Genomic DNA, 72,089 nt, shown 5'->3' on the forward strand with positions numbered 1-72,089 from the left:
TCTCCCACTCTTGGGAGGGTGGCCTTATGTAGTACATGACACATGGGTTCAATAGCACTTTCTCCCTGATCAACTGAGCCAGTGTCCCTTGAATAGATTGTGTGTGTGCTCCTGTTGTAGTTGGGCCATGTTTGCTGTTGGCATGTTAGCATGTGGGATTGACCCTCAGGGTGACTTGTGCAGATTTGCCACAACCACAGAGCATGAGCTGTTGTATAGGGAGCTGGCCCCATGGAACATGAGTAGTCCTAGTGGGGTCTGGTGTCTTCTGAGATTCCTTTTGTGTGTGTTATTTGTGGAGCTAATGGAGTAAATGGTGCTCTGTTATAGTCTAAAGCTGGCTAATGGGTGTGTTGGTTCTGAGACCTTTTTGGAGGGATTCCAGTGCAGGTCAATGTCAGACACCATCTATGACCACCTGAGGCTACCTGTTAGGAGCCACAAAGTAATCTATAGTTGGTAGTTTTCTGTACTGAGCCTGAGTGTATGTAGGAAAGGTCATGCTATGAACCAAGACAAGCTGCAAGAGTAGGTCAGCAAAAGGGCACAAGGTACCTTGAGACCCACTGCTACCTGCTGTTTTCCCATAAGGCTTAGTCACTGAGAGATGCTCAAGTGATATGTAAATTGATTGAGGCAGAGCTTCGGAGAATCATCAGGGTGGGTCAAGTATTGTTCACCAAGCTAATGCAGCTTTGGATTTGGCATGAGTGCTGAGTCTGAGGCCACTCAGCAAGTGTCATGGTACATACACTGTGGTTACCTGCCACCTGTCTGAGGCCTGTGAACCTTTGCAATGGAGTGGGATCTTGGGGAATCATCAGGGTGGAGCTAACAAGAGTTCACCAGGCTAATGCAGATTTAGATTTGGGCATGTGAGAGACAAGTGCAACCATGGGCACAATAGTGGATGTCCCTCTAGCCCTCACCCTAAAGCTACACAACTCAGTTTCTCCATGTATGCCTCTGGCTGTCCTTGAGCCACTGTCCCTCTGCAGGAGTCCAGGTGAGTGTCTACGAGTGAAAGAGTTTGTGTGGACTCTTTAAGGGGGCACCTGGTTTTCTAGCCAGATGCTATATAGGATCCTCTCCTTGACACTTGTTTCCAGGGCTGGGGAATCTTGCATAGGGCTGCTCCTCAGGGAGAATCTCTCATCTGAAATAGCCCTCTGAATTCTCAACCACCACAAGTGAGTGTGGCGCCAGCTTGTCTTATGTCTCCACTCCTCCTCCTTTCTTGATGTGGTTTCTTCTTTATATCCTTAGTAAAGTACTTCAGTTTAGTTAGTCTCCAACTGGTTATCCAGGTTGATTATAGTTGTACTTTTGATGTGGTCATGGGAGGAGGTGATTATAGCATTCACCTATTCTGCCATATTAACTGCAACTTCCACTGCATCTTGAAGAATGCCACCAGGTAGTTTCTTCCTATAAACAAACACACACTTCCATAGTTGTTTCTCACCATCTACTTCAGTTTTACATTCTCAGTGCAGAATAAATGTTTAAAGCCAACTTAGGAATCTGCTGTGGCATCCAGACATAGAGAAAAAATGCCTCTTGATGCTTTATTTTCCTGTCACAGAGGGTATTAATTTCCTATTGCTGCTGTAACAAATTACCACAACTTTAATGGCTTAAACAACACAGATTTATTCTCTTATGGTTCTGGAAGCAGAAACTCTGAAATAAGTTTCACTGGGCTAAAGGTCAAGTCAGCAGGTCTGGTTTTTATAGAGGCTCCAGGAGAGAATTTGTTTCCTTGCCCATTCCAGCTTCTAGAAGCAGCCTGTGTTGGCTCATGGCCCTCTTCCTCCATCTTGAAAGCCAGTAGTGAAGCATTTTCAAGTCATTTTTTCCCCTTTGCTTCTGTCATCTGTCTGACTCCTCTTGGTTCACTTTTATAAGTACCCTAGTGATTACATAGGGTCCTCCCACATAATCCAGGATAACTCTGCATCTCAAAATTCTTAATGTATTTACATGAAAAAGTCCCTATTATGATGTAATGTAATATCCACAGGTTTCGGGGATTACGATATGGACATTTTGAAGGACATTATTCATCCAACCCCACAGAATAAGGAACAAATACACATCGTTGTAAACATATGTCAACAAATCAATTAGCAAATATTTAATAAGCACTACATGATAAGCTTTAACAGAGGATGTGTAGAAAACATTAATATAAGACATGCTCTCTTCCCTCAAGAATCTAACAATATTTTAAGAAAGAAAAATCTAATACTCATCAAACAATTATACTCTAAATTCTAGGGTACTATTATAAATGCCACAGGGCCACAGGACACTCAGTTGAATTGTATTGGCTGGAGAAGTCAATGAAGTTTACAAGGGGAAAATACAGGCACTCAAAATAGGTACGCGAAACAGAAAAAAAGGGAGAAAAAGAAACAATTCTAAATTCTTGGAGCAAGAAACCAAATTATGGGCACAGGAATGGAATAAAGCTGAGAAACATAGAGATTACTCTAGATCAGAGGTTAACAAACTATGGGCCATAAGCCAAGTTCAGTCATCCACCTATTTTATAAATAAAGTTTTATTGGGACTCAGCCACACTCATTTGATTTATGACTTCTTTCATGCTACAGTGGCAGAGATGAATAGTTGCAATGGGGACTATATAGGCCACAAAGCCTACAACATTTATAGAAAAAAAATTGCCAAGCCCTTCCTTAGATATAAGAATATTTACTAAGGCTCTTGAGTGGAAAATTACTAGAAAGGACTCAAAGTAGAGACATAGCTATGAGGAAATTAATCAAGCCATGGCTGCTCTCTAGTTCAGCTCAACACAATGTTTTCTGTGCTAAAAACTTCCACCCGGCACTGGGCCTTTTGCTGAAGTTTGCATTGGGTCCTGCAAGGCATGCTTGGTCTCCACTGGTTAATGGTCCTGTAGTGTAAGGACCATTAACCAGTGGAGGCATGCTTAGGATAGAGGCAGGCAGAGGCAAGGACATGTGTACAGCAATGACTTAGGAGGCTTGTTCCTTGGGTCCCTAGGAAAATCAGGCCTGGTTTCCATATTTCTGTTTCTTCTTATGGAATGAAAAATGGGTCATCTCAGCCCTTACCTGCTACCCTGGGGTCTTGAGAAGGTCTCATGTGTAACAAGTATCTCTGACACAAACTTGAAAGGAAGTGGACCCTGACAGCCTGATATTTTCATTATTGCTTCAAGGGGACAGATATGTTTATATTTACTCAGAGTGTAAAAGCACACTTCCTGTAAGGCTCAGGTCAAGGCTCATGGAGTCTCTTAGTTAATTTGCCCCATTCCACTGTTCTGATTGTAGCTTTTATGCCAGCACCACTTTTTATAAAAGCTTCTTATAGGTCAGAAGAGGGTCTGAATAAGAGAAAGGGCATGGATCAATCAGCAAAAGCCTTTTCATTTCTAACAATAAAGCTTATTTGTAATTTTAACAAATATTTATTCCATGCACAGACTGCATAGGAAACAAAAACAAAAATGGTCTCTGACCCTAATATAAGAATCAACAGAAATTCACAAGGAATAGTTAAGTAAGAAGAGAAAGCAGAATGTGATAAAACATCAAAGTAAGGGGAGCAGATAGTGTGAAAGGAGGAATTTACAAAAGAAGGAGATGGGTGTGAGTTAGATGTGCATAGAGAAGTTTGAGAGAGACCGTGGAGGCAAATGGAACTGGATCTGGTGTTAAGAAATGGGTCATATTTGGATTGGGAAAGTGGGAATGGAATATGTTCATAACAGAAAGGAAAGAATGGTCAAAAGTTGAAATTGTAATTATGACTAACAGTCCAGAAAATAAACAACTATTAGGATACTAAACTGTGCATTAAAGTACACAAGACTGCAGAGAGACCTACACATACAAAGTCTTTCTGAGGATATGAGACTAATTCATCACTAAGTAATGTTAGGCCAATTTTAGGCATGAGATAAAACATACATGAGATAGAAACAATGGTAATTGCAAGATGGGTAGTAAGGGCAGTAACTACCATAATCAGTTCATTTCTGGTTGAGATGGTTATAACTCCCTAATAAAATACTGTTAGAAAATTAGGTGTAATTTGACAGGACATTCTCTGATTATTGCCTACTGCTACCACCCAAAGGTGAAGAGGAATTTGAGTGTTCTCTTACTCTTCATAGCCATGGAACCATAGGCCTGGCTTCCCAATTCTCACCTGAGTTCTTCCTCAGTAGTGCTGTTTTGGCTAGACCATAGACTGATCCAAAAGCAAGGATGAGCCTTGGACTCAGTTTAAGATTTTCTACTTGCATTACTCCCAAAGCAAAGTTTACTTAGTTCAGTTTACTTAGCACTGCACCAGAGTGAGGTGTGTTCCAAGTTGAAGAAAAATAGGACTGTGAAGTAACGCCTTCTTTACCCAGCCCCCCAATAATATGAATACTGATTATTTTACTAACAGAACCATGTCTCCCAGACTTAATGATCATAATCTGGAACCTCATACTCATACTTAACCTGTACTTCAAGGTTTAATAATGTTTTATTTATGTCCACTTTGAGCTTTCTGTGGAGATGCCTAAACATGGCCTAACATATAACTTACCAGCAACATCATATTTCTTCTACCCTTTATAGTATAAGAAGCCATGCCAATATGAAAATTCTCTGGGTATAAACCACACATGGAGAACAACATTGACTATATTACAAATGTAGAATCACAGCTTTGCCCTACTTGGAAGATGTCCTTAATGCAGATTTTCTCAGTTCTGGGTTATTTCTGCTTGGTAATCTCATTGGACATTGCTTACTTCTACTTTTCCAAATAGTAACAGATTATATTTTCCAAAGATGCCTGCAACATAGTTTTCTACAAGGTGACCTTGCAAGTCATCCATCAAGAAGTAATCAGGAGAATGCAGTAAAAGTGATGTGTTATGACTTCTGAGGCTAAGTCAGAAAAGGCCACGCACTATCCACCTAGTTCTCTTGGAAAACTCAATCTGGGGATGCTCCCTCTGTAAACTCAGCTGCCATATTATGCAAAACCCAAACCACATGGAAAGGCCGCATGCAGGTGTTTGAGTCCATAATACCAGCTCAGCCAAGACTTCAAGCTAGCCTTCAGACATGTGAGTGGTAAAATCTCCAGTTGCCAGCCTCCAGATATTCCCCAGAAATGGTAGAGCAGAGACCCCTGGTCCCTTCAAATTCCTGACTCACAAAATCTCCAATAACAAAATGTTGCTCTTTTATACCAGTAAGTTTGGGGCAATTTGTTACACAGCAAGTATAACAAGAATATGAACCTACAGGTTTCAGATAAAAGTCACAATCCCTTTGTTGTTTCCTTTTTTACTTGTGCAAAGTCTCATTTTCTCTCAATTAATTATTTCCAACTCTTTTCTTGAATATCTTAATTATTTCCACTCTTTTCTAGCTCCTTCAATTTTTCTCATAACTAGAGTTTCAGGTTTTTACCTAGTGTTAGATTTCTTGCACACTAACAAAGAAATCACTAAAAAACTAAGTCTCTTTAAAACAGCGTGGTATAATCCAGTCTATTCTGTTCCTACTGAAATTGCTAGAAATGTTGTATATGGTTCTAGGGACATACTAGGGGAATATATGTAACATGGAATACATTCAACAGACAGTGACAAAAATGTTTGGGGACTTTAAACTTCATTATGGAATGACTGAAAGAGTAAGCATAGTTCAGGACGTAGTAAAAGATAATAAACTATTCAGGAAATGGGGGTGGGTGGTGAATTGAAATCACTGTCATTAGATGTGAGAAACTAAGAAGAGCAATAATATTATTTGTCTGACTCTGAAGACAAAACCAGGACCAGTGGAATGAATGACAGGCAGATTTTACCTCGATGTGAAGATCTTCCTAATTAAATGTCTAAAGATAAAATGGACAGTTATAAGAAACACTGAATTTCCCATCACTGGAGGTTTTAAAGCAATGACTAAATATCTACATGATAAGAATACGGTCCAGAAAATTCATGCATTGGAGAGTGGAAGCAGAGGGTGGGCAATGCTGGGAGAGATAAATTTTATGGTCCCACTCAAGATCCTAAAAGTAATTTATTTTATTTTTTGTTCAGTGGGGAAATAAGAACATATATTTATATAACTATTGAAATCAACAGCAATTTTTGCCAGAGACACAAGCTTTTTCTTTGTTTTTTGTTTTTTTAATATGTCTTATTTATTATGCCATTACAGTTGTCCCATTTCCCCCTTCATTCCCCTCCACCCTGCATACCCACTTCCTCCACAATTCCTCCCTTTAGTTCATTATCCATGTGTCACAAGTTCTTTAGATTCTATATTTCCCCTACTATTCTTGTTCTCCCCCCTGTCTATTTTCTACCTACCATCTATGCTACTTATTTTCTGTACCTTCTCCCTCCTTCTCCTCCTCCCACTCCCCTGTTGCTAACCCTCCATGTGATCTTCATTTCTATGTCTCTGATCCTGATCTAGCTGTCCTCTTAGTTTGCTTTTGTTTTAGGTGTGGTTCTTAATAACTGTGAGTTTGATGTCCTTTCACTGTTCATCTTTTTTATCTTCTTTTTCTTAGACAAGTCCCTTTAACATTTCATATAATAAGGGCTTGGTGATGATGAACTCCTTGAACTTGATCTTATCCGAGAAGCACTTTATCTGCTCTTCCATTCTAAATGAAAGCTTTCCTGGATAGATCAATCTTGGATGTAGGTCTTTGGCTTTCATGACTTGGAATACTTCTTTCCAGCCCCTTCTTGCCTGTAAGATCTCTTTTGAGAAATCAGCTGACAGTCTGATGGGCACTCCTTTTTAGGTGACTGTCCCCTTATCTCTTGCTGCTTCTAGGATTCTCTCCTTCATTTTAATCTTGGCTAATATAATTATGATGTGCCTCGGTGTGTTTCTTCTTGGGTTCAACTTCTTTGGTACTCTCTGAGCTTCCTGGATTTCCTGAAAGTCTATTTCTTTTGTCAGATTGGGGAAGTTCTCCTTTATTATTTGTTCAAATAAGTTTTCCACTCATGGCTGTTCCTCTTCTTCTTCTGGTACCCTTATAATTCCGATGTTGGAAAGTTTAAAGATGTCCTGAATGTTCCTAAGCCTCTCCTCATTTTTTCGAATTCTTGTTTCTTCATCCTTTTCTGTTTGGTCATTTTGTTCCTCTTTCTGGTCCACTCCTTTGATTTGAGTCCCAGTTTCCGTTCCATTACTATTGGTTTCCTGTGTATTTCCCTTCATTTCAATTAGTTTAGCCTTCATATGTTCCTCTAATTTGTGACTATAATCAACCAGTTCTGTGAGCATCCTGATGACCAGTGTTTTGAACTGTGCATCTGAAAGTTTGGGTATTTCCTCATGGCTTAGATTTATCGGCTCAGGGGCTCTGAGTGGTTCTTGAGCCATGTTTTGATCTGTTCGTGCCTGTTACGTATGAGGAGCAGAGTCTTAGTTGTTCACCAGGGCGGGGCCACCCAGGTGGCTGGTTTGTGAGGCTGTATGTGGGGGCGGGGTCAGAGAGGGACAATGGCAGTTCCCTCTGCAGCTTCCTGCCACTGGGGCCTGCACGGTCCATCTCACTGCTCGATCCTTCACCAGTTTATCTGTGCACAAATGTGTGATTGCGATCAGCCCTCAGTGGGTCCGCCCGCTTCTCTACACCTGGGATCCACCCACAGCTGCTGGCACACCTGGGTCATGCACCCGGGTTGGTCCAGTGGATCTTTCCTGTCTGACCCCGCTCTGCTGCTGGCTCTGCCCCTCTTACCGGTTTGGCTGAAGGGTTCATTATTGTTAGACTTCCATGTAGTTAAATTTTCTGTGGTTTGGCTGCGTTTTTGTTGCTAAAACTTTGTTATTTTTAAACTTGGTTGTGCAAGAAGGCGCGGTGCTTCCACCTACACCTCCATCTTGGTGGAAGTCCATATGAGCTTCTTATAGGATGCCAGCCATTGGGTATAGGAGCAACCCTAATCCAGTATGATATTATCTTAAGTAATTACATCAGCAATAAAATAAGTAAATAAAACCACCCTGTTTTCAAATAAGGTCATTTTCTGAGGTTTCAAGTGAACAGGAATTTTGAGGGTTGATGGGAGGACACTATTCAACCCAGTGTAGTTGGGAACCTAAATTTTTGTTAAACAGTGCTTGAAACTAGTTTAAAATAGTGCCTACATGTTGTCTTATTTAAAAAGTTTTTATTTACGATTTTCTCTTTTCAGCAAAGATAGCTAACATTTGTGTACTGCTTCCTTTGTGCCTCATACTGTACTAAGTTCTTCATATGCATTCTGCTATTTAATCTTCACAAGATAGAAGTGGCTATTAGCCCCATTCCACAGAAGAAGTAACTGAGGCTCAGAGAAGAAAAATAACCTGCTAAAAGTCACTTTAGTAGGAAAAGCCAGATCAAGACCTCAAGCCAAGGTCTGTGTGACTGATAGAGATATGTAAGTAATTACTGATTGATACATATTTCTAGTTCTATGTTGCTGAAGTCATGTTTACATTAACATCATAGTTGGTGGAATATATGCATGAATCTTAAGCTCCTTAGTTATCTCTACTTGGGAAGGAGTTTATTCTTTTGAAAATTTGTTATCCTCTACCTCATGGCAACTCTGTTGAACTGGAGGCATACTGCCTCCAAGGAACTGACCAGATGGTTCTGCAGGAAAGTGTCTCTAATTCTGCAGATGAAAGTATTTTCACAGCATCCACATTACTCGCAGCACCTGTCGGATGACCTCATGCTCATGCCTGGTTGAAAGGGAAACTGCAATTGATGAGGAGGCAATTCCTCACACGTAATTAGTATTACTATCATTCTGTTTTTAATCATTATTGTTCAATACAGTAATTCTTAACCAGGGTGATTTTGCTTCCTGGAGGACACTTGGCAGTGTCTGGAGATACTGCTCATCACAATTCAGGAAGAGGTGGCTAGTACATGTAGTGGGTAAAGGCCAGAGATACTATTAAACATCTTGCACTGCATAAAACAGTCCACCCTCAGCAAAGAATGATCTGGCCCTAAATATCAACAATGCTGAGAATAAGAAACCCTGGTTAAACAGTAAGTGGTGAAACAGGGTATCTTAGGGCTCTCATTTGTTACTAACAGAACTTCACTGCTTTTCTCCCAGCTTCTGGTACTTAATAGTATTTTTCATGAACCCCAAACTAGTAACTACTTTCAGTAGTAATGACAGTTGATAATGATGGCTAAAAGTTATTGAACTAGATGTACCAGCCATTATTTTAAGTGCTATTCATGCATTGACTCAGTTAACCCTCACTGTGAATATTTTAGTAAAGTGTCATTATTATTCTCATTGTACAAATGAGGACATTAAGGTACAGCAAGTTTGAGAAACTTGCCCAAAGTTTCTCAACTAAAAGGCCAGTGGGCATAGGCAGAAAGCTGCTATTTAAGCTTTTACTCCTCTCTTCCCTGCTCTTCCTCCAGCAGTAAATTAGGGTGAATACCTGGTTGTATATCTTGGGGAACACACAATGGATGGGAGTAGTACTCCCATTTAACAGATGGGGCATTAGAGGCATTAACAAGAAAGGAAAATTGGCACACTGCCCATGGGTATTAACCAAAGTCACTCTGAAAGAATGCTTAGCTCACATTCTCTTCCAATTCACATACCACATGTGGATTTTTTCCCTTCCAAGAACTCTAATCTGAGAGTGAGGTATGCATTGTAGAGTTTGAGTAGCTCTAATAGTGTCAAGTAAATGCTGCTGGCTGGATAAATGAATGGATGAATAGATGGCTGGAGGAGAGGAAAGGAGGGAAGGAGAGATAAGCAGATGGACAGGTGGCCAAATGGCTAAATAGTGAGCTACCACGAGGGCTCAGGAAATGATATTTTAGGGGAGAGGGACTTCATTTCTGAAACTGCACTATGATCAGGAATCCCAAGTGCTCAAATGTGGCAGCAAAGCTTGGAACTTGCAGAGCTGGAAAAAGCCAGAGACCAGAAAGAGAAGCAAGATGCACAATTCACCTGAACTCAAGTGCCTTACTACATATTGGACCTTCACTCCACAAAGCCTAGAAGAGCGTCACATTTTAATGTGTTTGTATTTTGTTCTCCTTCTAGACCAGGGCTTCTCAACCTCAACACTATTGACATTTGGGGCCAGATAGTTTTGTACTTGGGAAGCTTTCTTTTGTTTATCTGTATCCCTAGTCTCTATCCACCATTCCAGTAGCATCCATCTGAAGCCATGACAAAAATGTCTCTGGATACTGTCAAATGTCTCCTGAAATGGCAAAATTATCCCCGGTTTAGAATAACTTCTCTAGATTGTGAGTCCCTACATGATGGGGCTTGGGTTTCTTCACCTTATTGGTGACTGCAGAGCTTGACACAATGATGAAGCCTTTGTAAATATTCATGCATTGATAGATTGTTTATGTCCTTTGGCAGAAAAAAAGTCAAATTTCAAGAAAAAAACTTCAGGAGAAATGAAACAGGGAGAAAGGAAGGAAGGGAGAGAAGAAAGGGAAGGAGTGAGGAAGGAGGAAGGAGGACAATAAAGGGAAGAGGAAGGTGGGAGAAGAAAGGAAAGGTGCTCAGAGATTCCAGCAAAACACTCCCCCCCCCCACTGCAAGCCCAATTCCTGTGCCAGTAGCTCAGCAACATGTATGAAGTGAACTCTCGAACTCTGAAAGGAGCCTCAGGTGGCTTCACCTTTGCTTTAACCAGAAAGCTCACATAGTTTTTGCATTCATGTTGCTTAGAGGGGACCAGGGTTATCTTTTTATGTGTATGAATATGTGTGTGTGTGAAATATAATTACCCATCACTGATTAATCCTCGGACTGAGTCAAGCATTCATTGCAAATCCTTAAAACAAACAAGTCTATTTATATTTTAATTATTTTTTTGATTTTAGGTTGATTTGTCTTTCTTTTGCATATTTATGAAGCTGTTGATCCTGTGGTAACCTCATCCTTACTTCTGGCGGAGCAAGAAAAAGAGAAAGAAAGAAAAGAAAGAAAGAAACAATGAAACAAACAAACACAGGAAAGCTGGCTTTCTCCTCTCCTTCCCCCACGATGCCCTAGCTTTCCTTCTAGTTCCAGAGAACAGTGAGGATGACATGAGAACAGAATCTATTTCTTAAATAAAAGTGTAATTAATTAACTGATACCCCCTACCTACAGCTGTCATTCTTATTTAACGTGACCCCGGCTCTCTTGCTAGAGTCTGATTTTATAGTTCTGGCTCCCTTTGCTTCCTTGTTACCATTGTACTCAGTCATCCTGCATCTTTGATATACCTACACTTGCCAAATAACCCAAATTTGTTCTTAAATAATGTGTTTTTTCCTATAAAACTTCATGAATGAATTTGGGTTATCAGAGGAATTGCAGTGTTTTTCTTACTTAACAGTGCATTGCATCTAGACATGAAAAATTGGAAGTGTAAGGTCAAGAGTAAATTATTCACCAAGATTGGTAAGTGGACCTACAGCCCCACTGCCAGCAACAGTCTACTAAACAAACATCAAAACGATAGCTTGGAGTGACACTAGTCACTGCTCAGCTAATGTTTTGGCTTCTATAGTAGGTTATTTGTCAGCAAATATTTACTCCCTCCAAAAGACCTCCATGGGGGAGTATGCTCTCCCACCCCACTGATATTGGCTTGGCCATTTGACTTTCCTTGATCTCATGGGGGAAAAGAACATGCACTCCTATTTCTTGCTGACTGTCATTTTGAAGAGAACATGCCATGGGGAGCCACTGCTCCAAAGAGACATATCCTCCTTGAATCAGACCTGCAAATTGGAGCCAAGCCTGACTCAGCCCATTGTAGGTCAACTCCAGTTGACCAGCAAATGTGTAAGTAAGAAATTAAGGCTTGTTGTTTTATGCCAGTGGGTTTGGGGATGAGTATTATACAGATTCAAAGTTTGATTGCCTTGATAGACTTTACCAAAAATGCCTCTAAGACATGTGATCTGTTAGAGCCAGAGCTCTGTAGCCTGACATCTGCATTTCCACCACATAGCACCTGGTTTATCCAGGTCCATTAACTATTACATAAATATTATAACTAGTAGGTAATAATTGTTTGCATAAGAACTATGTAATTTTCAAAGTACTTTGACACACTTTGCTCATCTAACACATCAAGACTCTAAAGTTATAGTATTTTATCTCCATTTTACAAGTAAGAAGACTGGACTCAGATAAGTTAAATAATTCGACTAAGATGGCATTGTCAGTAAATAAAAGATCTTAAACCTCAGTCTCCTCCCTCCAAATCTTACCTTTGCATCATACCGTATGGTTTGGTGTCTGTGTAATTAGATAAGGTGATGATGGTTAGGAGGCAGTGGGTTTTCAGTTCCCAAACTTGACCTGCCACAGCCCCTTTTAGCTTTATGGACATTGGCAAACACATGGTACTGCATTCTCTCAGAACCTGTGCTCAAACTGAGAAGCAAATTTAAAAGCTCACTGCTCACCCTCCTTCATCCCTTCCTCTTCCCACTGTCAAATCACCTGCCCCCTAAGAGCTACTTGTCTTGGCTTAAGGGTCTCTGAATATCATGCAGGTGGGAAGTTCTATTCTGGAAAAGTCAGTTCCACTCAGCATGTTTTAAAATCAAATCAAAGCAGGATGCCTGCTCTCAGGAGATGACAGCAGAGGTTGGCAAACTGTTTTCTGTAAGGGCCACATAGTGGATTTTTAGGCTTTGAGGGCCAAGCAACCTCTGCTGCAGCTACTGAAATCTGCAGGTGTAGTGTGAAAGCAGCTACAGACAATATGTAAATGTATGAGCTCAGAAAACTTTACTTACAAAAACAGGTGGTGGGCAGGAGTAATCCCAGTGGCTGTAGTTTCCCTATCCCACTCTGTGGACTAGTGGAGGAGAGACCTGAACTTAGTTAAAACATCAACCCTCCCCATCTTTTGTGTTATATCTTATAGCAAGACAGTTTATTTATTTTTCTTTTTATTCTTTCTTGTTTTACTTCTAGTCATCCTTCTCTTTGTTCTTTTACTCCTTCTCTTGTCTCTCTTTTCTTTCTCTTTCTTACCTCCCTCCTTCTCTTTCCTTCCTTCCTTCCTTCCTTCCTTCCTTCCTTCCTTCCTTCCTTCCTTCCTTCCTTCCTTCCTTCCTTCCTTCCTTCCTTCCTTCCTTCCTTCCTTCCTTCCTTCCTTCCTTCCTTCCTTCCTTCCTTCCTTCCTTCCTGAATTTCTTCTTTTCCCCTTTTCTTCTTTCTTCCATGTTATCAGCAAATATCTATCAAGTACTGGGCATACAGGCCAGGAGTCTTCCTCTGTCCCTGAGCTCTGCTGGTTCCTCCCACCTCTGCAAGTTCTGGGTACTTTGTTCCTAGTGGTACCCTGGGGAGCTAGGAGGGAGGAGACACAAAGGGGAGAGGGGAGAGGGGGGACGATCCAGCAGGAAGAGGAGGATTGCTTCAGTGTCATCACCCTGGGTGTGAGGCACATAGGTACAGAGCATCTGCTTCATTTCAGCACTCCTTTCATCTGGAGTAAGACTCTTTAATTTGTAAACATTAATAACCATTATTATTATTAAAAGGGAAAGAAAGTGAGTAGCCCTGTAACTAATTACTTTAAGTGTTCTCAACAAGGCACAGTTCAACTCCTTTATAAAACCTCCTGCTGTGAAGACCAGATTGTCATTATGATCACATCCTTCCTTAGACCTATTAATTTTACCCAGAATAACAGCGGAACAGATGCAAGAAGAAGGCTAGTCTGATTAACATAATTCTTTTCAAAGACCATTTCCTCCCTAAGGGCCACGTACTGAGTCTTCTATCTTGTCTCAGATCTAATTACATTCAGGAAAATTCAGGCACTGACGGGAGATCTCAGCAGATGTCACTTCTCAGATTTGAAGCACACTTCAGGATATGAAACCTTATCAGAAAATCAATTGAAATTAACAATTCCCTCTCTCTTTTCTCTTCATCTCTTCCCTCTGCCAAAGCTTCCCCCACCTTGTGTCTTTTCCTCCCTTTTTTCCTTTCCTTTGGCCAGATTAAAATAGTTTCCAAATATTACTAACTGTTCTGGGGAGGAGAGACAGAATTTCGGGGAATTCAATAAACCTGAAAGTCAAGCCTACACTTAACTTTTGAAGTGTTTTTCTGCTTCTTCCATTCTCAATACAATGAGTGAGTGAATGAGTGTGTGTGTGTGTGTGTTTGTGTGTTGTGAGCAGCAGTTCTTAAGGCTCTCTATAGGCTATAAAATAAGGTAAAAACAGGAGAAAGAGAGGGGCTTTCTACAGCATGTTGAAAAGATGCACACCACAAGCTACCTCTTAAGTATTTGATCTCTGATTGAAACCAGAACCGATTTGGATCCCAGTGTCTGATCTTTGAAGGGCAAGAACCGTGGGTTTACAATGGAGTATCTTGCTGCTTTTAATGAAGTATTTGACTTTTCACCTGCTGCTTTCAATTGAGCTCTGGGAGCTTTAGATAGAAGCTCTTGTGTGAGCAGCAAATGAGTGGGGGCTGGGCTTTTGGTGCCTGGTGCCTAGGTCAAAGTATGTCAAACCTGGTGTTCCAGCAGCACCAGAACCTCCTCTCGTTACTTCACCTCACCTTTAACTACAGGTCTTTTGTTCTGGGATCTCAGCATGTAGAAAATGAAGCCTGGAAAACCAATTACCTGAAACCGAACCACACCTTTCTGCCACCATGCTTAAGCCCCACTGAAGTCTGCATTGCTCTGTCTCCCCTGAATCACCTGGCTATGGAAAATAAGGCCACAGACAGGATTATTTGAGGACATGACTGTAGACAGAAATCGTGGACAAGCCATCTATTTTATATATCCTGGGAGAACAATGAAGAAGGAGGCAGAAAGTGGGAACACTCAGTTCTGCATTATGCATTTGCTTTTTGTGCTTTGCAGATGCTGTTCGGTGCCTTGCTGACATGGAGCACAAGCTGGCCTCCACTCCCTAAAGTCCCATTGCAACAGCTGTTCTTGCGTGGCTGGGCCTGGCTCTGTGTCTCTGTGGTGATGTTCCTCAGGGTGGCCAGCTGGGTGTCTCCCCAGATAGCCCACAGCCTTGGCACTGGCTCTCTGGAAGCTGCCAAAGCAAGAACATTAGAGCAAAATGGGCGCAAAGCATCTCTTTGCAGAGACACAGAAAAAAATCTCCCCATCTTTACACTGGTGGAGTTACAGTCTGAGAGGAAAGCACTGGAAATAGGAGAAGAGATAGAGAGAATTATGGAAACTATGGCATCTTCTCTGGTTTTCATTGTATATCTAGCTCGCTAACCCATAAAGAGAGCCTGGGAGAGCTTTTAAACACCTGTTCATGCTATATGGGCTTCTCATGGTCCAGCCCTAAAAATGACACCAGCACATACGTAACTGATTTAAAGAGGAGCCTACTGGCTCCTGAGAGATTGCTCTGTCTCAGGTTTACACTGGGGATTTCTAGGAAAGTTTAGATCTGTGCAATAGTTGAGACAATAAAACAACCAATAGGAAACAACCCCTTATTCTCTTTCAGGTTCCACCAAATATAATGTTATCATTACAGTTTGCTCTTGTGGGAGAGACAGGAAGCCCATTATGGTGAAAGGCAGGCCCATGCTCTGTCAGGGGGTCCTTAGCAGTAGGTGGTTTTTCATGCCATCTGTGCTGTCACAAAGCCTGTAGGCAAACAAATGCATTAAGGTTGGTGCTACTCAAGCCTCCCTGGGCCTGTTAGGTGTCCCCACAGTGCTTAGCTTGCTGCTGCCCTTGGAGGAAGGGAGCCCATCTAAGCATCAAATGAAAAGGATGGAAATGAGTCTCAGAAGTCCAGCCTCCACCTTGCCTTCTCTGAGTTAAACACACACACACAAAAAAGGCAAGCTCTATCTGGTATAGGTGGTCTGAATAAAAAATGCATGATGGTTTGTGATCACAACCTCCTTAAGGCCAGTATAATCCAGATTCAAGGAAAAAATAATTACTGTGTGTTTCAGATGTGTAAATGTTTTCATTTACTCAGCATTTATTAAGCATCAACTGCACATATCAGTGTGATAGCTACTAAGGAGAGGTGAGGAGAAATGAATCAAACAGGTCTATGACACTGAACCAGTTTATAGTATAGTAGTGTGCAATGTACATATATACAATATATACAGGTAAAAACAGAGGAGAATGTTAATATGGAAGTAATCATTTTCAAGATTTCAAAAAGAATGGTTGTTTTTGAGATATACATTTATTTTAAAATGGCACTTCCTTGAAAATAAATATAGTACTTGCTTAATAGTGAAAATGTGAGTGGAAAAATTTCTCCAAATCCCACCACCAAGAAATAATCACTATTAATGATGATACTTGGATGTCTCACATAAATCTCAAGTATTAGAAGTTTATAACTGAACTCTTAATCACACACACACACACACACATACATATACATGACCCCTGGACCAAACCTCCATTGTCTCTTTTGTCCTATGATAACAGCTCTTAAAAGGTACCACCATCCACATAGTTATTTGAGGCAGAAGCTGATAGTCGTCTTGGATAGTCCATCTCCTCCTCCCCCAATATTCCATTATCCCCAAGTCTTTTCTGTTTTAACCTGTACAAAATACTTCAACCTATTGCTCTTCCTTTTTTTGTGCCACACCTTAGTTCAAACCACCTTCTTGCCTAGATTACTCAACAGTCTTCCATTAGGCCCCACTGATTTCAGTCTTGCCTCCTTTACTTCATTCTCCATATTGTAGGGTTACTTTTAAATGTAAATTGGGTCAAGTAATTGACCCAATAGTTTTAGTGGTTTCCAACTGCATTTAGAATAAACTTTTGTTTCTGAGAATAAGACAAGCTAAGTTGTTCAAACAACCCTTATTGAAATCAGTTAAAAATAATAAATAATTTAAAGAGATTCTTAAAAGCCTCAAAACACTAACCTCAAATTACTACATCTAAATCAAGTAGAACATTTTTCACCCTGATGTCATTTCCTGAAATGGATAAACTGATTACAGCCTCATGGGTTGATGGAGACAGACTCAGCTCCCCAAGCCTTTTTAAAGTGGGGCATATAATAGGATACCTCCCGCCATTAAGCTGGAATGAAAAAGGGCTATACCTTCAGGGGTAGCTGCCTCATCCCAGGGATTTCAACAAAGATTTTCTCATCCTTGAGCAGACTAGAGGAGAGAAAATAACCTCTCCCCAGGAAGTCATAAGAACAAATGGTCTTGTAGTAAATTTGTAAGCTAAATTTATATGAACTGAAAGGCACATAAAAAGTTGTATATTTGCTTTTCTGTGGCCAAGCTCTGCAAGTAAGCATAGGCAGAAACAAGACAAAACAAAATATAAATTCTCTTTCCTGCAAATTATCCCAGAAATTGTTCTGGGGGCACTCAGTTATAATCTCAGAAATAAGTTGTCAATAGCAATGAATAGCACACTGTAGAAAATACCAAGATACAAAGAAAAAAGCATCATGTGGGAGAATCAGCATCAACAATAGACTGCAAAACAGACCTTCAAGAACTTTAGATTGAATTAACAGAAACACTTTATACTTTACTATGTTTAATTATTTAGAGAAAAAACAATAAGAAACTTAACTATATCTTATGGAACATAAAACTATAAAAAATGCCTAGAATATTGAAATAGAACTTTTAGAAATAAAAAATACACTAACAAAATCCCAATTGCTGGGTTTAAGAGCATACACAATAATAGAAGAAAAAAGAATTAGTGAACTAAAAGATAACTCAGCTATTACCCAGAAAGAAGCGCATAAGGAAACAAGAAATAAAAATGTGAAAGAGGTTAAGAAGGTAGAAGGAAACCCAATGTTTAATTTAAGTTCCAAATGGAGGGGAGAAGGGGGATAAAATGAGGCAAAGATAGCATTTGAAGAGATGATAGCTTAGAATTTTCCAGAACTGTTTAAAGACAGATTCAAGCATTTCCAGAAATTGAAGTTTAGGACACCAAAGTTGGTGAGGAAGTCTTAAAAGCAGTTAGAGTAAAAAGAGTAAGTTTAATGAAGAGGCAGCTATAATGACAACCAAACTCTCAAAAATACTGCATTTATAATAAAACCTCAGTTCCTTACTGTAGCTCTAAGACTGTAATATCTGTGGTGCCCTCCTTGCCTACCTTCTCTTGTGCTATTCTCTCCCTATCTTGGTGTGAGTCACTGAATTTCTCTCATTTCCATGATTACATTCCCCCCACATTTGCATATTCTTTTCTGTCTGCCTGAATTGTCCATCCATCTCTTTCCACATGACTGACTGCTTTTCATCTTTCAGTTTTCAGCTTAAATGTCACTTTTTCAATGTAGTCTTCCTTGAACATCCAGTCTAGAGTAATTCTTCTTAATATTCTTCATAAAATTTTATTATTTTTCTTTCTCTATTTGTGCTTATCTCCCACTAGACTATGCCCATGAATACTAGAACCACAACAATGTTGCTCAACCTGCTATATCTAGCATCCTGAAGAATTTTTCATGTATAAAAATTCACTAAATAATTGTGAGAATATTTTAGTGCAAATACTTCTGATCTTTACCTACATATATTTGTTTATATAATTATATGTAATTCTTGCTTTTTTATTTTTTAAAATATGGCAAGATTCTATTTTCTATCTTATTTTTTATATTTATCAATGTAACATTACTATTTTCCATGCTGATGAATATTCTTCTACAATTTGATTTCCAATAGCTTCATGATAGTCCATCATAGAAATATCATCATTTATTTAACCAAACCACCACTGTTGGATATTACATTGTCCATCTAAATAATGATGTGAAATAATCCTAAATAAGCTTCTATTTTTTTGGCCATGGCATCTGGGTTGAAATTTAAAGGAGGCAAAAGAGTATATGCTGAAAATTCTATTTCTTATTTTCTTATCCAAGTCACCCAGTTTTCCTACCTAGGCACAACCACCATTACTTATAAAAACTACAATTTTGTCAAATTTTCCTTTCCTTTTCCACAAGTTGTATTTTAATAAACCCAATTTACTGCATTTTGTTTGTTTTCACTTAACAATATACCTTGGGTATTGTTTTATATCAGTATGTAAAAATTTGTCTCATTCTTATTAACTATTTATAATATTATACTGCATGTTGGTATGTATATTCTATATCATAATTTATATAATCAGTGTCCTATTATCCAACACATTTAGAATAAGTTCCTAGATGTGGATTTGCATATTTAATTTAATTTTACTGATCTTATTAAATAGATCTCTTTAAAGTTTTACTAAAACTTATACCCATCAGCAACATGTGTTTCACACACTCTCAACATGAATATTTTATCAAACTTTTAGATGTTTATATATGATACATAACAAATGTATCTTGTAGAAATGCAAAATTTATTGCATTTCACTGTAGTAATAAGTTTGATAATTTTTTGTTCATTCGAGAGCTATTTGTACTTGCTTTTCTATAAATTTTTTGTTTATTTTTTGTTTATATTTTAATGAATTCTTGGTATCTCTTTATTTGTAAACACTCTTTATCTATAAGCCTTCAATACCTTGTCCACAATACTCTGAAATTTATTTTTATAAATTCAATGCCAAAACTCATTTAGTTGTTAAACTTGACCTGGGCTAATGTGAAATTTTATCTATCTCACTTAGTGTGCGTAATCAATTGTTTGCTGCACAAATAATAATGTATTTGATTGTAGAATGCTGCTTCATACTTTATTGGCATTACTTCATAATAGTCAATATAGTCACAATATTACCTTTAAAAAAAAAGGAACCTGCAAGGTCTACCCTCAAAACCATGGTCTGAGAGGCCTGGAGGTCAGTGGGCTGGTATGAAGCTGAGGGAACTGCCCTGACCTCAGTCCTAACCCTGACTTCAGACCTCACAGAACTTTTATTTTGCTCTGGGCCAGAGCAAAATAAAAAATAAATATTTTTATTCGTTCTGGGCCTCTTGCTGCTGGCCATGATCTTGAGCTTCATCATCATTTACAGGGTCTCAAAGACCAGAGATTATGCAAAAAAAAAACATTACATGTGTATCTGTATGTTTGTATATATATGTGTGTGTATATACGTGTGTGTGTGTGTATATACACACCCCACACAGACAACAGTGTGGGGATAGCCAGAGGGAAAATGGGATGGGAGTAGGGGGAGGTGGGCAAAGGGGGGAAATGGGCATGAAAGAGACTTTGTTTGGGGCAATGGGCACAAGAAGTCATGTATAGATGATGTTTTAGTGAGTCATACACTTGAAACCTATACATTTTGTGAACCAATGTCATCCAAATAAATTCAATAAAAAAAAAGTATTGTTTCAGATCAGAAACTGTGAAAAGTGTTGAGAAAAAAATCTTTTCAAATTAAGGTTTCTCCCTCCCCAGCACACATGTATTCAAAACCAGGAAATTCAGGAAAGGGGCAACATAAAATTTTCTTCGCTTCCAGTGTCTAATCCAGATTTTGCACCATTGGATTATAATCCACCCATGTTATGGCCATATTTCCAAGTGGAAGTCATTTCAAAATACATGATGGAATCAAAGTAGGCCATTGAAACTTTTTAATTTGCAAGTTCAAGAAGATGATTTCATTTACAGAAATGTTAGTCACAAATATGAGTTGTATTTCACACAATAATATTTTCTCATCTTCTATTACTTAATAAATCACACTTTATGTAAATAAATTTTGAGACAGCTTAGTAGAAATACAGGCCTTCCTCACTCTGAGATTATAAATGATTCCTCCCATGTTTTCCCATGGTACTTCTATAGATTCCTTTTTCACATTTTATATTTGATCCACTTGAAATTTATTTTGGCATAAGATGTGAGGTAGGGCTCTAACTTAATATGTTATCAGATGGCTCCCCAGTTGTTTCAACCAGATTCATTGATAACCTATCTTTACTCCATTAATTGGAAACATCACCTTCATAATACACTAAATAATTACATGTATTTCAGTCTATTTCTGGGTTTTCCTGCCTGTCCCTTTAGTAAGTCTATTTAGTACAAAGGAAGGGCTATTTAACCTCCAGAAAGGTTCTATCAGTTTATACTCCTATCAATGGTATATGAATATCTTTCCCCTCCACACCCTTGACAGCACTCATGTCATCATATTTTAAATCCTTTTCATTTTGGAAGATAAAGAGTATAATTTAATTGGTTTTTATTTGCATTTTTATTACTATCAAGGCTGAGTGGGTTTTTTTCCATTTATTGAACACTTATGTCTCTTCTTTTGTGAATTAGCTGTTTGTATCTTTTGACTGCTTTTCTAAGGGGACATTCAACTGTTTCTTGATGTTAAGTGCATCCTTTAAAAATCTTTGTCAGGGCTGCAGCTGATGTTAATAATTGAGGTTAGAAGAGCAGGCTGGATGAAGGAGACCTTTCTAAAATCTTTAACAGTATAACCAAATGCAGAAAGTTTTTTGTTAGATGGGTAGGGGAGGAGATAGATAATAAACATATCTAGCTATGAGTTGAATGTTTGTGTCCACCTAAAATTCCCATGTTGAAGCCTTATCCTCAAAGTAATGTATCTGAAGAGGAGCATTTGGGAGATGATTAGGTCTTGACTGTGGAGCCCTCCTGAATGGGATCTGTGCCCTCGAGTGGGAGACCTGAGAGAGCTTTCTTCCTCTCTCTCTGATCTCTGCCATACGAGCACACGACAAGAGGACAGTTACCCACAAACCAGGAAAACGGCTCTCACCAGAACCTGGTGGTGCTTGTACCCTGATTCTAAACTTCCTGGCCTCCAGAACTAACTGTGAGAAATGAAATTCTGTCATCTAAGACAATATCCAGTATTTTCTAACCACTTATGTACCAGTTCTTTTCAACTGTCATCAGAATAACCTTACAAGGTTGACATTACCATTATCTCCATTTCTCAGATAAGAAAAGTATGGCTTAGTGATTAAATGCCAAAATGAAAGCCACATAGTGAGTATGTTACAGAATCACAGCTAAAATCCAGCTCTCTGATTGGCAAAGTGGGTTCCCTTAATACCTGAATATACTGAATTCCAGTAGCTATAGACTAGTGGAAAAGTTAGATCTATTTTTTTTATTTATCTTTAGAGGGGAAGGGAAGGAGAGAGTGAGAGAAACATCAATGTATGGTTGCCTTTCATGCGTCCCCTGCTGGGAATTGGCCTGCAGGGAACTGGCCTGCAACCCAGGAAAGTGCCCTGACTGGGAATCGAACCGCGATTGTCTGGCTCGCAGGCCCGAGTTCAATCCACTGAGCTACACCAGCCAGGGCTAAAGTTAGATCTATTCATACACAAAACGGTGCAATGGAAAACGTGTCTTCGATTGACTGGTTTCTGTGTCTGTAACACAAATGAACAGTTGTCCATGTACTGCACCTTCCCACCTCATCAGCGCCACCCTTCTGCTGCCTCCAAATAAGCAGTTTTGAACACAGAGCCCATTGGGTCTGACTCCCACTGGGGGCGTCCCAATCTTTAGACATGTCCCTGAACCCTTTTCTTCCCATCAAAGTGTACCTGGCACTTAAACCAAAAGCCCCAATTTCTCTTAGTTTATGTATATGTATATACAGAAGTCAGGAAGGAGAGATGTAAAGATAAAGGGAGAAGAAAATAGTAAAGTTCACCAAGTGACAAAGATCAATATGGCTTTCAAGGTAGTATAAGAACTACCTTGAACCCCTCAAAATTCCCTCTAATTGATCCAGAGCTATTAAAAGGATAAGAAAACACTCAAATAACCCTGCCTTCTTATCTACCTCTCAAAACCTTTTAAATTTGAAGGCAGTTCTTATTTGCAGTTTGCCACCCTGAGGATTGTACCTGCAATGTTGACGTGAAAGACACAAAATGAGGGAGTATCTTTGTATTTCCCATCTTGGACTATACAAATGGCTCTGTTTTTGTGAGAGGAAAAGGAGTGGGCAAATAAGTCATCTATATATTTTTCAATTAACAAAAATAGCAAAATATTTTCAGAGGCTCCAGGTTTTCTCCCACACTTTTCCCCTTTGATGATGAGAGTGCTTGTGAGGGACGCACAGTACGAAGACTGGACTCCACTCAAGAGTTACCCAGTCTAAGTTAGGGTCTGAATGAGACCCGCTCTCAGGTCCTCTGCAGCCGATGCTTCTGTGATTGTGTCTGGCTTTATCTGAAGTGATGAACTCCTTTCAGAATAGGAAATGAGAAAAGATTAATTACATTCAATTGGATAAAGACATTATTAAGCATACCCCATTATATTATTCTTATTACTGTGCCTTTTTACTCTCTTTAGGCACTATGATATTTCAAGGCTGTCACGAGTTTAAAATAACCTCATCACTAGCCCTTTGAAATAACTAAGATGTGCATTATCCTCCCCTGTTCCTGGAAGAGGACACTTAGGCCAGGAGGTCCTTGGGCTTGACTAGAATCCCAAAGGGACCCAAGACCCCTTTCTCCCAGCCAGAGCTCTGCCCTGCTGCTCCTTGCAAGACGCACTACTGATTAGAGCACTTTCTTTTTTCCAAGCCCCATTGCATCGGACAGACGCATTAAAGGCCTCCCTGCTAGTTAAATCCTGGGGCCGACAGGTAGCTTTCCATTAATAAAGCAAAAATACCAATTAAGGCATCCTCTTGGTGATTCCAGAACAGAATTCGCCCCCTCTTCCTCTGCCCCACGGGAATCCACAAACACATTTTTAAATAACAAAAGAAAATTGAGTACCTGATGCTGTTAGCAGTGGCCCTGAGGGGCTGGGGAGACCAGAAAAAGAGTCTATTATTTTGCACCTGTCCTGCCCAATAGCTCATTGTGCAGCAGTATTTATTTAAAAAGCAGAGAAGGAAATCATTATTTGCTCTTAGTCCTGTGATTCCTGCGGCTACACTCTTTGGAGGAAGAGTTTTATTTTATTTCTTTTTCCCCTTTCTCTCGTGCCTGAGCTGCAAGAGGTAAAAATGACAGTGCCTGGCATACATGGTACACAGGTACACAGAATCAGCACAGAAGCCAGGCAGGAACTCAGTCTCAGCCTGCCCTGCTTTCTTTCATGTCTGGACAGCCATGAAAGGCAGGGAGCCCTCTCTATTCTTTCTTTCTCTCCCTCTTTCATTCTCTCCTTCTGTCTCCCCATTTAGAAAAGCTGCATATACATGATATATACAAGCTATATGTGCATGTATACATTAAGAACATAAACATATATGCTTTGTTTAAATACATATATTTTATACATATACGTATATTATATGCATATTATCTTAAACATATTTGCATTGTAGATGCGAGTATTAAATATACACAAATATATGTATACATTCCACTTTCCTTTTTCCAAGTAGATGAACTGCTGGAACACTGGAAAAATAAAAGCTATGCAACCTGGAGCAGAAAAATGGAAAAGCAAAGCCTCCATTTTAAATGTTATTAAGTATCTCCCAGTAACTAATGTTTCTCCCTTTTAATGGTTGTTTCTCCCTCTGGAAACTGACTGCAATCAGCTTTACAAGTGTTGGGGAAAGATTTACTTGGACAAATTAAAGAAAATTATTGCCTCCTAAATGCTGCACCCATGCCAGATAATGTGGCACTCCCCTGCTCGGCAGAGCACAGTATATATTTTTTAATTTAAATATTTTATTTTTTATGTTATTACAGTTGTCCCAGTTTTTCTTCCATTGCCTTTCTTTACCCAGTCTGCCCTCCACTCCCAGTCAATCCTCACACTGTTGTTCATGTACATGGGTCAAATATGTATGTTCTTTGACTGATTGCTTCACTTTCTTTCAACCAGTCCTCACCTCACCGCTGCCCTCTTGCAGCTGTCAGTCTGTTCCATGTTTCTACACTCCTAGTTCTACTTCGCTTGTTAGTTTATTTTGTTTATTATTTCCACTTATGAGTAAGATCACATGGTATTTGTCTTTCACTGACCGGCTTATTTCACTTAATTCCATCCATGCTGTTGCAAAAGGTAAGAATTCCTTCTTTTTTTACTGCTGTGTAGTATTCCATTGTATAAACTTACCACCGTTTTTCTGTTTTTTTATCCACTCATCTGCTGATGGGAACTTAAGCTGTTTCCAAATCTTTGCTTTTGTGACTAACACTGCTATGAACATTGGGGTGCATATATTCTATTGAGTTGGTGTTTCAGAATTCTTAGGGTATATTCCCAGTAGTGGAATTGCTGGGTTGCTGGGTCAAAAGGCAGTTCTGTTTTTAATTTTTTGAAGAAATTCCATACTGTTTTCTACAGTAGCTGCACCAGTCTGCACTCCCACCAACAGTGCACTAGGGTTCCCTTTTCTCTACATCCTCACCAACACATGTTGTTTATTGATTTATTAATGATGGCCATTTTGGCATGTGAGATGATATCTTATTGTGGTTTTAATTTGAATCTCTCTGATGGCTAGTGATGTTGTGCATTTTTTCATATGTCTATGGACCCTCTGTATGTCCTCCTGGAGAATAATCTGTCAAGCCCTTCGCCCATTTTATAGTTGGATTGTTTGTCTTCCTGGTGTGGAGTTGTATGAGTTCCTTATATACAGGGTCTGGTAGAAATAAGGCCTGCTTGATTGTGGCTGGTAGGGTAATAAAACAGGTGTAATAATTTAAGGTTTTAATTTGAACATTTCACCTAAAATGTCACATGGTGTGCTTGAATGTGATATTATTGTGTTATAGAATTATATGCTTATGATTTTGTAATAAAGATTTTGTAATAAAAAAGTTATTTGTGCAGGACCCTGTATTTTGGAGATTAAATCCTTGTCCAGTGTATCATTGGGAAATATGTTCTCCATGTAGTTGATTCCCTTTTCATTTTGATGATGGTTTCTTTAGCCATGCAGAAGCTTTTTAACTGATGTAGTCACATCTGTTTATTTTTTCCCTTGCCCTAGGAGATATATTGTCAAAAATATTGCTACTCCAGATATCTGAAACTTTACTGCTTGTGCTTTCCTCTAGGACTTTTATGGTGTCACAACTTATATTGAGCTGTTTTATCCATCTTGAGTTTAATGTAGCATATGGTATAAGATGGTGGTCTACTTTTATTATTTTTTTTTTGCATGTACCAGTCCAAGCCTCCCAAGACCATTTATTGAAGAGATTATTTTTACTCCATTGTATCCTCTTGCCTCCTTTGTCAAATATTAATTGATTAGTTAATTAGTTTATTTCTGGGCTCTTTATTCTGTTTCATTGATCTATAAGTCTGTTCTATGGCAGTACCAAGCTGTTTTGATTACAATGGCCTTATACTATAGTTTGATATCAAGTATTGTGATTCCTCTAACTTTGTTTTTTTATCAAGATTGCTGAGGCTGTTTGAGATATTTTTTTGTTTCCATATAAATTTTCAGAATTTATATGGAAATATTTGTTCTTCATCTGTGAAATATGTCATTCATATTTTAATAGGAATTACTTTGAATCTATAGGTTGCTCTGGGTAGTGTGGACATTTTAATGATGTCAATTCTTCCAACCCATGAACATGGTATATGCTTCCACTTATTTATATCTTCCTCAGTTTTTTTCTTCAGTCTCCTGCAGTTTTCCAAGTATAGGTCTTTTATCTCCTTGATTAAATTTATTCCTATATACTTTGTTGTTGTTGAAATAGTAAATAGGATTGTTTTCTTAGTTCCTCTTTTTGGTAGTTCATTATTGGTGTACAAAAATGCCATTGATTTCTGAGTATTTTTATCTCACTACTTTGCTGAATTCACTTATTAGTACTAATAGTTTTTTTGGTGGAGTCTATAGGGTTTTCTATGTAAAATATCATATAATCTTCAAATAATGACAATTTTTTCTTTCTTTCCAATTTGGAGGCCTTTTATTTCTTCTTCTTGTCTGATCATTGTGTCTAGGACTTCCAGTACTATGTTGAATACAAGTTGTAAAATTGGACATCCCTGTCTTGTTCCTGATCTTAAGGGAAAAATGTTAGTTTTTGCCCATTGAGTATGATGTTGGTTGAAGGTTTTTCATATATGGTTTTTCTTTTGTTGGGGTATGATCTCCCTATTCCCACTCTGCTGGAAGTTTTTATCATAAATGGGGGCTGGATTTTATCAAGTATTTTCTGCATCTATTTTATGATCATGTGATTTTTATCTTTCATTTTGCTTATGTGATGTATCACCTTTTTTGATTTGTGGATATTGTACCAACCTTGCATCCCTGGAATAAATCCCATTTGGACGTGGTATATGATCTTTTTCATATATTGCTGCATCCAGTTTGCTAAGACTTTGTTGAAGATTAGCATCTATGTTCACCAGGGATATTGGCCTATAATTTTCTTTCATTGTTATGTCTTTACCTGCTTTTGAAATTAAGATAATACTGGCCTTGTAAAAGAACTCTTGGAAGTCTTCCCTGTTCTTGAGTTTTTTGAAATAGTTTGAGAAGGATAGGTATAATTCTTCTTTAAATGATTGGTAAAATTTGCCTGTGAAGCTATCTGGTCTAGGACTTTTGTGTACTGGGAGTTTTTTTATTACTTCTTCAATTTTATTAGCTGTTATCAGTCTATTCAGGTTTTCTGCTTCTTCCTGATTCAATGTTGGAAGATTGTATATTTCTAGAAATTTATCCATTTCACCCAAGTTATCCAATTTCTTGGCATATAATTGTTCATAGTATTTTCTTACAATTTTTTTCATTTCTGTGGTATCAGTTGTTACTTTCCTTTTATTTCTGATTTTATTTGTTTGGGCCTTCTCTCTTTTTTTTCTTGATGAGTCTAGTTAAAGATTTGTCAGTCTTGTTTATATTTTCAAAGAACCAGCTCCTGATATTTTGAATTATTTTTTAAGTATTTACATCATTTATTTCTGCTCTAATCTTTATTATTTCCTTCTTTCTACTCACCCTGGACTTTGTGGTTGTTTTTCTAGTCTTTAGGTATAGAGAAAGATTATTTATCTGAGATTTTTGTATCTCTTTAGATAGGCCTGTAATGCTATGAACGTCCTTCTCAGGACTGTTTTCACTGTGTCCCATAGGTTTTGGGTTGTTATGTGTTCAATTTCAGTTTTTTCAGTTACTTGTTGATTTGTTCCTAGATCTCATTGTTAACCTATTCATTATTTAATAACATGTTATTTAGCCTCCATGTATTTGAATGTTTTGTGGGGTTGATTTCTAGTTTCAAGCCATTGTGATCCAAGAAGATGCTTGATATGATTTCAATTTTAATGAATTTGTTAAGACTTATTTTGTGTCCTATCATGTGTCCCACAATCTAATCCATGTGTACTTGAGAAGAATGTGTATTCTGTTGCTTGGGGATGAAATGTTTAATCTAGTGTATCTTTTAAGTTACACTAGATAAGATCTAACCACTTATGACAGTGGGGTGTTAAAATTCCCTACAATGACAGTATTGCTGTCAATCTCTCCATTAAAGTCCTCCAAGATTTTGTTTATCTATTTAGGTGCTCCTATATTGGGTGCATGTATGTTTACAAAGGTTATATCCTTTTGTTGGCTCAATCCTTTAGTATTATGTAGTAGCCTTCTTTGTATCTTATTATGGGCTTTGTTTTGAAGTCTGTTTTGTCAGTTATAAGCATTGCTACACCAGCTGTTTTGTGGGTGAGTTCCATTTTCATGGACTATTTTTTCCCATCCCTTCACTTTCAGCCTGTGTAAATCTTTTGTTCTGAGGTGAGTCTTCAGTAGATAGCACATATATGGGTCATATTTTATTACCCATTCAGCCACCCTACATCTTTTTATTGGAGCATTTAATCCATTTGCATTTAAGGTTATTATTGATAGGTACTTATTCATTGCCATTTTTCCTTTTTGTACATGCGTTCCTCTCTCCCTCTATTCTTCTTTTTCTCAAAGCACTTCCTTTAGCAGCTCTTGCAATGCTGGCTTGGTGGAAATGTACTTCTTTAGCATTTTTATTTTTTGGTCTGGGAAGCTCTTTATTTTGCCTTCAATCTAAATGAAAGCCTTGATGGATAGAGTAGTTTTGGTTGCAGATTCTGGCTTTTCATTACTTTAACTACTTCATGCCACTGTTCTGGCCTGTAATGTTTCTGTTGAGTAATCAGCTGACAGCCTCACTGGAACTACCTTGTGGTTAACTAACTGTTTCTTTCTTATTGCCTTTAAGATTCTCTCTTTGTCTTTAAACACAGGGGAATTTTAATCTATGTTATAAAGGTAGTTCATAGTATAACATTTCCAAAATATGTTGCACTACAGTTAAGTGTTTCCAAGTAGTATTAATTTCCTAAGTTAAATGTGCTTTAATTCTAAAGATTTGAGGTTGATCGCTTAGGGAAAACCAGTAAAAATTTATGGCCATGATTATAAGAGATCTACTCCACCTTTAATTTTGGTGCATAAATCCAGGCACCCATGCTATCTATGATAGGAAATTATGTAGAATCATCTAAAAGAATGTTTTTTACTGCGTAGGTTGGTATAGCAGAGCAATTCATGACTTTAAACTTAATCAAAAATTCACTGTGGATCAAAATATAACTCAAAACTGCAGAATTAAAAAAGAACTCTTCAAAAATTAATACTTTAACTTTCCTTCATAAAAAGACTGCTTGGCAAGTCCACAGACAAACATTAATTGCTCAAAAGTAACATTAGGCTCAGAGCCCAACCACAGGTCGAATCTCAAAACAGTTAAATATACAGAGTCTGTCCCAACTTCCTGTTGTATTGAATATTTTAAAAATACTTAGACCATCAGACAGGGCTTGGAATTTTTGTCATGTAGAGATTTAACAGAATTTGACATATATACTGTTAAAGTGTTTGCAGTGTTTGCTTAGTTCTCATGGTGCATTCAAAGTGATATTGTCTTCCTGGTGCTGCTATTTGAAGAGTTCTGATGCCATCTGAATTCCTTTAAAGGGGTTTACCAAAAGCTTGTCTCGGAGCTTCACATCACAAAGCAGTCTGGATTAGGTGTTACCTTCACATAAAATCACCTTTCAAACCATGGAGTAATGCAAGGGTAATGTTCATTACTCTGATAACTCTGGTTATAAGAAACACCCAAACAAGGCTTAACTTCTAATGGTATTGCCAGTGACGTCCCAACCCCAGTCGGCATGTGCCCAAGGCCCTGGACACTGGTTTGGAAGCCAGCAGAACACGTCGGTAGTGTGTAAGATGAAGCATGTGTGATAGATAAAATCTGCTGGCTGCTTGGTTGTTCTGATACAGGATGGTGACACTGCAGTAAAGTCCGTTATGTCTGATAGAGATACTGAGGTTGCTGAAAATGAACTGGCCATGAGGGCTGGGAGATTGTCTGGAACACACTTAGTTGAGCTGGCTGAGGTACTGCTTGTCCTTTTTGTTTGTGTGCTTCTTTCACATCATTATCATGAGCAATCAATAGCTGTTCAATGCACTGCACTATGAAATCCCAGGAGTAAGCAGTAAGACCATGCAGTCTTGTAGACCATGCTGGAGAAAGATGAAGTACAATCCTTGAAGAAGCCACACATACAGCAGGCCTACTAAAGAAGATGCATAATTTCAAAAGGCATAATCTTGCGAAGATAGTTCCAGGAAGTAATCTGCATACTTGGTATGTAGGGTTTATTTTCTCCAAGCAAATCATTGGCTAGCCATCATGAAGATCTGTTTTGTGTACTGCTTCAGAGAGATAATACTCCATGAAATGGGTGACTGTTGGAAGGTATAGGCTCCATTGAAAGGTTTCTCAAAATAATAGGTACATATGTAGCAAATTTTTTTGCTAATACTAGATTCACATTAATCATACAACCCAGGCTGTTGAGCTGCTCTAGCATAGGCACACTATCTTCTTTTTCTTCTGATTTATTTGCTAGAAGCAGATGGGAAAGTGCAACTAAAGCTGCTGGACAGAGATGCCATACTGATCCATAAATGGTCCAGTAAACAGACTTCAGGGTGTTAGGAACAAAGAGCAGAGTGTGAAGTGATTGCTCACAATGGCAATCAAGTTAGCAAAATACCTTCTGAGACTTAGTTGAGGGGACTGGCCTTTGTAGGAAGACAACTTCAGCTTCTTGTATGGAAGGGTTCGATGAATATCGGCAGCACATTGTCCCTGCCACCAGGGCCTCTCCAGTTCCATGGCACCCAGTGGCACGCCTGGCCAGAAGCTGGAACTATGGCCCTCATAGCTCCAGCCCTGTGGGCATTTGGAGTTTGCAGGGTATGCGGTCCCGTTTATGCAGCAGACTGTCTTCGTGAAGCACTGGCTTCAGCTCTGGCCCAGCAGCCTGACACTCGTGCTGCCCATTTTTAAAGTACTGGCAGTGGCTCTGTGTACAAAGCCTAAAGGCAGCGCATTTTGAAGAAGTTTGTTTTCTTGGAAATATAGACATTGGTCAGGGAAGACAAAAATATGACTGAGCTGGTAAAAATGCTATTGTTAGAAATAATAATGTGTTAAGGGCAGTATTTTATAAATACAGAGCATTTTCTAAAGCGCGTAGAGCGGGGTGGGGAGAGGGATAAATGGCGTTGAGGGAGAGAGATGCCCAGCAGGACTGGATAACTTATATTTAGCAGTCTCTAGCCCTTTGCATTCTATAGAATGTTAGCTCAGAGGGAGCAAGCCAGTGAGATTACGTTGACCCACCCCTCACCTCCAACCCTAAAACAGGAGAGAAAGCAGCTTGCCTAAGTCACATAGTAGTTGCAGGTGGAAGTGGAGCTGGGAGCTGAAGACTTCCAGCTGCAGGTAATTTGCACCCATTAACAACAGGAAGTCCAGTGTTCTTTACACAAGGCAGTTTTCAGTCTTTTTGTGAAATCAGGGGCTTTAAGAGCATGGGAGAAAGCTGGGAGCCAGCTCTTAGGTTCTAACCCAAACCAACTTCAGGTGGAGCAGCTCTCCATGTTTTGTTTTGTTTTTTTAAGGGTAAATTTTTTTGTTTTGTTTTGTTTTTATTATTAGTTGTCTATAAGATGAAACTGTAAGAGCTTCTGTGACAGAAAGGAGAAAAAGAATAGGAAAACCAGTATTTCCTCATTTATCACCTCTGTCTGGGTAGCCGTTTTAGGCTACCACATCTGTTCTACTTTTTTAAAATCCTCATTGGAGGACATGCTTGTTGATGCTGGAGAGAGGAGAAGGGAGGGAGAGATGGAGAGAAACATAGATGTGAGACAGAAACACTGAGTGGTTTCCTCTGATATGCACCCCAACTGGGATGGAACTTGCAACCAGTAGAGGCCCTACTGTAACTGAACCCAACCAGAGGGGTCCTACCACCCAACGCTAACAGGCAAAGACTCTGGAGGCAGAGTACAGTGGAAAGGAAGGCAATCTTTTATTATATTTTTAAACTATCTGGATAGATATTTAAAAAACAGTGGTAGGGAGGAAAGGCCAGAGTATGACATCAAAAATAGCTATTTAAATATTAATATTACAACTACTGCATGGATTCCAGAACTGATAATAACACACAAAAAAATCTGTGACAAAAATCTCTTTACAGTACTATTATTACCAAGGTCATTGTACCAGAAAAATATCCTTGTACTCTGAAACATATGCCTCAGGTTGTTGAATTAAACTTGCTATAAGCAGAAGAGGGCACATAAATTTTGGTCCTGTTTAGTTTTTTTCCCTTTATGAAACCCCTGAAACTAATATTTTAGTCTGACAGGCCCATGCTCTGCTGACAGGCCCTGAGCTTCCTCCCCACCCCTCTTATCGTCCCCAATGCCTGGGGCCCATGACCTCCAGCCCCTGGCAGCCAGGAAGGAAGGAAAATTAAAAAGAAAGTGGTGTTTTTGTTCACTCCTTTAAAATGCGCCCCCAGAATCCCTGTGTAGCCAGCATGCGTCAGCTTGGTTGCCAAGGTGACATACAAATGTACAACTCAACCCCTGCCCCACATTTTTGGTGGTGGGAGGCCCCCCACCGTTACACAACCAGGAATTGAACTGAACCCACAAACTTCTGATTTACTGGATGATGCTCAAACCAGCTGAGCCACACTGGCCAGGGCTACCACATCCTTTCTAGGGCTTCACCCTATTTCCTGTTCTTGGTCCTCTTTGGCTGACTTCTTGCACCAGATTGCTACTAGATTTTGACCTTCCTGCTGGTTCTAAGTCTCCACCTTCTCTTTGTCCTTTGGGTATCACATTCAGTTCTATGTCCCCCAAGATGACATCAGTTCCTCTAAACTGTTATTCTACTCTCTTCCCTGCTCACTGTGTCAGCTATCAGAGCTGCCTTGTGTGACAGTCCCTGCACTGAAGTCACATGGGCATGTCTATACTCCTTCTGCTGCTGAATCCCAAATTTATTTCTTTGGCCAAGATCACCAGCTCAGGTTTTAGACTTCTAGGTTCTATGGATACCTTCATGTTCTATGTCACCAACCCATTTCTGTGTCTGTGTTTGCAGTCTCACTCAGCAGGACCTGCACCTAAACTAGAAGGGAGGATCACAGAGGCAACATTCTCTCAAGCCAATCAGTTGTCAAATATTGCCCATTTTACCTTTCTCTCCATAATTCTATCACTTCTCCATTTCCACTACCCCCACCTTGCTTGGTCTCATACCTGGATTATCACAGCAATTTTCTTAACTAGTGTCCTTGGCTCTACTATGTCTTCCCCCTTTTTTTTTCTCTGTACAAACACAGAATGACTGACTTGGAAATGAGATGCTACCATTCCTGGGATGAAGCCCTGCCCCTTGAATGGCCTGCATGGACAAGGCTTTCTGTGATCTCACTCCTGCCTACCTCTCCAGCATCATCTCTCACCCTTATACAGGAAACCAAACTATGTGCAGTTTCACACATCGTGATGTCTCTTTCCTCCCAGTCTTTGAGTTTGCTGTTCCTTCTGCTTGCCATGCCTCCCTACCACTTCTTCTAGCAAAGTGGAACTCTTTAAGCCTCAGTGAGGCATCTCCTCTGCTTTGAGCCTTCCTCATGTCCCCCCTACATAGCTGGTTTAGATGATATTTCCTATGACTCTCTTGGCACCCTGTGCCTCCCTGTCTCTATTAGTTCATTCCACCAATATTTATCGATTGCCTGCGATGCATCAGACAAGGCACTAGGGACAAAGCAGTGATTCTCTCCGTAGATATTAAATTCTGCTAAATGAGGAAGAAACAGGTACATAAGTAGCATGGTTAGCATGTTAGAGAGTGATAAGTACTAAGGAGAAAAATAAAACAGAGAAGGGGGAAAAGCAGCATAGTGAGTGGAGTTGCAACTTAGAAAAGGTGACTGATGAAAGTCTTTTGAGGTAGACGACCTTTGAGAAGGAGCTGAGTCCGGGAGGGGGAATGAGCCATGCAGGTATTTGGGCAAAGAGGATTTCAGGCAGAAGCAACAGCAAGTTCTAAGACCCTGAGGGGAAAATGTGCCTGGCATGTTGACAAAGAGCAAGATGGCAGCATAAATAAAAGAAGGTAAACAAGTAGGAGGTGATGTTGGAAAGGTAATAAGGGCAAGACGGAAAGATTACACCCAGTCCTGTCTATGGTGATGGGCCACTATATAAACAGTGGCTTTCCCTCTGAGCAGAGGGAAGCTATTGAGAATTTAAGCAGAAGAGTGACATATGCTTTACATTTTAATAGATCTCTCAGGCGGCATTAAAAAATAGGCTAGAGGAAAGTGGGGGCAGAAGCAGCAGACAGATTAGGAGGCTGTAGCAATAATCTAGACAAAAGATGATTTTGGTGTGGCTAGGGATCTGGCATGGTAAGTGATGAATATCTATTATAGATGTATTTTGAGATAAACATGAGAAGATTTATTGAAGTAATAAAATAATTAATTTCTGAATTAACCATCAATTACTTGAAAGGCAAAGGCATGTTTTGGGGTAGGGGAGAAATAGACAGCTAAGTTAAATGCAGTCCACACTTCCTCATTTTCTAAAACCCTACAATTTAAGAGAGGCAATATGACAAGTTCATATAAATGTCAACCATTAACAAATAGTGAGTGAGGTAAGATTGAAGTAACAGCCTCTCCATGGCTCTGGATCCACTAGTTGCTATAACAACTAACCACCAATTCTCAAGTTTCCCTTACTCAAATGCATCTCTCCATCATGTTGCTGTCCACATGGGATGGCAGGTGTGGGGAGGTTGGTGTTCTCTTCATCATAGTCACTCAGCCTCCCTATATCAAGTGGCTCTGCTGTCTTCAAAAGTCCTGACTCCTTTTTTTCTCTACCAGATTAGCCCACTCATCCATCAAGAACTTGTGAAGCCTTTGTGACTCCCTAGACTAAGTGTGTTACACCCTTCCCTGTGGTCTCTTCACAGTTATATATGCTTTGTCTATATATGTGCCATCCAATCACATAGGGCTCTTATGTAGTTGAAATGTGTTTTGGATTGGAATGTTATTTTGGATTTATTGAGTTAAAATTTGTTATCAAAATTAATTTTGTTGGTTTCTTTTTACTTTTCTAAATGTGGCTACTTGAAAATTTTAAATTATATTGTAGCTCACATCATATTTACAGGCAGCACTAACTATGTTATTTTTTAATACTATAGTGTACGCATATATATCTTCTGCACTGGAACATGAGAAAAATTCTCATCTTTGTGTCTGAAGACCCTTGAAAGTAGACTTGTCCATAACAGAATCCATCCTTCCAAATTCTGAAGAAATGAATGAACTCTGTAAGAGAAACACAAACAGAATTGAAGGTGGACAGGGAGGATTCTGACTGATGCAAAAAAGGAAGATAGAAGGAAGTAGTTTCACAGGAAAAGCCAGTGTGAATAATGCAGAGATTTCTGAAAGCATGGAATGTAGCTAGAGATGTCTAGTGAATGATTTCTCTGGAATGCAGCAGTGTGGAAAATGAAGATGGAAAGATCTGCCATGGGCAGATTGTGAAGGGTCTTCCAATGGCAGAATGAAGGGTTGGGACTTCCTTTTATAAACAAAGGGAGTCACTGAGGACCTGTGAGCTGAAAGGAACTTCCTTTATCACATATAACACAGTGGTCATGAATAACTGTACGTTGCAGTTTCCCAGGCTGTCACACTATTTGTCAGTATGAATTATTTGCATTTCTTCATTTGGTTTGATTTTTCATCCAAATGCTTGTGGCTTACAGTCCCAATTTCAGACTTTCCACTGGAAACCCCTGCTTGAATTTCCATCCCCCATCTCAAATCCCCTAAGCCCAAACCTTTTCCAGGGAAGGGAGAAAAACCTGTTCCCATGAGGATCTTTTCTGCTGAAGTTTACCTTTTGTTCCCTGAGGAATTGTCACAAGTGTCTGTTTGTGATACAGTCTTTCCTATAAGTCAGCTGGGCAACTGCTCAGCTAGCCACCTGCTGAGCAGCTTGGCACCAAGGAATAGACAAGAGTCACACACAGTAACTACACTATTCACTTAGCTTTTATTCAATTCAGGTTCACTCAAACTAGAATATCAAGATATACTCATATCCTACACACACTCTAATAAGTTGAGAGGAACATGACACACACACACACAGCAATCAATTGGGGGAAAATGAACCCAAGTCCCAGAGCCTTAGTCTGCAGGTCTGGGAGATAGCACAGTGGGCAAGAGAATTGTCAGTGTCTTACAAGGAAGGACTTCCAGAGCCAGGTGGGGAGCAGTCCTCAGTTCAGCAGGACAGAGCCTCCAGAGGCCAATGCCAAGGGAGATCTGTGTGTCATGGTACAGCACTCTGGTGTGTGGAGCTCAGCTGTCTCAGCAGTGGTCTTGAATCTGCCTCAGTTGTACCTTGACAGTGGTGTAGTCCACTCTTCTGGGTCTTTTTGATAAATGTCTTGGCACTCCTGATGCTAAGTGTGGAATTTTCCCAGGAGCCTTTGGTGGTACATGGCTGTTCTGCTTGATATCCTTGCTGGCAAGTGTGAAATTTCCCCAGGAGACTATCTAAGGATGGTCCTGCTCTGCAGACACAGCTACATTGACCATGTGTGCAGACATCTTAAGTGTGTCTCCTTGCCAGCTATGTTTACTCTGGCTTGGGTAATTTTCCTCTTGAACAAAAGTGTCATGGCTGCCTGACAGCCATTTTAGTTGACATAAGTGACTCCACCTTGTTTTAGATACTGTATGACATCTGAATCGGACCAGTGCCATTACATTAGTCCTGCTCTCCACAGGAGTGATTAGGGAGCCCTAAAGAACCAGGTCGGAGTATTCCAGAGCTTTCTCAGGCTGTGAACTCAGAGTTTTTCTTCTGAACATAACTGCCCTGGAAACAAGGGAGGAGTTGGACACAATGCCCAGCTCCAGGCTTTGATCTGAGGCTGCAGGGCCCTTTTGGTGGGGGACTCAAATGTTGGAAAATTTTTAGGTTTAGGTAATGGCTAATAAGTTTAGTAATAAATATATGTAAAAACTATTGTTTCGGGAAATGAAGGGATAGCCCATTCTGACTCCAGACCACAAGTAATTGACTTTTGTGCTCCAGAAGAGAACATAAGTAGTCAAGGCAGTGTTTGAGCCATTGTCTTCCAGGAAGAGACAGTTCACTGCCCAGGACACAGATAAAGAAAATCAATCACCCACGACTAAGGACACAGGATACAGATAAAGAACAGCACCAGTCCGAGGATGAACAGATGTTAGGGAAATTTCCAGATAGTAGCTTGTCTGGCAATTTTGTCTGATTAACCTCTTTCCTGAATTTCAAATCCCTTACCTACACTTTTGCCCCCTTATAAAAAAGGCTGACTTGAAAGGAAATGTAAGGTAGTCTATTAGGGTACAAACCCACCATCTTCTCAGATCTCTGGTCATCTGAATAAAGCTCCTGTAAAGATTCAATCCCTGTCTCTGCTTATGGGTCTGGTAGGTGACAGGCAGCACCAATACTGGCTTTTCCAGTTTCACTTTGAAGAGTGTGTTCAAGAGTCAGCCTTGGGGATTATTAAGCTTTTTATTCATGATGAGGTGCAACTGTTTCCTTAATTATATTGCTCCCATTTTACATTTTTTAACAAGTGAACCACCTTGACTGGTTAATCAAAAGTTGTATAATATGTGGTGAGAAGAAAGAAAGGATCAGATTTAAATCTGAGTTCTCAATTTTTATTAGTAGGTGAAAGCAGAAGTCTACTAGGAAGCTGAGTCCAGAGCCAGGATCAGAGCAGAAGCCTGACAGCTAATATGCAAGTCTCCCTGGGGACACGGAGCCTGGGGACAGGACCTCGAACACCAGGAAGTAAGCACAGGGAGAAATATGAGAGACTGTGGTCTGAAACTGCCATTCTGTTGATGGGAGGTCTCGGTTCAGAGGTAAGAAGTGAGATCTCACTTACCATTGTGCCAGGCAATGTTTCCTCAGATGTTAGCCAAAATTGTGAGGTAATAACAGTTTTCTTTAGCATTTTACTTTAAGCTTTAAACAGCTCTTGTCTAGCCTTTCTCTGCCTTTATCCTTATGACAATCCTATGAGCTAAGTCAGGCAGTATTAAGTTTGCCTTTTGTTGAGAATATGGATTTCAGAATGGCTCAGCATTTGCCTAAAGCCACACAGCAAATACTAGAGCTGGAGTCAGTGTCCTTTCTATTTCATTTGCTGTACAGCCTCTCTGTTCTCATTACTGACTTATTCATTCATTTGGCATCTTGTGTCCCCCCAGCCTCTTCAACCAAGCCCCATCTACCTTCATGGAGTAATTAGGGTTTTAGGAAGAGCACCCTTTGGTTTGAGTTGTAGAAAAACCTCTTCCATGGAATGTGGAAGACAGGTTGCTGAGGGTAGAGCCTGGAGGCAGAGTCTAGCAGGCTAGGGAGGAAAGAGGAGGCTGGGATACCGAACTGGCAATGAGAATGGAAAGATGGAAGACAGGCTTTGCAAGAGATTTCAAAGGAGAGTAAGGAAAAGAGAGCAGTTGAAAGAAGTCTAAGATTTTATAGTTCACTTACTTGGTAGGTCCAAATCATGTTAACCAGGTCTGGGAGATAAAATAAAGAGCCCAAGCACTTAAAGTTCATCCAGGTTTTAATATCTCAGAATTCGTTGAAGAGATTCATCAGAGCGCTGGTGGCAGTGGCCCAAGGAGTGGGTATAACCACCCACGGAAGTATGAATGACAAAAAGAGGGCCTGGGGTGAACTCTGAGCCAGGCTCTGGTTCCCACAGCCTCTCCTTGGCTAAGTCGTTAACCTCCATTCTCATCTGGAAAACCTGCAGCGGGTGACCACAAGCATCTGTGATTGGATTCGCACAAGGTGAGGAAACTGCAGGATTCAGAGTCTGGCCCCATCCCTCAACTGACTAGCTCTCCTGGCTGGTGTTTAAAAAGCCCAGGTGACCCCATAGAGCCCAGTAGGCAGTGCTCCTGGTTCACAGGGCATGTCTTTGAGTGATGGAGGCCTCCCCTGCCTCTACTTCTCTGCATCGTGTCCTCTGCCCCGGATTTGATTACTGAGTGAGTGATGTTTGCCTGGAAACACTTCCTTTATGACTTATTAAGAAAAAGCAAGAAGGGAGAAATAGAAGAAACAGAAGGTAAGAGAGCAGGATTGTATCTAAGTAAAACACTTTTCAAAGTGTCAAAAGGTCTTTGGGGAAATAGGAAAAATAAATGAGTTGAAGTGTGAAGTGAGTGAGAGGCAGGAAACTTTGGCTTCAGGAAATAAGTCTACAGTATCAGCAATTTTCACTAAAACAAAGCTAATCAAAACAAGATAAAACCTGACAAAATGAAAACTAATAATAATCATTGCCATTTTCCTCGTCATGGTCACCCTCACCACAACAGCCTGTGTTGACATATTATCTCAAGACTAGATTGATCTGAACAATGAATAGTTCATAAGGAAGTAATCTAACAAAGCAGTCAATGGTGGCTGGTGGATCAGGAAGAACTGAGTGATTGAGCTGGTCCCTTCCCTCCCTGGGTACCCTGCACAGGGTAACCCTAAATCGCACTAGGTTGGAGATCTCCAGGATGGGGCGATGCCTTGGATCTGGGCTTCGTTTCAGGATCCAGGGTCTGTAGAATCTCCTAAGTTCCCCTGGAATTGTCTGCTCATTTAAAAGTAGGAGGTTGCCCCCAAGATTGCAAAACCATGCCCTCTGGGTAAACGTAAGGGGTGACTGGGAGGAGAGAAACTGCATACTTTGTGAATCTTGAGATTCTTTGTGAGATCTGAGGTGTAAGGTGCGGCCTGCCAGAGGCCTTCTTAAACTCACTGAACTCAGTGATGGTGCCTATGCTGAGCCTTCAGAAAAGGTTTTCATGAGAAGAAAGTGATGCTGCTCTCCTATCTTTTACCCCAATTGCTGAAAATTTCCTATCTCAGGTTTCCTTTTCCTCCCACAGCCCTGCTGCCCTAGTGTCCAGGACACTGACCAACTGAAAGGGTATTTCTTCTGGGTACTTTGCTTTGTGAACACCCATACTCCATGGTTCGGTTCTTGTTGATTCTTCTACCTGGATCCCCTCCTCACTTTTGATTGTAATTCTCTCTCTTGAAATCCTACCCATCTCCACACAGCTTGATGCCTCCAAATGGAAGTTATTTCTCTCCCTTTGCTTTACTTTTTATCGTACGTATCACATTCATGCATGTTTTATGAAAATCTGCACACTTTCAGGACTTATTTTCCCTATTAGACTAAAAACTCCATCAGAGGTGGGGCCTTGTTTTATTTACCTGACTAATGTTCAGAAAAGGGAGCCCAGGAAATTTTCCATCTATAAGAGAACAAGTGAAAATGAATGCTGGCATGCTTCCTAGCATGTGGAATCATAGCTCAGCAAACTGAGCTGAGTGGTTTAAACCCAACTCACCCTTAGGGCCCAAGTCAAATGCCACCTTGTTTTTTAGTCTTAACCAGATATTTTCATTTGGAAGTGGACTCCTCCTGAATTTCTTAACAAGGGTATTAATGCCGATCACCAAATAGTTCCAGTTTTTGTTCTGGACACATGGTGAGATTGAATTTCCCTGGCCCCTTTGAAGTTTAAAGCAGTCATGTGACTTGGTTGGGCCACCAAATAAGAGCAGAAATTATTTGTGTCATGTCTGAATGGAAACTTTCAGAGCCAGTGAAAGATTCATTATGTCCTCTTTCTCCTGTCTCACCAACTGTAGAAAGTGTAGAGAATATGCAACTGGAGTTCTCGAGTAAGGACACCATCCAGCAGAATATTTCCACTAACCCATGATGAAAATAGAGTAGGAGCAGGAAATAAAACAGTTTCTATAAGCTACTGGGAATTGGAGTTGCTTAGTACTACAGCATAACATAACTGGTCCTGTCTGAAACATATACCATAATACTTCCCAATATACTATTTGTGAAACATCATCTCCCTTTTTTAAAGTATATTGTATTGATCATGCTATTACAGTTGTCCTGATTTTTTCTCCCCCTCCTCCCTGCACCCCACCTCATCTCCATTCCCACCAACCTCTTAGTTCATGTCCATGGGTTGTACATTTAAGTTATTTGGCTTCTCCATTTCCTATATTATTCTTAACATTCCCCTGCACATCAGTTATGCTTCTTATGCCCCGTGACTTTTCCCCCTATTCTCCCTCATTCTACTGCATTGATAACCCTCCATGTGATCTCCATTTCTGTGATTCTGTTTCTGTTCTAGGTGTTTGCTTAGTTTTTGTTTTTCAGGTTCAGTTGTTGATAATTGTGAGTTTGTTGTCATTTTACTGTTCATAGTTTTTGATCTTCTTCTATTTCTTAGATAAGTCCCTTTAACATTTCGTGTAATAAGGACTTGGTGATGATGAAATCCTTTAACTTGACCTTATCTGGGAAGCACTTTGTCTGCCCTTCCATTCTAAATGATAGCTTTGCTGCATAGTCATCTTGAATGTAGGTCCTTGCCTTTCATAACTTGGAATACTTCTTTCTAGCCTCTTCTTGTTTGTAAGGTTTCTTTTGAGAGATCAGCTGCTAGTCTTATAGGAACTTCTTGGTAGGGAACTGTCTCTTTTTCTCTTGCTGCTTTTAAGATCCTCTCCTTATCTTGGGTAATATAATTATGATGTGCCTTGGTGTGTTTCCTTGGGTCTAACTTCTTTGGGATTCTCTGAGCTTCCTGGGCTTCCTGGAAGTCAATTTTCTTTTTCAGATTGGGGAAGTTCTCCTCCATTATTTGTTCAAATAAGTTTTTAATTCCTTGTTCTTCCTCTTCTCTTTCTGGCATCTCTATGATTGGATGTCGGAATCTTTAAAGTTGTCCCAGAGGTTCCTCAGCCTCTCCTCATTTTTTTGAATTCTTGTTTCTTCATTCTGTTCTGGCTGAATGTTTACTTCTTCCTTCTGCTCCAAATAGTTGATGTGAGTCTTGGTTTCCTTCCTTTCACTGTTGGTTCCCTGTATATTTTTTAAATTCCACTTTGCATAGCCTTCATTTCTTCCTTCATTGTGTGATCAAGCTCAGTCAATTCTGTGAGTATCTTCATTACCAGTGTTTTTGCACTTTGCACGTGACAAGTTGTCTATCTCCTCATTGCTTAGGTTTTTTTTTTTTTTGTAGTTTTGATCTGTTCTTTCATTTGGGCCAAATTTCTTTGTCTCAGTGCACCTGCTACATTGTAAGGGGTAGAGCCTTAGGTATTCTCCAGAGTGGGGCAACCCTTTTTGCTAGTTGTGGCACTGTATGTCAGGTAGGGGTCAGAGAGGGAACATTAATGCTTGCTCAGCTCTCACCCCACTTTCTGTCACTTCCCTCATTACTCACAAGCAGATTATGCCCTTTCAGGTGCTGATTCCCAGGTGGGTAGGTTTGTGTATGTTCTAGGACTATGTGGGCCTCTCCATGGACTCTCCTGTGAGACTGGGGTTTCTCCTGCTGTTGCAACCCACACAGACTTTTACAGCCAAAGGTTTGAGTCTTTAGTTTCCCTCACTGAAACCCTGGGTTTCATGGTCTGTCTCACTCCCCTGTTGTTCTTCCCAGCTTATCTGCACACAAATGAGGGACCACTCAGTAGGCCAGCCCCTGCCTCACCTGTGCAGTTCACCACTTTGCTACGCGTCCTCTCCGACCCAGCTGCCTGTTTCTGTCCCTCCTACCAGTCTGGACGAGTGTTTCTTTATCTTCTTGGTTGTTGGAGTTCTGTGCAGTTTGATTTTCTGGTGGTTCTGGTTGTTCTTTAGTTTTAAATTGGTTGTTATCCTTCTTTTGGTTGTGCAAGGAAGCGAAGCATTTCTACCTAAACCTCTGTCTTGGCTGGAACTCCAAAATGTCATCTCCCTTTGAACAGTCATTCATCTGTTCATTCATTTGCTCAGTCATTCATCCATCCAACAGTTATTGATAGAGCACCACCATGTGTTAGGCATTGTGCTAGTTCCTGAGACAGCATAATCAAAGTATCTGTTCTTAACAGGCTTTTGATCTGGACAGGAGGGTGGAGAAGTAATCAAAGAGTATGAATGAAATATTATACATAACATAGGGGGAAATTCAGAATGCTATGGAAGCACTAAGGTAGGGTACCTAAACCCTTATAAGTTTGGGAAGACCAGAAAAGGACTGCTGGAAAAATTTCTACCTAGACTGGGCCTTGAGAGACAAATAACAGCTATTTAGGTAAGGAGTGAAGTAAAGAGGGTAGGAGATTAATCCAGGCTAAGGGTATGACCTATGTGAAGGCAAGATGGTCAAAAAGGAGCAGAGGAGGCTCAGAGTATAGCAAGTGATGCAGTGTGGCTGGTGCATAGAGTCTGAGAGGTGTGGGAAGGAAACTGAGTGAGATGAGGCTGGTCAGGTAAGCTGTGGTCAGATCTAGAGGATTCCTGGATGCCCAGTGAAAACCTCTAGTTTGGACTTTATCATAAAGGCAATAGAGAGCCATTGAAGGGTTTAAAAGTAAATGAATGGTACAATCATATGTGAGTTTTAGATTTGAAGATCATCCTGGCTGCTGCCAAGAGAAGGAATTGGAGTATGGCAGCATCCTGAGCCCCCAGGGTAAAATCTGTATCTGATGGCCCTTCTCTTCCTCTCACTCCCACCCTGATATTGTTTATACATTTTAGAAATGCCAATAGGATGGAGAGATGATGGGAGGACAAGTTTCCAGCCCTGGGAGTCTCTCTCAGTCACACCTCCAGTCTTGAGCAGTCACTCACAATAGCAGCCACATGCAGTTTGGAGGTGTGAGCATTTTAGATGCTGCTGTTCTTTCATGAGTAAACCTGAGCAAGCCCCAACCTCTCAGCAAGAGCAAGGATGTGCTGGGCAGTGCAGGCTTGCCCTCTTCCCTAGGAGACAGAAGCACCTAGGCACTTCCAAAGGAAAACCAGCCAGGTAACCGCTGCCTGGGTGGGGCATTGTAAATGCACCCACCACACTGGGCTTTGCAGCATCATAATGCAGTCTGGCTTCAGGCTCGGCTGGATCTGTGATCCTCTCAGAGCTCCAAACCTTGGAGGCAGGAGGCTGGCAAATGGAGGCTTTTGGGGGTCACAACAGAGAGAGAGGCTTTCTAACCCTTTGTAGGCTAGGGTTGGAGTGGGCAGGTACCGAAGCACCACTCTTTCAGACAGTAGAGTTGTGCTTGCCTGGGAGCTGGGCTGTGGGCTGAGCCAGGTGGTGCTGAATAGGAGGGGCACTGACATTCCAAGAGCCAGGCCAGTGACTCCAGAAGGCAAAACTTCAGTACATTCCAATTTTCCAAAATAGAAAGAATAAAACAAATCAGAGCAGATGTTCCAACATGTAATTATCAACTAATCAGTTTGGACTTTAAAAAAAGAGAGAGAAATTTCAAAATAGGTCCCATATTTCATCAGCTGCAGCCCTGGTGGAGGGCTGACTGGGTTGGAAGGGAGTTAGTTACTGCAGAAGGCTGCAGGTGACCAGGTTGGTGGGGGAGACTGGTGAGGGGCAGGTGCTACTGCCGCCACTGCTTCTGAGGCTGAGACTGCTACTGCAGGGGGAGCAGCGCCAGGCTGCAGGTGCCAGGTTGAGGCAGCTGGCTCCCAAGAAAAGCAGTTCGCTGGTAGGAACACTGCAAGCTGGGATGAGTCAGCTCCTGCCTCATCCTGCCCTAGATTTTGTTTCTGGCAGACTCAGGAAATGCCTGGCCTGGAAGAACATAAGCTGAGCACTTTAGCCTCAACCTTAAGGCTTTGGTCACCCCCTAACACCCACTCTTTCCTTTTAAGCCAGTAAGATTCAGGAAAGAATCAGGACACATTCTTGGATAGGTAGCAGTCCTTGAGCTGTGGGAGCCCTGGACTCTTGAGCTTAGCTCTGGAGTTGGGTCTGAAATCTGCAAGGCTGAAATTTTTTTTAAATGCTGCCTGGACCTTTGAGTGGTTCCCTAGCAACAAATTATATGAAGGAGGCAGCAGAGGGAAGGAAGGAAGGAAGGAAGGAAGGAAGGAAGGAAGGAAGGAAGGAAGGAAGGAAGGAAGGAAGGAAGGAAGGAAGGAAGGAAGGAAGGAGGGATCATGGAGAGGGAGTGAGAAAAGAGAGAGCCCTGTAAGACTAAGATCCCACAGTGAAATCTATAATTTTATTAGACATTTACAGTAGAGTTCTAAGATGTTAGACACTGTTTAGAAATGGACATGGTCTTTCTGCTGATGGATGCATATATATGTGTGCAACTAGACCTCTACAGATTATCTGCACTGTAAGCATGTGTGGTTTGCTGGAAGGAGCACTCTGCAGTCCCCAGGAACCCTTAGGAACAAAGTGTTATTAACACACAAACACACCTCCCAACTCCCTGTACTAGGTGCTGAATCCCAGGTTTCCTGACATGCTGGACAACCTTTGGTCCCTTCCTTCTTGCTAGAATTTAGCTTCAAACTAGTTCCCAGGTAAGGACTGGGATTCCAAAGACCACACAGGTAGCAGAGTGGCTCCAGCAAGTCCCAGTCTCATTTCTTGTTAACTGTGTGTCTTTCTTAAACTCTTTAACCTTTCTGGCTTCCATCTCCTTATCTGTAAAGTGAAGATAATGATAGCTCTTATAGCACAGGGTGGCTGAGAAGCTTATAGGAGGGAACATACATGAAGCGTTGGTACACATTCAGTAAAAGACTGGCCCCTCTGAGCAGAGCAGGTCTCCTGATGGCCTGATTGTGCAGAGCCTGGAATGGAAAGGTCATCTAACCTGGAGGAAATGGAAAATGCTCTGTAATCCTGTATATTTCCTCTTCAGGGAAGTTCTGCTCATCCCTGGAAGCCCCTTGAGATTCTCTCTCCTTTATTTTCTTTTGTTTGGAGCCTTGGCACTAGTATTTCTTCTACTATGAATGCCATTTAATCTTCTCTCCATCTTTGCAGAGTCAAATTAAGTTGACTCCTTTAGGCCCACCTCAATGCTCACCTCTGACATGAAGTCCTCCCAGCTGCTGCATTCTAAGTCTATCTTATGCACCCTTAAATTCCCTCAGCACTACATTCATATATTTATTGATGTTATTTATGCCTCTCTAGCTTGTGGTATAGTTATTTGTAAACACAAATAACAATATTAGCTCTCCTAAGAAACCAAAAGATCCTTGAGGAAAGGGTCTCTTTTGGGTCCATCTTGACAAAAATGCCCCCATCCTCATGGCCACCACAGCATCTGCCACGGGGTGGGTGCTTGATCTGTGCTTTACAGAGTGTTCATGAAGATCCCCCCTACTCTGCATGCAGCCTGGCTTGTCAATGTGCAATGGAGAAGGAGGCCATGGACCAGCCTTCCAGCTGAACATGAGTGAGGACCTATAATCCAGGGGAGCAAATGAACGAGGAGGTGTTGAGGGCTGTGAGAAGTTCTGCTGCTCGTGAATGTCAGGGACTTTGGTATGCTAAGAGAGAGAATGGTTTTTAGATGAGATTAATTGCATGGACTTTGTTCACCTTCCCCTTCATTTATTATTGAGAGGTGTCTTAGGTGAGTAGTTAAAAACAAGCACTTGAGTCCAGTTGCCTGGGTTTGTATTCCATCTGCACCACTTACCTGATGTGCAACCTTACACAATTTACTTGCCCTTTCTGTGCTTTTCCCTCAAGTCTGAAATGTGGATAATAATAATACTTGCCTTTTAGGGTTGTTGTCAAGATAAGAAGAGGTAGTAGATAGAATACTTGGGCAGTATTTTGCATCTGGTAAGCATTAGTGGTAGTTAGTATTACATACCCATGAGTCAAGACACAGAAACAATTGTGCTCAGCTCTGAGGGAGCAGAGAAAGTCCAGAGATCTAGGTTCAAATTCTAACAGCCACTTCTGTAACTGTGAGGTACTCAGCTTCCTTAAGAATTAGTAGTGCCTCAGCTTTTGCATCTGTAAAATGAGAGTTGAACTTGTTGCTGTCTGAAAGCTTCTCTCAAGCTCTATTTTAATGTGTTTACAAATATTTAGGAAGAGACAAGATACAGGAAACAAATATTATACTCAAATGCTAACTTTGCATACTCTTTTCTCAGCTTCTGTATCTTTTTTCTTATCCCCCTTTTATTCTCTCCACTGTTCCTTATATCACCTCTGATTTGCTCTCTCTCTGTCTCATGCAGGTACATTGCCCCCTTTTTCTTATTACCTCATTTAATCTCACTCTTTTCAGACCCTGTCTCCAGCACATCAGTTTGTCAGAAAACCTCAAGGAGAAGGGTCCTGGGCAAGGTGGATGCAGGAGGGAGCAGCCCACATCTACATCAGTTACCTGAAAAGCTAAGGAGCTGGCAGGAGGATTAGGCTTTATTGGATATATATGCCCTGGCTTTATGTGGGCTGAGCTTTCTATGACACATCAAGAACTGTGGGCTTGACAAGAAGTCAGGGCACTAGAGAAATATGAAAAAGGATTTTTAAAAAAATTTTAATAAATGATAAGAAAGAGAAAATGAACAAACTCCACATCCCTCCCCTTGCTCATTTCCTGCCCTGGTACAAAGGTGAGTGCACCCATGGTGAGGGGCCCCCCATGGAGCCAGCAGCCTGGCCAGGCACCAAGCACCAAGCCACTGACTGGGACAGCTGGTGGGCTTCACGCCTGTGTGAGACCTCTGTTCTGTCTCTCTCTCCCACTCTGCTGGGTCTCCTCTATCTCTCTCTGTTGCTGACTCTTCCCCCTCTCCCTCTCTCTGACACCCCTTTAGCACCCCTTTCCTAACCTTCACAGAGAGGATCCAATTAAAAGCAGAAATGGCAGTTTGGTTCCTGAGCTGACATCTCTGTTGCTGCAGAAGCTCCTGCAACTGACAGAAATCCTTGGCTTTCTTACTTCCTTATGTGGAAAAGAAAAAAAATCACTCAACCCTGCTGTCCCCCTCCTCTTCTCTGCCTTGCTCCTTTCCCTCCCTAGCTCTCCCCTCACAAAGGGTCTTTCCCCCAAACCCAGAGAAGAATGGCATTTGGACAGAAGGGTAACTATGTGATCGTTTTGAACTCTGCTCAGCTCTGCTACCCCACCTTGGTTCCTCCACAGGGCAGAAGTGCTGTCCATGTTGCATTTCAATGAGAGTTTGAAGGAGGCAGCAGAGGCCCCAGTTTGATCTTGGGCACCCCCTTACCTGCTTGTCTGTATTTAGAAATTTTAGGTTTGTAGTTCTGTGGCTCCCAACACTGCTCACTAACAGTTACATTTTGTGAGCATCACTCTGGAGCTGCCAAGAGCCCTAGTTTCCCCTGTGTCTACTTCCAGTCTGGTACTCTTCATCCACTGCCTCCCTTACCCTGAGATGGAGGCACCAGGCTCTTGGGCTGTACTTCACTATTCACTGCTCTCCGCATCTCCACCCACCCTCTGCCCCCTCCAGAGCTTCTCATCCCCTGCTCCAGTAGGTCTAAGGGCCCATGCTCCCAACAGCACATCCAAAGCCACTCACCGCCATGTCAACATGCTCTTCCTCCAAAGTGACAAAGTCAAGGTTTCCATCCTCTCAGTCCCCAACTGTAGACCCATGCCATCTTCAGACCTGCCATTCTTATTTGCCTTCCCAAGCCCAGCACTCACAGCCCTGAAGCTGCAGCCTCTGCAGCACCTTCAAGTCCACCTCCCCCTGTCCCCATGTTCACATCATCTGTTCCATCACTGCTGCCAGGCCTCCGCCTGTTCTCCTTGCCTCAAGTCACAGGAGACTTCAAGCCACTCTCTACTTCAGGGATTTCTAGTCCTAAACCTAGTCTCTTTCTTATCTATGCCATACTCAAGAAGTTGCTACAGCTCCCTATTGCATATGAATCGCAGTCCAAATCCCTTTTCAACCTTATGTCTCACTGTGTCACTCCCACCCTTGACTGCCTCCCAGCATTCTCCAAACTCCCAGGCTCTTTCTAGCTCCCCATCTGTCTCCATGCTGTTCCTCAACCTAGGACTTCCTCTCCCCCAGCCTGTCACTGTGCCTTGTCTGACAATTTATGCTAATAAGATATCTTGCCTGGGAAAGGCACACAATAAACATTTGTAGATGGGTAGATTCAAAATAAAAAAAATCTGAGTCATTTATTTATTTTAGTAATATGCATTGAGTGTCTACTCTGGGTCTGGCTGCACTAGTCACTGGAGATACAAAAGTGAGTAGGAGGCAACCTTGGTTTCTATTTTTGATGTGCTCACAGTCTAGAGGAAAGGCAGGTATAAAAATAAAGGAATTCCAGTGCAACATTAATTGATAAATAGGTCATCTTTTACTAAATGTCTAGTTACTAAAAATAGGGAAATGAATAAGGTGCAATCTTAACCTTTGAGGAGTTTCAGTTCTAGTGGAAGAGGCTGACTAAAAGAAGGGAAATAGGGACAAGTGCAGGTTTATTTATATGTGCTCTGGGCATGTGCAGTAGGGACAGTTGATCCAACCCTGCAAGTTCAGGAGACCATGTCTAAGCTGAGTTAGGAAATGAGCAGGGGACGTGAGGGTGCAGGAACAGGGGAAGGATAGGAAGCAGGGAGAGGAAGTGAGGGGGGTGCACAAGGCTGGAGTGGAGGTGCAGGAGCTAAGGTGTGTGGACGAAGAAGCTAGTCATGAAAGTGAAGCTTAAGGACTGAGCAGAGGCCAGATTGAGAAGGCCTCAGTGAAGGAAGTTGGGTTTTATCCTGAGCTTCAAGGAGCTCAAGCAGCACAAAGCAAGGTGGCCATTTTGTACTTTTGAACCATTATTCTACTGTTCTCCTTCACTCATTTTTTGTTCATTCACTGACTCATTCAACATCTCTTGTGCACCTACTGCATGCTAGGAGTGATGCTGTGCATTGCAAGGAGGGTGAGATTAGAGGTTGGAGTTCAGTTCAGAGGCTGAGCAAAATCAGGAGAGAGAAGACAGTGGCCTGGGGTAGAGTGATGGAAGTGGGGATGGAGCCATTTCAGAGGTAGAAACTTTAGAACTTGATGATAAAGTAAATGGGCTATATTGAGAGTGAGAGATGGTAAAAATAATTACATTTACTGAGTTTTACTGTATGATAGGCATGATTCTATATGTATTTTCCAATTCTTACAACCACCATGTGAGGTGGTCTCTATTGTTATCCTCACTTTTCTGAATAAGGAAATTGCAGCATAGAGATGTTGAGTGACTTGCCTAAAGTCACAGAGTAAGTTGCAAAGCCAGGATTTAAATATGGGCAGAAGAGCAAAAGGGGCATATTCCTAACATGGAAATAGCCTGAGTAAAAGGGCAGGGGAAAAGTAGATATGTCAGATGCAAAGGAGAAGAAACATGCATGCATCTCATCAAATTTGATAATTTTAGACAAATTTGAAAACAAAGTGAAGTATTACAGAACCTTTGAAGTTTGAAATTGAGCTGTGAGTGATGCTTCCATAAACCAAGACTTCTAACAGTTTCTGGAGAGCAAACTTAACCTGTGAAAATAGGAGAAGAGGTGGCATCCAGCTCAGAGGACCCAGTTTTCCTCAGATCCATCTAGAATCTCCTAAAGCTGAAGGGCCCTTTCTTTGTTGGGTTGGAACAGTCATAAAAACTGTTCAGCTTAACTCCAGGAAAACTTCTTTAGCATTATGTTCTATCACATTCCAGTGTGTTCTTGGATCACGCTGACAAACAATTGCATATATCTTCCTGAAGTGTGTTATGCTGGCATATATCCAGAACTAGCTACAATATTTGAAGGACCCAGTGCAAAATTAAAATCAAGGGTCACGCCCTGGCCATGTGGGTCAGTTGGTTACAGTGTTGTCCTGTACACCAAAAAGTTGTAAGTTTCATCCCTGGTCAGGGAGCACATCTAGGTTGCTGGTTCAGTCTTCAGTCTGGGAGTATATGGGAGGCAACCAATTAGTATTTCTTTCATCTCTCTCTCTCTCTCTCTCTCTCTCTCTCTCTCTTTTGCCCTTCTCTCTAAAATCAATAAACATCCTTGGGTGAGGATCAAAAATAAAATAAAATAATTTCAAGCAAATGTTTTACATTTCAAGCAGAGCATTCAAAAATATACAGGGCCTTTCAGAGTGCAGGGCCCTATGTAACTATGCAGGTTCCAGACCCATGGAGCTGGCCCTGCGTGGATCACTCATTCAACTGTGCTATAAATTTCTTTAGGGTAAGGACTGTTTTTTTTGTCCAAAAATACTCTGGAGTACAAAATAAACTCATCAAGTTTTGGAAAAACAATGTAGGAGAAGGGATCCATACATCTCTATGCCAAGCCCTGCTGTGGGTGTGTTTTATAAAAGAGTAAACAAAGGTGCAGTGATTTGCTTAACATTAATTACTGTTAATGATGGATGGAATCTAGATAGGCATGCACACTTTTCTGCTCCAAAGCCCAATATTTGCAATATACCTTCAGCAGTGTGATGATTCATATGAAGGGGACCTAAGCCAGATCCCTTGAAACTTCCATCTTCCTCATCAAACCATTAAGACCACTTAATGGGGCTCGGAAGAATGGGGAGCTTGGTGCAAGATTGCATTCTTGCTGAAGCCCCACTTGACCTTACTTGGGTGGTTTCCAGTATTTGTAGGAATCAGGAAACTGAGGTTAGAAATGGCCCATGGACCTGGGATGGGCTGAGACTCAGGGTGGGATGTCAGCTAACAAGTTAACTAGCATTAACTAAATGTGCCTGAGCCTGTGCTGTGAGCTGGGAATGGAAAGCAAGTCAAAGATAAAGTGAGATGGATGGACGGGGTCAGGATCTATACACATTCTACTTGTTAATTTTGCAAGCTGCAAGTTTAATTTTTAAATCAAGTTTCTGAACTGTTTACAGCATAAAATAGACCCATTATAATGGCTTCATGTAGATTTTCACTTAGTAAAGTAGTGATTCCCAATATTTTTGCTCCTTTTGAATTCTAAAAATATTTCAAAATCTCCCACATCAAAATAATTTTCTCTTCAGTGACCTGTTCATCAAGAAATTGTGTAATGACAAAAAGCCATACTCGAAAATGTGTTTTATTTGTCACAATCTTGATAAAACTTGACACATCACTGCACACAATGTATATGTGAGATATATTATGAGAGGAGCCCAGGGATTGAGCTCAGGGCTGGCAAGGATTCAGTCACCCAAATATACCCTACTGTACACTCATGCAGGTGTGTACTGCACACACACACAGGTGAGAAACCCACGGGGCCTTGGCTTGAGCTGCAGTTCACAGATGCCATCAGATGATGAGTTGGTTCCAAGGGGTATGTGTTTGGAGATTCTCAAGTGTCTGTGTGCAAACTCAGTCTGGCCTGGTCCCTCAGGTCTTCAAGGGAAGTGGCAGAGAGATGAGCTTTCTGATTTGCTGGGAGGAAGCTGGGACCAGCTACCTGAAGAGCTACCCAAACAAACTTTAAGAATAAGGGCGCTGCCAGAGGGCAAGTCTCATAGAAATTCCCAGGCTGAACCTATGATTACACCTTTTGATTCTAAGCACCGGGTGGATAGAGCAGCTTTGTCTAGTGCAGTTATTCTTCCTGCAGCAGGCTTTCCTGTGATAAGTGCAGCAATTAAAGTTGAGTGTGGTGTAAATAGCTATCCAGATGCTCCATTGTCCTGGGAGCTGGCATTAATAAGGGCGAATCAAGGGAGGGTGGCCTTGGCCCTAGGACCCCAGCAGGGTACCTACCTGCCACCACTCTCAGGGTACAGCCATAAGTCTGGGAGCTTGGCTATTTATAGTCAGGCTCTGATATCTCAGACGATTTCCTTTCAAATCTCAAATGTGAGGTCTACTTTATGTAAATAGCACAGTACAAATTAATTGCCGATTTTGTGGTGCATTTCTTCTTTTCCCATTTTGTCTTCTCATGCCACCTACCCCCTCCCCATAATTCCCATAATTCCCAGCACCACAACCAGCCCATTTCTTGCAAGGATCAGAAACAGCACAGTGTTACTGGGAAGCCAACAGCCCAGCGGAAGTGCCACCAACCTCCATTAACTCCTGGAAAAGGTGATTCTCTCAAGGGTGTCAAAATATACCACACTAGACTTAATTTCTGAAGCTTTGCTGACACTCTTTTAGCTTTTTGCTCAAAAGCCAGTATAATTCCCACAGAACATGGTACCTTAGCATCTCCTCTTTGAGAGAATCTCACAGGTCAACTAGTCCAACCTTCTAACCTGGGTGTCTCCTGTTAGAACACCTGTCTGTCCATCTTTTGCCTCACCACTTCTGAAAAGAGGAGCTCACCCCTTTCCAGTGCCACTTGCTCCAGATTTAAAATAATTCTAATTATTAGAAAGTTCTCATTTTGAACTATAATATGCCTCTTTAAATATGCTCTTAATAAAAAGAAAGAAAAACTTTTATTCCTTTCTCACATGACGCTCTGTTATTACACAGGCAGCACAGCCACTGTCAGGCCCGGCCTGGCTCTAGCCTCTGCAGTCCTTCATTCCCAGCTGGGGCCACTAGATCCTCACCTCAGGATTCAGTTCTGCTCTGGGTGCCTGGGCTAATATTGGCCTTGGGCAGGAGGGATTTAAGGAGTCAAGCTCCACTGTGTAGGATTAAAAATCAATTTTCTCTCAATGCTAATTGGGATAATATGTTTGTGTGTGTGTGTGTGTGTGTGTGTGTGTGTGTGTGTGCATCCTTTTTCTGATTAAACTGGCTTCTACTTATTTTTGTGATAATAATAGCTAGAATCCTTTGTGATAATAGCTAAATTTTTTTGACTGTTTGCTGTGTACCAGATACTGTGCTAAGCATGTTATAGTTTATTTAATTCTACCAGCAGTTTTCTGTGGTTGATATTATAGCCTTCAGTTTACAGATGAGGGCTTATTACTTTGTATCTAAGGTTAGCCACTTTAATGCAATGCTTCTATCCAGGTACCCATGGATGCCCCGTGTCCCTCTCAGCATCTGCATGTAGAGGGCATACTCTTGTTGGTCCTCAATGCCCAGACTGGAGTCTCACCTGAATCTCAGCTGAAAGGTACAGCCTAGCCATCTGCTTAGAGACTTTCCTGTCTGCTTCTCTGTGTGGATGTTTGGTTTTATCCACCTAGTATGCCTGGAACTTTTATCTTCATTCTCCTTTTCTTGCCTGATGTGGTATTTGGTATTTGCATAAGTTTTTTCTTCATAAACCCAATGGTGAGGCTTTTGGAGAAGAGGCCTCCCTGCCCTTTTTTTAAAACTCCTGGTAGTCCCAAAAAGTAACCCCAGGATTCTTTTTTTAAAAATTTACATCCTCACCTGAGGATATATTTATTGATTTTAGAGAGAGGAAGGTGGGGGAGAGAGAGAGAGGAACATTGATGTGAGCAAGAAACATAGATTAGTTGTCTCCCATATGCTTCCTGACCAAGCACTAAACCTGCAACCTAGGTATGTGTCCTTGTTACCGAAACAACAGGTCCGAGGGAGGGGCAATACAATATTTGGCCCACCCAGGGACGCCAAAAACTGCTACACAACAGAGGCCCCTCCCAAGGACACAATACTAAAATCTACTGGGCTCTTCTGTCCGTCGCCAATTGGAAAGACATCTCTCAATGCCAGAGATTTGTGAAAAGGAAACAAAATGTTTATTTAATGCTATTTAGGCTTAATGCCACCACTAAAATACCAAAGTCCTTTAGGGACTTTAGGGTATACACCTACACCCACACAGCACTCCCTTCTCCCACTGTCCCAACTCCGGGAACCGTAAGTCAGGAAAAGAGCACGCATCCCTTTTTCAGGCCACTGGCACCTTCAGCTGTGTCACCGTGCAGGCTCTCAAGTTAATCCAGAGTACTGTGGGACCCTCTCATGGTCCACTGGCAAGAGTTCTTTGTACCCAGTTCCAGTCAAAGTCTCTCCTGCTTTTCCAGGCCGTGCGGCCAAAGGGTCATCCCAAAGGCGTGTGGGCCTCTTCTACCAAAGCTGCAGGGGGTTCAAGCTCCACAAAAGTGCATTGTCTTTCTTCTTCACCTGGCTGCAGGGACCTCCATTCTGGCAAAGCTGTGTGGTTTTCCCTTTCACCTGGGCAGTTATCCCCTCATGTCCTGGAGCCCATCTTTTCCAAGCTCTCACAGAGGCGCTTCTCACTCAGGAGAGCAGCCCCTAGTTCCCATCTTGAGTCCCTGCCCCAACCTTCTCCCTGGCTCCAAACTTGGCTACAGCTATTTAACATATCTATGAAACCAGTTAAAGGTTATAGATATGTTAAATAATCAATCTAGAGGTTAGCTGCAAAACTATTGCTATGCAAAACAGCTCTCAATGGCCTTGCTCCATTCGTTTCTTCCCCCTGGGGGGAGGGGGGAGGACATCCTATATGACTCTCCAATATTCCTATACACTTTGAGTTCTGGACACCATTCCAAATCTTTTTTTTTGGGGGGGGGGGCCCGGCTGCACCCTGTATCACCCTGACTGGAGATCAACCCATACCCTTTGGTTGTGCCAGACTACACTCCACTTAGCTAGGGCACCTAAGGATTCTTGATTGTCCCATGAGAAGAACTCCTAGGAATCATGAGAAACTTCGTCTCATCTCACACTCAAGGAGACAGTTCAGATTGTACTTAATCCTACAACCTCCTGAGCAGCGAGGAAAGAGATTTGTTACTGGGACTTCCATTCCAAAGGCAAAGGAAGTGGAGATATATTCTAGAGAGAAAATCATCCTTTAAGAGTTTCAAATTCCTTTGGTACCCATGGATCTAATCCATCAGGTCTGGAAACTGTGGTCCAAGGCCAAGTTGAAGCCTTTGTCCAGGAAGCCATGCCCCAGAGTCCTGAGTGTTTTCCTACAAGGACACAACAATACCAAACTCTTTGTGAAGGAAGAAGAAAGAGTCCATCGTAATTCACTCATCTTGATTGTAATGTGTACAACAATGAAAATTTCTTTCTAAGATCAAATGTTTTAAGGGGCAAATATAAAGTGACACCCCAAATATGCTAATTATAAACAAAACCAAAGAAAGAACACTAAAAATAAAACAGAAAAAGTCAGAGCCAGTCCCTGGGCTGATACTTAACATAATTACATTACAATGAACAACCAGTCCACAGTGAATGGCAGGTTAACTGTCCCCATTCATGTTGCTCTCTTCAGCCTCTTAGTACAGAAAGGTTTGACCTTGTGTTCTTTTAAGACGAAGCTCTGGACCCCATGCTTTCACTGGAGCTGACATGGGTTCCCCAGTGAAGGTTGTGAAGGGGACAAAACCATAGATCTCGGCAAGCCTCAGAGCAAATCTCTTAACCTTGAAAACAAGCTCTTCAGACCAGGTCATGTGGGTATGGATCATAGGGAATAGAGGAGATCAGAAATCTTCCCTGACATTAAATGTTTCTTTTTGTCATATATTTGTGGTTACTGAGGGGTCCCTTTTAACAACCTGACTGAGAAGTCTTAGAGATTGCAGACTGCAATCAGGTGCATTGCATGGATAGCCTTTCAGATACCCTAAAATTGTCCTCTCATAAAGTAGCTATAAAGAGGCACTGAAATGTGCATCTTAAATAACCAACTAAGTCACCATTATGGAATGTGCTATGCATGTTATCATTTTTTGGTTAGCAAATTTGGGTTGTCACTTCTTCTTAGTCCTCTGAAGTATGTGGGCATAGAAATACATTCTTCCAGTTTTTTCCTGCACATTGAATCAAAACAAAATTGGGAACAGGCCCAGATGAATTTCAGAATGGCAATTACTGAGTGTGCTGCAAGGTAGCCAATTCAGAATAATTGGCAAGGGCCAGCTGGCCCCTGCCTCTGGGCTTAGCTCAGCGTATCACTGAAAGGAGAACCATTGACAGACAGAGTGGTTTAGAAGTGGTCATGTAATTTCCCCTGTGATATGCTGATATACAGGGGAGAACCTCTGGACCAGGAGGCCCAGCTTCACCATGGCCACTCTGTGTACCTATCACCTGTGGAATCAGATGGTTCAGTGTCTGCAGAAGGTCCCTGGGACTCTGGTTTCCTTTTCTTTTCTTTTTTTCATGACTCACTTTACTTTCCAGCATAAATGTTGAGTATATCAATCTCAACCTTATATAAGAGCCAATTCATTTATTTAAACTTGATTAAAGATATCAAACAAGAAGAAAAACTAAAACCCAAGCCACAAAATTATACTATATTTGGAGATATAGACAGATTCATCAAGTTTACAATTAGGAATCAGATCCAGATTGAAAAAACTGCCTAGCTCAGTGATTCCAACAGTAACCACAAGTGTTCTACTCTCTTCTAAAAACAAAAACAAAAAAACAAATAAAAATATTTATACTAGACTCTGGGGAACACAGAACCAGCCTGGGCCAATCAACTATGTTATTATGCTCTCCTGGCTCTAGATTGGTTTAAAGAGTGGGCTTGTGGCCCACAGAAAACCAATCAGTGATTTTTGTCTTAGGATATTTCAAAATACAGTTGGAAGAAAGATTTTTCTTTTCCTCTTGCATTGCAAAGGAATTAAATTCTGATTTAATTCAGAAATGCCTATAGCTATGTTTCCTTCAAATAGGAAACTATTTGAAGAAATAGTCTTTAATGAAGACTACATATGGAAATGGAATGAGCAGTAAGATTCAAGGAAGGATAGTAGGAGGAAGGGAGGGGGAGGGAGGGAGGGGAGGGACAGAGAGAGAGAGACCCAGAGTGGCAAAGAAAGACAGACCCCTGATAGCATTGTAGACCTTGAGTCCTGTTGTTCCTGAGGTCAGTGCCATTCTTGCCAGAACTCTTATACAGCTAATAAATTTCCTTTTATTCCTGGACCTCCCTCTGTTAATTGACTTCTAAATATTGGCATTCAAGATTCAGTCCCAAACCATTTTCTCATCTTTATACTTACTCTGGTGGTAATATAATCCAGTTCCTTGGATTTAAGTTCCATTTGTGCTGACAATGTCATTTATAACTTTAATTCTGATCTCTATATCCATATATCTGGCAACCTATTCAACAGTGTTTTTTGGTTATCTGGTAGTCATTTTGACTGGTCATGTCCAACACAACATTCTCCCCTTCTCTTGATGTGGGAAGCTTTGAAAAACCTTTGCTCACCCAAAACCCCAGGCACCATGGGAGAGTGATAAGGCCGTCTAGGAAAAGCAAACAGCAGGATAGTCACAGGGACTGGGGCTAGCACCCCCACTGATAGAACTAATTTTCACATTTAGCCTTTGTACTCTACTTCTGCCCCGTAGATAGAACTAATTACCACATTCTGCTTCTGTATCCCGCTTTGCTATGTAGACAGGAATACCCCATAGGCTATATAAACCCCAAGAATCCTTTGTTTGGGGCTCAGAATTTGGAGACTGACTCCTCTGGGCCCGTGCACATTAATAAACCTCGTACTCCAGAATCCCTTGGTGTCTGGCTGCTTCATTTTCCTATAACACTCTCAGCCTTTACCCAGTCTCCACCTCGCATTAATGGCACCACTGATTGCATTTTTCAGTTCTTCAGATTAGAAACCTAAGCATCACTCCTGAAATCCTCTTTACACCTCTTACACCAAACCACCTGCTGGTTCTATGTCTGAAATAAACTTCCCCTCTGTATCCTTCAATCTATCTCATTTTTTTCCAGTTTGGTCTACCACAACAGTATTCTAACAGGTTCCCTTGCTTGTACTCTTGAGCACTGTTCTCTGTCTCCACATAGCACATAGAGTATTCTGTACTTATTTTTTTAACTTTCAGTCACTTCTACAATAATTAGTAAAATCCAAACTCTCATAAGGCTCTATGATCCATTGGTGTCCATCTCTCAAATTTATATTTTTTAATTTAGGATCGTATTTATTTATTTTTAGAGAGAGGGAAAGGGAGGGTAAAAGAGAGAGAGAGAGAAACATCAAAGTGTGTGTCGGTTGTCTCTTGCTCACCCCCATCTGGGGACCTGGCCCTCAACCCAGGCATGTGCCCTGACCACAAACTGAACCAGCAACCCCTCAGTTCAGAGGCAGTCATTTAATCCATTGAACCACACCAGCTAGGGCTCCAACTCACCTTTTTAATTTAAGTCTTCTTTCCTTGAAACTGTCAAACTTGTTCTCTGCCTCAGGGCCCTTGAATTTGCTCATTTCTATGCAGAATGTTTGCATGATTTTTTTATTATTTAAATGTCTCATAGAAGCCTTCTCTGTTTCCCAAATCTAAGTTGATTTCTCAGTAATATTCTATATTCTATGTTATGTAAGTATCTTATCACAACTTGGTTATTTTCTTCTTATTCATTCTTTATATTTTATTTCTCTGTACTAAAATGTAAGCACCATAAAATTTGGAATTTTTTTCAGTACCATATTGTTAGCACCTAAAACAGTTCCTGGCAAAAACAAGAGCTCAATAAATGTTTGTTGAATAAATAAATAAGTGCTATTTAGTTGGATTTCTCTTACTTTCAAGTAAAGGCAATTTTGAGAAATACAAATATTTCTTCATAATTTCACACAAAAATCAATGACAAGTTTGATAGTTATGGACATTAGGTTATAAAGCTGTGTTGAATGCTATGACAGCAGCATTAACAATGATGCTTACTATTTATTGAGCATTTACTATATACTGGACACAGAATTTTCTTTTAATGGTGTTGGAAACTGAGACCCAGAGAGATTGGTAAGTCTCAAACTTGAACTTCAAAATTCTATTTCCAAAGTCAGAATTGTCCCATGACATTACACTATACCTCTAACTAAAGTAAATATAATAAAAGAGTATAAAAGGTTAACATTTTACAAAGTCAGCTTCTCACTTCTTACTAGGTGTGACATTTTTAGATATTTTGCTAGATAGAAACTTTACTGATGAAAATTATGGAAAAAATATGAGACAAAAAGCACTTCATGGGTGAACCTAGAAAAATTAGCTTAACAAAAAGTTTGAATAATCAAAGAATGTCAAAAGTTTAAAGATGAATTGGAGCCCTAGATGGTGTGGTTCAGTGGATTAACCCTCTGAACTGAGGAGTTGCTGGTTCAGTTCATGGTCAGGGTACATACCTGGGTTAAAGACCAGGTCCCCAGATGGGGGCGAGCAAGAGGCAACTGACACACACTTTGATGTTTCCTTCCCTCTCTTTTACCCTCCCTTTCTCTCTCTCTAAAAATAAATAAATAAAATCCTAAAAAAAATGAGTTGGAGAGATGGACAGCAGCAGACCATAGAGCCTTGTAAGAGTCTGGATTTTACTAATCATTGTGGAAGTGACTGAAGGTTAAAAAAATAAGTTTGGAATACACTATATTGCACATTTAGTGTAATGTAGCTTTAGAAGACATAAAATAATATCTTTGCAAGAACATCATAGTGATAATGAGATATTGTGAAAGTATGTTGAGTAAGAGAAATTGTATCAGGCACATGTGAAATTTAACTATTTTTAGGTGGTTACACCTTAAAATCCCAGAGACAAATGTTTTGTTTATGCAAAGAGCTTGCAGTCTGGGGGTGAAGAAGAAGAGAAGGAGGGGAAGGAGAAGGACGAGGATGGAGAAGGAAGGAAGGAAAGAGGAAATAAAAAAAGAAAAGAGGAGGTGTCAACCTGGTCTTCCATAAAATAAACTCTCTGGAATAACCACTGCAGACCCCTCTGTGATCACAGTGTTTGTAGATGCTCCATCTGGTACAGACCTCTTTGCTCCAGCTCTGGGACTCTCATGCTAGCTTCACATCTTGTTGTTACCTTGGGTGCAGCCTCTCTGATGCCCTTTCTGCCTTAGAGGTCTGGGAGAATGATTGTAAGCAGTGCATAGAATCCACTGCCTAATTTTCTTTCTACCCAAGTAGAACCATCACTGGACTGCTGCTCCATCCTGATTTGGAATCTCAATGGTTTCTCCTTGGTTCTCTCTCCAAGGTGTCCATTAGTTTGTAATAGTCACAGTATATCACTGTCTCATTCATCCATGGCTTGCCTCCTCAGCACCACTCTATCCTATAATATACTTTGATGAAACTCTTATTTTCCTTAACTCTTCCTCAAACTATAACTCAGCCAGGATTTTTGCCAACCTTAAGAATTGGCAAACCTTAAGAATGCTTGAGAAGTCCCAGCATTCTTAACTGATGCAGCCAATTTTTTGCCCTACTCCCTCTCATTTTCTCTGTTTCTAGGGCAGATGTTTCCTTCACTTATTAATTATCACAAATACCCAAATAAAACCTAAATATAGACTAACATATTTTCTCTTTTCTATCATTAAGAATTAAAGTACTGCTATCTGTTCCTTTCTGCTACTAAGAAAATCCCTGGGTAGAAAAATGAAAATAAAAACACTGAAATTACCCATTTATTTAATTACAAGGCACTTGCTTTCATAAGCCACATTTTCACTGCTGAGAAGGTTCTGATTTGGCAACAAAAGGCATGAGCTATTTCTAGTGAGAGCAGCAAGGAGTCAATGTTAGCAATGTGACAGTGTGAAATGCGTGTGGAGCCACTTTAATGGCTTTCTACCTTTGAGGGAGGGGCAGCCAGGGGGTGGAGACACAGAAGGAAAGCAGATTTAGAGAGATGGATAAAGTGAAGGCAGAAAGATCAAAGGTTGGAATAAAATGTTAGAAAGGCATAGAGTAACACAAAGAAACTTATATACACATACAGGGATGGAATGAGGGCCAAGAAAGACTCATAGGGAATAAAAGATGGAAAGTAGTGAAAGGCAGAAAAAGTAAAAAAACTAAAGAGAGAGAGAGAGAGATGAAGTTTATAAGTCAAGGTCATTAAAAGTTGGAAAGATTTCCCTGGGGCAATGGCTGCAATTCAGGTCATTGTCACCTGATGATGATGGTGATGTTAGGGTTTACATGTTGCTATTTATTAAAAGTCTCAGAGATAAATGCACAGGATTCAAGTACTGCTTGATATTTTTGTATTGAAATAGGTTTTTATTAAGATAAGAATATGTATTAGACCAGCATACTTTTTTTAGAGATAAGTAGAAGCAATATAAATAAGAGAAAAAGTTGACTTCCAGCCAAGAAGAAGGTATAAGTAAACACACTGTGCCTCTTTGCACAACCAAAAGAAGGACAACAACAAATTTAAAAACAAAAAACCAACCAGAACTGACAGAAAATTGAACTATATGGAAGTCCAACAACCAAGCTCTTAAAGAAGAAACATTCATCCAGACTGGTAGGAAGAGCTGAGGTAGATCAGAGAGGACTCGCAGAAAGGAGGACCTGGGATGGCAAGGTGGCAGCTGGCAGACAGGGTGGTCTCACATTTGCATGCAGATAAGCCAGGAGGAAAAACTGGGAAATGAAACAGACTGTGCAACCGAGGGTTCTGGTATAGGGGGAAAAAAAGTCTCAAAACCTCTGACTTAAAAAAAAAAAACTGTGCGAGTTGAGGTGGCAGGAGAAACTCCCAGATTTACAGGAGAGTTCATTGGAGAGACCTATAGGGTCCTAGAATGTACACAAATCCACCCACTCAGGGAATCAGCTCCAGAAGGGCCCAATTTGCTTGGAGGTAGCAGGGGAAGTGACTGAACACAGGCAGAGAGCAAAGCAAGCAGCACTGTTCCCTCTAAGACCTCTCCCAGACAGAAAGTGTCACAATGCAGCAATGTGGGTTGCCCCAACCCAAGAAAAGCCTAAGGCTCCACCCATCACTACATAACAGGCTCAGAGGAAAAAAATGGTCCGAATGAAAGAACAGATTAAGGCTCCAGGAAAAATACAACTAAGTGACAAAGAGATAGCCAACCTATCAGATGCGCAGTTCAAAACACCAATAATCAGGAAGCTCACAGAATTGGTTGAATATGGTCTCAAATTAGAGGGGAAAATGAAGACTATGAAAAGTGAAATAAAGGAAAATGTACAGGGTACTAACAATGACAAGAAGGAAATCAATGGTTTGGAGCAGAAGAAAGAAACATTCAACCAGAATGAAATGAAGAAATAACTCAAAAAATAAGAATAGGCTTAGGAACCTCCAGGACAACTTTAAACACTCCAACATCTGAATCATAGGGGTGGCAGAAAGAGAAGAAGAACAGCAAGAAATTGAAAACTTATTTAAAAAAATAATGAAGGAGAAATTCCCCCATCTGGCAAAGGAAATAGACTTCCAGGAAATCTGGGAAGCTCAGAGGGTCCCAAAGAAGTTGGGCCCAAGGAAGCACACACCAAGGCACATCATAATTACATTACCCAAGATTGACGATAAGGAGAGAATCTCGAAAGCAGCAAGAGAAAAGGAGATAGTTATCTACAAAGGAGTTCCCAGAAGACTATCAACTGATTTTTCAAAAGAAACCTTGCAGGCAAGAAGGGGCTGGAAAGAAGTACTCAAAGTCATGAAAATCAAGGACTTATATCGAAGATGACTCTATGCAGCAAAGCTTTCGTTTAGAATAAAAGGGCAGATAAAGTGCTTCCCAGATAAGGTCAAGTTGAAGGAGTTCATCACCCAGCCCTTCTTATAAGAAATGTTAAAGAGACTTACCCAAGAAAAAGAAGACCAAAAATATGAACAGTAAAATGACAACAAACTCACAGCTATTAACAACTGAACCTAAAACAGAAACAAAAACAAACTAAGCAAAAATCTATGACAGGAACAGAATCACAGAATGGAGATTGCATGGTTCATCTGCATGGAGGGTTATCACCAGGGGGGTGAGACAGTAGAGAAGGGGAAAGGTACAGAGAATAAGAAGCATAAATGGTGGGTAGAAAATAGACAAGGGGAGGTATAGTATATTATTATACTAAAATAGTATAGGAAATGTAGAAGCCAAAAAACTTATATGTATGACCCATGGACATGAACTAAAGGAGGGGAATGCAGGTGGGAGGAGATGTATGGGGTAGAGGGGAATAAAGGGGGGGAATGAGACACTGTAATAGCATAATCAATGAAATATATTAAAAAATAAGGAAAAGCAAAAGTTGAAGAAATTAAATGATCTAGACACAGTTGAGATATTATAGCCAATTTAACTATAGTTTTGATTATTTTTCCATTTTTTATGGTGTTTACATGGATAGTTAGACCTAAATTAAGATTTTTTTCAGATATTAAAAAGCAGATCTAAGACCTGGCCTGGCAGTAGTTACTTTAAGCTGTATAGTTCTGACACTGGCTGTTCATGGTTGTGCATCTCAGAACACAAGAAAGTTAATTGTATGAAAATTCTCGATCTCAGTATTGTAGAATGCATATATCCATACCAAAGTTCATGGATTCTATCTACTGTAGTTGCTGGAATAAAATGTCTTCTCTATGTTACAGCTCACTTAAAAGGCTCACGGACTTTATTTAGCCCTGGAATGGCAAATAGAATATCATCTCAAGAGCAAACTCTACTTAATAGATGGTAGTTGTGAAGGAAGCTCTGCTGAGAAAGGATGTATTAAGGATGAGTGCGTGTTCAGAGGAAAATTGTTCTGAGACTGATTAGCTCTGTGCCCCATAAACACAGGAGCAGGGAGTGAGGGCAAGATGCATGCTGTGAAGTCACGAACTTGTGGCCTGGCAGAAGCTGCCTTACTGAGCCTTATTTAGGTATCCACTTGATAGTATGAGACTGTTCTCTTCTTCTGTAGGCCCAGAAAGAGTGAAAAAAGAAGAATGTAGAACTAGCCAAAAGTAACAAGGAAAGCCACTTCCTAGTTTTTGCCAAGCTCTTATTGCCTCTTCTAATGTCATGCCCATTTATTTTTAGTAGTAGTTCTGGGAGGAAAAGAAGAAGGGATATAAGTTTAATTCCTCTCCATTAACATTAATATAGTGACTATTGTATGCCAAACACTTAAGATACAGTGATTAATACAACTTTATCCAGTTCTCATGGAACTCATGGTCTAGTTGGAGTAGGCAGGGAGATCAGTCACATTAAGAATTATTTTGAGGACTGCCGCCAAGATGGAGGCGTAGGTGGGAATACTTTTCATCCTCGCACAACCAAATCTAAAAATAAAGTTTTAACAATAATAAACACAACCAAACCACACAGAAAATCAAATACAGAGTCTGGAAACAACGGACCACTAAGCTAATCCAGTGAGAGGGGGTGAAACCAGCAGCGGAGCCAGTTGGGCAAAAAAGATCCGGGCGGTGCACAGGCAGCGGGGGGCGTGGATCCCAGGTGTGGGGTAGCTATGGGTGGAACCCAGGGAAGAGGCGCTGCTGGCTGTCTGCAGTCCGTCAGGCATTTGCACGCAGATAAACTAGTGAAGAGGTGAGCATTGAGACAGATCTCACAGGCCCCAGTGACTGGTGCAGGGTGCCAGACTCGCACATTTACCCTCAGATAAGCAGGCTGGGGCGAGCAGTGAGGACCACCATTGCTCCCTCTCTGACCCCGCCTCCACATACAGCCTCACAAACCAGCCACCTGGGTGGCCCCGCCCTCCTGAACAACTAAGGCTTGCTCCTCATACTTACAGGCATAAACAGATAAAAACATGGCTCAAGAACAACTCAGAGCCCCAGAGCCGATAAATCTAAGTGGTGAAGAAGTAGCCAAACTTTCAGATGCACAGTTCAAAACACTAGTGATCAGGATGCTCACAGAACTGGTTGATTATAGTCACAAATTAGAGAAATATATGAAGGCTAAACTAATTGAAATGAAGGGAAATGCACAGGAAACCAGTAGCAATGGAAAGGAAACTTGGACTCAAATCAAAGGAGTGGACCAGAAAGAGGAACAAAATGACCAAACAGAAAAAGATAAAGAAACAAGAATTCAAAAAAATGAGGAGAGGCTTAGGAACCTCCAGGACATCTTTAAACGCTCCAACACCCGAATTACAGGGGTACCAGAAGGGGAAGAGGAACACCCATGAGTGGAACACTTATTTGAACAAATAATAAAGGAGAATTTCCCCAATCTGGCAAAGGAAATAGACTTTCAGGAAATCCAGGAAGCTCAGAGTCCCAAAGAAGTTGGACCCAAGAAGGAACACACCAAGGCACATCATCATTATATTAGCCAAGATTAAAATGAAGGAGAGAATTCTAGAAGCAGCAAGAGATAAGGGGACAGTCACCTACAAAGGAATGCCCATCAGACTGTCAGCAGATTTCTCAAAAGAGACCTTACAGGCAGGAAGGGGCTGGAAAGAAGTATTCCAAGTCATGAAAACCAAAGACCTACAACCAAGATTGCTCTATCCAGCAAAGCTTTCATTTACAATGGAAGGACAGATAAAGTGCTTCTCAAATAAGATCAAATTCAAGGAGTTCATCATCACCAAGCCCTTATTATATGAAATGTTAAAGGGACTTACCCAAGAAAAAGAAGATAAAAAAGATAAACAGTTGAAAGGACAGCAAACTCACAGTTACTAACAACCACACCTAAAACAAAAGCAAATTAAGAGGACAGCTAGATCAGGAGTGAACCATAGAAATGAAGATCACCTGGAGGGTTAGCAACAGGGGAGTGGAAGAAGGAGAAGGAGGGAGAAGGTACAGAAAATAAGTAGCATAGACAGTAGATATAAAATAGATGGGGGGAGGGTAAGAATAGTAGGGGAAATACAGAATCTAAAGAACTTGAGACACGTGTTCATGAACTAAAGGGGGGAATGGTGGGGGAGGGGTGAGCAGGGTGGAGGGGAATGAAGGGGGGAAATAGAACAAATGTAATGGCATAATCAATAAAAAAAGTAAAAAAATAAAATAAAATATCATTGCACTTCCACAAAAAAAAAGAATTATTTTAATATACTATGACTCATACATATGCAATACTGAATGCCAGTCTCTTACAAAAAACCTTTTTGTGACCCATTGCTTTTTGCCTAAAGGGAAAATTTCTTACTGTGACACACAAATCTCTGTTAACACACCCCATTTATCTCTCCAGCTTTCTCTTTTCTACACTCTATGCTTCATCTGCACTGAACTTTTAAAAAATTTCTTAAATCTTATTTCATCAACTCCAGACCCTCACCATACTATTCACTCCATCTAGAAAACTCTTACCACCTTTCCCATCCCATGCCCAGCATGCTTTGCTCACTAACTCTTCGACAGCCTTCCTCCAAGCAAATCCATTGTAACTTCACCTGTCTGGGTTCTGCACTCTCTGTGTTCCGTATCACATTATCCTTTGCTCATCTAAGCAGTTATCACATTGCTTGTTACCTGTTTCTGCCTATAGACTGCTCTGTGAGGGCAGTGTCCCAGGGATGCCTGTGCATCAGTGAATTCCCAGCATGTAGCACATAACCTGGCACAAATCATACTCTTATGGGATATTTTCAGATGAGTAAATACACAGAATTCATATACAAATGGGTGGATCACTTCATTTTCAGTTTACTACTGTTAAATACTGAACACAGAAAGGGGTCACAGAGATTTATTTGAATCTCAGAGGAAAGAACTGATTACTTTTTCATCTTGGTAGCTTCTAAATATTTCTAAGAAAATTGTTCTATGTCATTTCCTGATACTTATTTTCAGTTTTTAAGCTGCAAGATATTAACTAATATACATAAAATTTTACCCCTGCCATGGACAATGGAAATCAAACTTGATTCTAGAAGGTAAAAAGTCTTCAAGAACTGAAAAAAGCAATAATAATTAATATATACACAAAGCTTTATAATTTTAAGAAACCTTCCCAAGTATTTTTATTTGCTTCCTACAATAAACAAAGTTTCAGAAAGCTTAATGACCTGCCCATCATCACAAAGACTGAAAGAACAAAGCCAGGAATCAAAATGGATTGCTCTTTTAACTCCAAATTTTATGCTTGCTCTTCCACAACACCACAACTCCCTGCAGCTTATAGAGGAATTCTAGGCACTGAACAGAGTGTGAGAAAGCTATTTGGGTGTAGGGCAGGTCTGCCTGGTACCATCCAAATCACGCTATGTAAGTGACCTCGTCCTCTGCCCACCATGAAGCTGCCCATGGGGTGAAGATTCAGTGATGACCCCTTATGAAAACCCATTATTGAACTCCAAACTGGGTACAGTGCTAAGCTGGTTGAATGGGTTCTGGGGCTGTTACTGGGGTGTCACCTTATACCCTCAGGTCAGTATAAGACATGTATAAGTACATCATGGCCAAAGATCAAACAATTTCCATGCCAGATGTCACCTTAACTAGAAAAAGTGGTTTCCCTTAAGGGTTGCACTGGAGCCAACTGATGGTAAATGTGAACTCATGTCCTGGCAGTGTGGCCCCTTCCAGACATGAATGCTGTTGTGGGAGTGCCAAAGCTAAGATGGACAACAGGGCCTGAAGATATGAGGAGAAATTGATACTGGATTAATCTGGAGTTGGAAACCACGTAGCATCTGAATCTAAGAGGCATATTTGAATCTAAGATACCAGGCCCAGTGAGTTAAGGGGAATATCCTGTTGTCTAAGATTCTTTTGGAAAGTTTAAACTTTATGGCCCTGAAAGACATTTGCTCTGAAAAGAACTTCAGACAGCTGACTAGGAAACCAGTTTTCCTGGAAGGATGAATACAGAAGGAAGGTAGCCATCAACACTGGTAAATGAATCTCATCTCTAAAATTCCCAGAGTCGTTTCTTGTGCTTCTGTGCACAGTCTAGATTCAGCCTTCCTGCACTTCCCTGTTCCATTCGTTTAAAAGTCAGGAAACCTTTCTCCCCACTTCCTTCAGCTCCCAGATTGGCAATGCACAGGAACTTAATATTCTCTCTGTCACTCAGCCTTCCCCTACCTCAGGAAGAAAACTGCCATTGATTACAGGCCTACCAAATTAAAGGTTCAGGAGACTTAAGTGAGCAATTATTATCAACTGCAAAATACTGGGAATTGTTTATTAGGCATCATCTCATTGTTTACTCTGACAGCTTCCTGTTGAGTTTTCTCTCAACTACTCTGTGAAGCAGCAGAGCCGTTCTGATGTAGTCTGATTAATCTCCCGAATTTTCAGAATTCATAGCTGAGATGGGTTTATTCCTCAGGATTCAGGAGTCAACCCACCCATCCCTCTGCTTCAAGAAAGTTTTTAGTCATGGCAGTGTAAATTAAGAAAGTAGGAGACTGGAGAAGTCTGTCCCCACAGCATGACCTTTTTTTGTGATTCTTGCAGCCAAACTCTGGGTCTCACTGAATTCTTGCTTATTTTTTTGAGCCTGATTCTCTAGGTTGGATTCTGTGAGTCCCTGATAGCTTTCCAATAAAGATAAGATAGCCTAGTCAGTTTCTGTTGCTTCTTGCCCATTGTGGTGGGAGTACATTCACATTCAGTGTCCTGTGTGCTTATGAAATGCCACAAGGTGCTCTGGAGATAGAGGATCACCTCATTAAACTCTGGTGGGCCAATAAAGTATCTCCAGAGGCCAAATTAAGTTGAATCTTGAAGGGTATTATTAAAAAGTGAGTGAGGAGGGAAGGGTATTCCATCCAGAATGAACAACAATCGCAAATGCCCAGAGAGACAATATGGCATGATCAATTAATTCAAAGGTTTTGGTTACTCCTGAGAATAGGGTTAGTAGAGAGTAACTGGAAGTAAAGCTGGAGAAGTGGACAGGAGGTGCTCAGAGGTTGGGTGCCACAGAGTGCCAGTGGGAGAGACTACGCAGAAAGTGCTCCACTGGAGGTGTGCTACAGCTGACAGCTGTGTGGAGGGACCCTGGGAAAGTGGAGTTAGGAGGCAGGTATCTCAGAGTAGTAATCCAAGTAGGAAACCAGGAGTCTAACTGTATGAGGATGGCACTTTCCCGGTTAAGAGGGATTCAGGCAAAGGCAAAGCAAAAGGAACTGGCCTAGACACAGACACAGAAAAGCCAGCAGGGGGTAAATGGAATGGTGATAGAAATTAGCCTAAGTATCCTGCAGAGAAATATTGGGCCTGTGAAAGTAAGGCATATGAAAGGTTTGACAGAACACAGTGCCCTTAAAATAACCCCTTTCTCTCTCACTGATTCCATGTTCATATGCATTTAAATACTTTAGCTTAATGTTCCAGATTTTCCCTATCCCCATCCTCATCCTCATCTAAACTTGTGTTCTTCTACACCATCATACCCCAAATTCTCTAGGCAGAGCCACCCTCCTCTTTACCTGCAACATGCAACCTGTGATTTGTCCCTGCAGTTTACCACCTGGAATCCTCTCTGTTCTGCTGTTCCTGCAGCTGCCCACCACAGAAACCGAGATAAAGTGACAAGTCCTTCAGGAAGCCTTCCCCAATGGTTCCTGCCAACTCCTCTCCCTCTTACTGGATTTTCTGTTATATCTATACTCAGATCCACCCAATAACTATTTATTAAATATACTGCCTTATTATTTCTTATCCAAGAAAACAATAACATTTTAGCTTAAGGGCAAGGACTTGTCTTATACGCCTTTTGCTTAGCCTATAAAATTTAGCACAAGAGGGAAAAAATGGTAGCAACCCAGAAAATGCAGTAGAATATATCATTAGCATTTATAACATAATTATTAGGGCCCTACCCAGGGTACCACAACTGCAGGCAAACTGAAGCAATCAGATATCATCAAAAACAGTTATATGAGGGAAGTGGGGATGAATGGGGGGGCATGGTGGAGAGAAAATGGAGACAACTTGAACAATAAAAAAATCAGTCATATGAGAAAACTTGCAGATGTTTTTCAAATTTCAGGAAAAACATGAGGAGTGTTTTTCCTGATGAAGAGAGCTATCATGTGGTGGAGGGATTTAAACTTGTTATGTCTTACTAAGGTATAAAACCAGGGAAATGGATAAAAATTATAAGGAGAGGGTTTTTAGCTCAACATGAAGAGGTGCTTTCTCAAGGTCAGAGCTGTCAAAGATGAAATGGGATATCCCAAGAGGTACCGAGTTCCTCTCTACTGGAGACATGCAAGCAGAAGCTTCCCGATCAATAACACTAAGGGGCGTCGGTGTGCAATAGTGGTTAAGAGCATGGGCTTTGCTTCCTAAGCTACACAATGAGATTACAATATTTTCTTCACAGAATTAGTATCAAGATTAAATGATATGTGTGTAAAGTGCGTAGCAAAGTTCGTTCATGGTAGTTCTATTTTGAAACAATTAATATAATAAGAAAATTTGCTTAATAGGGCAGGAATCAAGTTAGATATCATTATAGTCTCTCCCAAACCCAGATGTCTATGATTGTAAGTCTTCACTGGTGAACTTGGATTGATAGAAATGGTATATCCTCAGTGGAGGGCTGGTATTACATGGCTTGCACTTCCCTAGTAAATTACAATGATTATTTTAAGCTGGTTTGTAGCTTAAGAGCAGAGAGCTATGAAAATGTGGATACAGGCAAGAAATCAGAAATCAAGGTTATAGAGTCAGATATCTGACATCAGGAACAGACAGGGGTCAAATCCAAACTGACTTAAGACAATCTAGAAATTAAGAGCATTTGTAAAAGTTTACAGGAGGCTAAATGTAAAACCAGGTAGATGAGTCTGATGAAGTCAGCAATGATCTTTGTGATAAAAACTTCATTATGGGATAGAGTTGCTTCATGTAGGGCTCAATGACACATTCCCTGGTGAAGCAGGTCTCTGGGCATCCTCTTTCAATCTAGTGAAGGCACACCAATGGGGATGGAGCCCATGACACTCTAGAAAGGCCGTCATCTCCCAGCACTGTCCCTGTAAGGGGAGCTGCTGGTCAAGTGTCTGAGTTTCCTCACCTGTCTTCATCCCAGGCTGCTAGTACCAGTGTGGATTTCTCCTCCCA

The 72,089-nt window shown here is 40.8% G+C and overlaps 1 pseudogene; it reads right to left on the reverse strand.

The window, feature by feature from the left end:
• Positions 1 to 30,045: 30,045 nt before the first annotated feature.
• On the reverse strand, positions 30,046 to 31,191 carry LOC119050846 (cyclin-J-like; annotated as a pseudogene).
• Positions 31,192 to 72,089: the final 40,898 nt, after the last annotated feature.

Source organism: Artibeus jamaicensis, unplaced genomic scaffold, assembly GCF_021234435.1.
Source record: "Artibeus jamaicensis isolate MK-2021 breed Jamaican fruit bat unplaced genomic scaffold, CSHL_Jam_final contig_585, whole genome shotgun sequence".
Lineage (NCBI taxonomy): Eukaryota > Metazoa > Chordata > Mammalia > Chiroptera > Phyllostomidae > Artibeus > Artibeus jamaicensis.